The following is a 61,312-nucleotide window of genomic DNA, read 5'->3' on the forward strand; positions in this document are numbered from 1 at the left end:
TGTACAAATGCCCTACTGTCGTACAAATGCTGTGTAATCACTGCAGTTTTAATTGTGTAAGCATCCAAGTGTTAAAATAGTTAATTGACTAAACTCCCTGGTTTAAGCAGCAAAAGCAAAAACCCCACAAACTCAGGAAACCCCCAACACCTCAAACCTTAAGACATTTTTTTCCTTTAGTTTTTTAACCTCTTAAGGTATTAGTGGTCATGAGAATAAACAGTAGCTTTACTGTAACTTGTAAACAATGAAGTCACTAAATATTAAGAAACACCTTAAAAATTTTAAAAATTGTCTTTTTTTCCTCCAATTCCCTCTAATTTTGCCACAAAGTAAAATCCCAAAATTATCATATGAAAAATGAAGAAAAAGAAAAGCAGAAACATGAGAAGAGGAACATCAGAGAGAATCCTAAGAGATCCCACCAGACTCTGCAGTTTATTCCTTTCAGCCCACAACTAATAAGGCATGAGATTATTTGAATGAACTTTCCTGTAACTGTGTTTCTTTCCTGGGCTCTTTCAGTCCTCCCGTTTCCATTTTGCGTAGCCCTCAGAAAGACTGCAGTGCAGTAATTGGCAAGGAGGGAATTACTAGGAGGGAAAATCAAGCTATGGTGGCTCTTCTTGCAGTGTTGTGTTGCTGAGATCTGCATTTTGGAGCAGGGGCTAATGAATGGCTGCCTTCAGCTTTCCAATTCAGAGATCTGACTGCTTGCAAAAAAGGGATGTGAATAGGTTTTCATTAAGTGTCCCTAATGTGTGCGTGGCATGCTGGACAGCCATTAAATTTATTGGTGCAGTGGTTTGTTTTTTTTTTTTTGTTTGTTTTTTTGTTTTTTTTTATATGAAACAAACAGTTTCTGCCTAATACTTTGTTTTCAATCCTCTGTGCTCAGACAGTGGAGAATAAGGTAAGGTACTTTTTCTTGCCTAACATATAAAGGATAATAGAAGTAATTTCTGCATGTTGTAGCACGCAAAAATAACTGCATTCTGTTGGAAAGTAAAAGTTTTTATTATATTCTTTATTGCTTGTAACTCATGGAAATTCATTGTAATAAATTCCCTGAATTATCTAGTATATTAAATTTGACAAACAGTTATTTGTACTTCATATATATTAAAATATTTTTTTGAAGTCAATTTTCACTTTGGTTACCCGATATAATAAGGAATTGCTTTTAAGAATAGTGTTTTGGGAATTTTCCTCTTTGCATGTTAACCTTAAGAGCTAAAACCACAATCCTTTCTATGTCTTATCCATGTCTTTGGATGGCTTTTTAATGCCAGAATTTTAAGGGTATAGATAGCACTGTCATAATGCTGCTGTTTGGCTGTGGAGTGCACTTGTTCGGTAAGAATGAAACCTTGGAGGCGCCTGAATTCTCTGTGTATTGGAAGGGGTTGGCTGGTGTATTGAGAGAGAGAGAGAGGCTGGAAGCACAAAACTCCCTGCACTAAATTCAGCTTTATAGCTAAGACTATGAGTGGAGAGTGACCAGGGCGATCATTATTGGTGTCTGAACTCAAGATGGGAGCTTAAGAGCTTTAGGACTTAAATTTCTTGATGAGTTCCTATATAAATGTTTAGTACAGAAATTCATACCTCGTTCATGACATCTGTAAGAATTATGGTCTGATTTGTAATTTACATGCTATTTTGGTGGGGAAAGTGTTGTACAGTTGCAGATCTCCTTTTTGTATGAGTAAGAGTCTATTCCTGTAATTTTCTGTAAACCTCAGTGCTGGACTGTTTTTCCAGCTACTGTGTTTCTAGAATGAGCCATATTGGGCTTTCCTTAGCCAGTGTGTTTCTTTTGCTGGAGTCTATAACCACTTGTTAGCCTGTTACTTAATACGATTTGGTCCAAAGTAGCGTGGCTGCTACTTTGTTAGTAGCAGTAGCCTTCCCCCTGAGGACCAAAGGTGAATTGTAGCGTGTGACAAAGATCACAAAATCAGAAAGCCACAAAAAAGACTATTTATAGCTGTGGAAGTTTGTGGCATTTCTCCTGACTAGGTAAATGTTGTTGTGGTCTCACGTTATGAAGTCACTTACTTTAGACGTGGTAGTGGAGTGAGAACCCAACACATTTACTGGCAGGTATGCAGTTCTGCAACTCTCTGAACTTCTGTAACCGGCTCTCTGTAACTGCTGAGGCTGATCTGTCTTCACAGTGTTGTGTGCAGGATGACAGCTGGGAACACGCTGCCAAGGTGGGCCCTTGGTACCAGTCTGCTTAGTGTCATCTGGGAACATTGCTGCTCTGGCACTGCGGAATAGCTGCTCACATTTGTCAGAGTTCACTGACACTGTTGGACTGCGTGGTAGGTGGATGCAAACTTCATTGACAAGATTTGAGAAACTAAAATTCTTGCAAAAATGTGATTTGACTGTATGTATTGGAAATAGTCAGGTGAGGTTATTGCAATGTGGTCACACAATGTTGTCCTTAAAGTATAAATATGAGAGAGACTGTGGGGACTTCAGATCTGGTGTACTGGTGGCCAGGGCATTGTTGTAGTATGTATTGTGTCTGAATTCTACTGTCAACATTTAGAAATACAGGTGGGTAGAGATTGATGGAGACTTGTATTAATTATGCTTTCAGACTCCTTTCTTCTTTTTCTCTGTGCCTGTAAAAATTCCAGGATCAAACAAGTTTTCCCAAACCAGGTTGCTTTCTTCTGATGATCTGTTTGAATATTGTCATAGGGTTTCTTTTTTAAGAAACACTCTACAGAGCAATTAGTTACTTTTCCAGAATTGGGCTGATGTTTCCAAATGGCATTTAACAGGCTGTTACCAAGAAAATGGCACTGCTCTGAAGATTTTGAACCGTCTGTGATGACATGTAATGTGTCTGGGTGGAGAAGTTCGTGTGTGAAGGCAGAAAAAATTAGCAGTGATTTTTACCTTGTGCATGTCCTATAATGAATGCTGTTTTGTTGAGTCCTTTTGTGAACAATAGTGGAGGAGAGGAAAACAATGGCATAACTATATATGTTGGTATGTTACCTATAATGGTCTTTATTTTTTAAATTTATAATTAAAAATTAGTTTGATACTTCCTCAGTTTCATTAGACTAACTTTACAGATTCTGAGAAGCCTGTTACAGGGTTTTTGAATGAAGGTAACATAACTTTTATTTTTTTAGGGGCAAAGAAAGAAACTGAGCAGACTATAGCAAAACTCCCCTTACTGGCAAGAGTAATGCCCTAACAGAGCATTGAGAAAGCCTATTCTCCTTTCTCCTCAAGCTGCTGATCAAATGAGATTCAAATAAACGAAGGAAATGTAAGCAGAGTCTTGCAAATTTGGGGTAAGGGAAGGGTGTTAGTGCGTGTGTGGGGAAAAAAAGTACGCAAATTTCATCAAGAAAACTGTTGCACAAATTTTGGAAATCGAGAGCTTTTTTAAACTAACCAGTGCCCTTTTTTTTTAGTTTTGTTTTCTTTTTCTTCCAACTGTTATATGTGCTAGAAAATTTTCAGCTGTGTCTACTGGAAGCAAATACTCCTATTCTGTAGACTTGAATGAAATTATGACGGATGTCAGTCTGTACTGTAGGCTATGAGCCTATCCACTAGCGTGTTGTAGAGGCTGTTTAATGATGGAAAAGAATTCCAGGAACTGGATTGTGCCTGGCTTCATGGGTGTCTATTATGGCATTTTTAATGTATTTTGGGACTTTATGTTATATTGTGAGAAGTGTATTTATAGATGTTTTTAATTGGATTCAATTTGACATTTTTTTGAGATCCTTTAAAGGCAGCAGTACAAGAATTTACAGAACAGTGTGAAGCAGTTAGAAGAAAGCGTTCTTCCTAGAAGGCTTTATAATGTTACCGTGGTAGTTCTGCTTATGTATACAGATGAGGGTATCTTGACCTCTCTAGCTGTTTGTCTATAATATTATACCTAGTGTTTTCAGGTCCTGAAATTGCTTCATCTAGGTCATAATGCATTGTTCTGCAGTTCAACTAGAAAGTATTATGGAAAAAAACCCACAGAGCTTATTTTTTTGAGACTAAGAAGGGAAGGCAGGTGATTTCTTCTTATTCAGACTTCTAGGAGGATTTAGCCTGGTGACAGATCTCACTAGAAGAGTAGTCTGACGTAGAACACTTCAGGCCAGGGATGCTATGAAGGTAAGTAATATTGAGTTTATTTTACAGGTCAGGGGGAAACAAATTGGTAAGGTCTTAAAATTATGTAGCCATTCAGTAGAACTGGTGGAAAAAAATTCCAAAACACTGCTGTCATATTGGAAGCTTCATTGCCTAGGTACAAGTTAATTGCAAAACGTGGAGAATTGTCACTGTCTGTCCTCTGAATAGTTATTAGTGGTGCAAAATCCTTTAAACTCTAATCGTAGGACTTAAGCCTTTTGCTCTAATAGTGAGTGTCTTCTGCATACTTTTGAATCTGGCATTTACTCCAATTGGAAGTTGTTCTTTGCATTCTGTATATCTAGACTGTGCCTATATGGGTCTTTATAATGCAAGCAGATAGTCTTTATTAGCATAAATTCTCCAAGGAATCTCTGAGTATTCTCATTTAATTTCCAGAGCAACACCTGAAGGCTTTCAGGTTTGAATTTTCAAAAATAAAAATGCATGTTTAAATGTTAGATTGCCATTAATACATTAAACAAAATTGCTCTATTCAGTATTTATTTAGTAGAGGTGAGTATGATTTCATTAATATTAACTAGAGGAGCCCTCTGGCTTTAAGCATGCAAAAAGAATTTTCAACTAAACCTAGCAATTTCATATTCCAAATATGAAGACAGAAATCTTTCTAAGGCCTTATGGATAGTGTGGAAAGCACCAGTTTCTAACGTGTGTCTTAAGCAGCAGCAGAACTGTATGATTCTACCAGAAGTTTCTTTGAAAGGTTTCTATCTCTTGTGTTAAACTTTCTTGGCTGTGTAACATTGATAAACGCTTGCTTTTCGGTAGCGATGTGAAATTTACATTAAGTATATTGTAGAAGGACAACATCCTCATCGCTTTCTATTAATTCTTAAAATCCAGTGCAAGACAGAAACATTGAGGGATCTGTTTTTTTAATCCTTAGTAGTATCTTGTCTGAACTGATGCTGTATTCATGGCTTGTTCTCAAGATGTCAACAATATCTATTGATCTGAAACTTCCAGAGTACCAGTTGATATAAACCTGCAGGCAGAAAATACAAGACTTAAGGTTGGCAAGGCAAAATAGTATAGTTTGATATATGGGAAAGTAATCACAATCTGAGAGAGAAACTAGGAAATTGCATACAGATTCCAGGTAAAAGAATCTTTTAATGAGACTTTGCAACTGGAAGAGCAAGTACTGTCATACATCAGAAGGAATTTGTGTGTTACACAGACTTGGCCTTCAATAGCATATTGCAAAAGCCTATGTTTACTACAAGAGGAAGCAGCAAGCTCCTTCCTTTCTTACATTGCTGGGAAACATGTTTTGTGAATCTAAATCTTCAGTTACAAAAACTCAGTTTCTTCCCTGAACACCTTTATAAAGGTAAAAAATGCTTTAGATAGCAGTGGACATGAAGTTCTGATTCTGAATGTTCTGACAAGTCTGAATTAAGGGTCTGTGACTTTTTTCCAAACCTTATTTTTTTCTCTTGAAAACTCAACTTCAATAATACATTTTTACTAGAGATGTAGAAACTGGAATGCACTTTAGTATAATTAGAAATACTAGCACAAGTGGTTTGGTTTTTAAAATTATTTTATTTTTCTGTCTTTTTTTTTCCTTCCAGATTCCGTTTACAAATGTGTTTCAATTTTTTTCCTCTAATAGAAAAATCTTAACAACCCCCACACACTTTTCCCAAACTTTAAGATGTTGGTCATAAAAAATATAAACAGTGACATATACAGTATAAACACTGAAATCACTGAAGTTAAACCTATTATCGCTTCATTAAGCAAGAGGACAATGTTTTGTTTTGTTTTGTTTTTTCCCCACATTCTGATAAATAATAAAATACAGGTAGATGATGAGAGAGTTGCCCTTATGCCTTTTTATCCTTTTTCTTCCTGAATAAGAAGCAATGATTTGGGACAAAGGTGAAGGGGTCATCTAGAATGGTGGAAAAATCCATTTAAGATTAGTGAGAGGTTGAGATCTGTGCATGAATTAATGTCTTCCAGGGAGTTTAATGTTAAATAAAATACTCTGATGATGTTTCTTGCTGTTGTTAGTTGTTAGAATTTGCCTAGTATTTAGGGCAATGTGAAAACGTAATTCTCTCTTACCTGTGTTTATAGTATGCAGTGGTCAACTGGATAAAATGGAAGCGATCATGGAATCAAAGAGATCAGGAAATGTTTTATGTGAGTGAGTTAGTTTCCCCAGGAGACAGGATAGATAGATTTTCTGAGCTTTGGATGTAGGCTTAGAAAACTTACTTTGGTTAGAGTGGAAAGAATTTCTTGGGAAAGTGAGATACTGTGATCTCAGTTTTCTGGGAAAGCTGTTTCTAGTTCCATTGTACTTTATTTCAACATTGAATTAAAAAAATGCAGTGCCATACTTGAAGTTGCATTCTATTTCATTTACCAGCTTCCTCTGTACTGTGCTGTGTTCAAAATTTCCTGGGAGGATTATTTTGTTAAATATCAGCTGCGTTTTAAAATTAGATTGACATATTTTTTGGATTCTTGAGAAGGCAGTTTTCCTGTAATTATTTATAATAAGCCTCTTGAAGTGCTTTGGATATTTTATTTGCAGGTCTCTGACACCTTTACCTTCAGATACTTTCTTCTAATAATTGCAGAAGATGAGGTAAAGAATTTTAAGACAGGTAGTAGCTCTGCTTAGGTTTCCAGGCTGGATTCATTAAGAGTCAGCACAGATGCACTCTGCCAGAGACTAGTAATGCAGAAAATATTCTTCATGCACTTTCCCATCAGCAGAGTAGATAGATAGACTGTGATTTGAAGGATATCTGTTGCTATTCTGCTAGACTTTTGAAACTTCATTACATTTGAAACTGAGGATCTCTTTGATTAACAGAGTAGAAAAGACTAGAATCCGTTGATAGATCTTGGTTTAAAAAAAGAAAAAGAAAAAAAGACTGACAATAACTTGAAAAGACAGCAAGATTTTTTTGATTCTTGGTGATTTCAGAGATGAAGAGACTTCAGTGTCTTAAGTTCGTATAATTTAAGAGCACGTTGTTTCTGAGAAATCATGCAGCAGATTTTTCTTGAAGGCACACCTTGGGTAGAAAAGGGGACTGGTTTAGGTCACTAGGGGATGAGGCATCTTTTTCTAGGACTGCGTGCTTTGGCCACAATGGTTTGGACATGCCATCTGCCTTAACCCGCGTTGATCCTTGTTAGGACACGTCATGGGTAGTTCAGATTTACTGTTTTCTGGTCATAGCACGCATAAGTGGGAAACACAGTGAATGACTTCTCTTTTGGGTGTGTGATTTGACATTACCACTTGTAACATGGGAACCAATGACTTCTATGCTGTGCAACAAAAGTAAAGGAAATGTTAGGCTTGCTGTAAAATGAGAAGTGGAGGACATCTGAACTAATGGGAGTAGCTTTCCAGAAAACCGGAGTATTCAAAATGCAGACATAAACTGGTTTTGCTAGTTCTCTCGTCAAAGCATACGTAAAACAATTTTATAAAAGGCAACTACCTTTAACTTGAAATATTATTATTATCATGGCACTTCCCAGATCTGAATCTGATCCCATTGATCTGAATATTTTTCTTTTGTGGTAGATAGAACATTTCCTTTGTAAACAGAGCCAGAAGTTATAAAAAAATACACAGTGTTGGTACACTTTCTCCACATGGGACTGGCGCAGGTATCTCAATCATAGACTTCCCCTGAACAGCAGAGGAAGAGATTAAAGTTCACTTTGTCCTATGATCATCAGATTGTCTTTTGATCTTTCCTATTCTTTAAATGCTTCTACTAAAAAACTTGTATAGAAATATGTGTCCCAACTGGGGGTTAATTTCATAGGTGAAATGGAGTAACCTTGTATGTTTTTCTCTTTTATCTCCTATACCCATAGACAAGAACCCAAATTGGAATTCAAAATGCAGAAGAAAGTACACACGGCAAGCTCGGACAGCGTGTCTCTTATCTGTTGTCTTGTGACCCAGGCTTTCAAAGCTTAAGAGGCCTTTTGATTGCTAAAAGAGACTTTTGATTTCTTGCACTTCAAATGACTTTATACTGTGTGTTGGTAGCCCACTGAGATTATGAAGTAATTATTGAGAGCTGTAGATAGCAAGTGTAAGTCAAAATACAAACACTTTGTTTTTACTGCTGCCTCAGGCTGAATCTTAAAGCCGTTTTGCTAGCCCATATGTCATGATTCAAAGGAATGCTGTTAACTTTCAAAAAAAGTAACATTTGAATGCAGTGTCATGTAAAAATCAGTTTTCCTAAATTGTACTGATTTGCTTTTTCTGTTGTCTTTGGTAGTTAAAATTGAATCCCTTTTAAAGTTTTTGTTCTCATCAGAGCAGTATATATTTAATTCTGCTCAACATATTCTTGGGTAGTTGTCAGAAGTGTCAGTCCCTAGGCTCTTGGATACTCCAGAAGAAATTAATATCATATTATTATTTATAGATATTCCCGTTCTCATCTTTTTATACTGATGTAATTACTTTGCACATCTATCCAGTGCTTTCTTTTCTGTTTAGATTCCAGAAATGGGTTAGATGCAGGAGGGAATATATATTAGAACTGTTTTCATGAAAGCATAGACTAGTGGCTTGCTAAATTGAGAGCCCTGTACTGGGATGCTAGTTTGTTTAATCCTGTAAGACATCTCACATGAATGTACAGACTCATTCTTGAAAGAAATAGAGCCAAGGAAAGTGATAAAAAGTTAAAAGAATAAAACAATGTAAAGCTTAGCTTACTGTTCATTTTCTGCTATTTGGTTATCTTGCAAACTAGATCATGGGAAATGCACAATGTTTGTGATTCAAGTGACATGCATGGTTGTTCTTTTGCAAGAATATCAAAATACTGTTTTGGGTTATACTTCTGATTTTCTAGTTCATATAGGAAAAGAAGGAAGAGCCTGTACCATCCAAGCAAAAAAAAAAAAAAAATTGCTATTTGTTCGATAATTTTTACAGAGTAAGAGACCTTAAAGATTATGGTGAAATCTGATGTAGTTGCTTGAGAACATAGCAGTTCATGTATTGGAACAGGACTTTTTTTTTTTTTTCTACATAAGAATATCACACCATAATTGCTGTAATAAAAACTCTTTACAGAGGAGTGAGTGTTAAGCACTGGAACACGTTGCTTGGAGAGGTTGGAGTATCTTCATCCTTGCAGACTGTGGAAACTCAGCCTTGGACAACCTGATCTAACTTTGAAGTTGGCCTTACTCTGAACAGGAGGTTGGGCTAGATAACCTCCAGAGGTCCCTTCCAACCTCAGCCTCTCTGGGGTACTGCACTGATGAGTGACGGTGAGGAGCTTGCAAATGGCAGCAGCTTCTTGTGCAGAGAATACTTGGGGTCTTCTGTGTGTTTTCAAACGCTTCTGTTCTACTTGCTTATATCCAAGTAGTGATATTTTCTATTGATCTTCATCTTTTCTATCGTGTGTATCTCAAGCTCGTCTTCACAGTTGGTTTGCTCTAGTTTATGCAAGGCAGGTGAATGCCTATGGAACTATAGGGCAAAATTTGAAGTAGTTAAAATACTAAATTTATTTTAACACATGTAAAAATAAGTTTTAAGTATCAGTGCTGCTTTTCTTTTTGTACAGGAATTAGTATTTGGGGAGGCACTCTTTATCAGGGAGGTAGCAATAGGATGAGGGGTAACAGTTTTAAGCTGAAAGAGGGTAGATTTAGATTAGATATTAGGAGGAAATTTTTCACTGTGAGGGTGGTGAGACACTGGAAGAGGTTGCCCAGGGAAGTTGTGGATGCCCCATCCCTGGAGGTGTTCAAGGCCAGGCTGGATGAGGCTTTGAGCAACCTGGGCTAGTGGAGGGTGTCCCTGCCCATGGCAGGGGGGGTGGAACTTGATGATCTTTAAGGTCCCTTCCAGTCCAAACCATTCTATGATTCTATGAAAGTTTTGCATAAAATAAGGAACAGTCTTGACTTTTTCACTGTGTAAGTTTATATCTAGCTTTTGTGACCAGCAGCCCTTCCCTGTCCTCCCTTATCACCCTCAGAATTTTTTCTCTTAAAACATATGTGGGAAATACCTCAGCACTGGTTAGTTCATCCTATATATGCTGTATAGAAACAGTGAATAGTGCTTCAAGTGTGACAAGTGCATGAAGAAAAAAAAAATTAGTTCCCTTGTACAAACAAGAGGAGTGAAAGTGCCAAGACTTCTGACATCACACAAGGCAAAATCAATGGATGGTCCTCTGTTTTCAGACCTGCTACTACAGTGCTGCTTCAGTCACTGCCTAGGTATTTTTGTTGAGTGATTCAAGCTATTTGCATTTTATTGATCAGTTGTTCTTCTGTGCTCCTGTCCAGACTCAATGGTGAGGCTTTTACCAGAATACCAGAGGGGTGGCTGGATGTTGTGAGAATGGCCCTCTGCAGTAAGACACCCATATGCTTAAGAGCTCTAGAGTCAAGATTCCCATGGGAGCCTCCCTGCTCAGCTTTAATTTTTTATGACGTGCGTGCACTGCGTAAACTGATAATGTGTTGTCACCAATGTACTGCTTTCAGCTTGCATTATTGTTTTAACCAGTCATAAAGGTATGACAGTATATGTTGCATATTATAATCACTCTCAGAAGTAGAAGCAGAAGCGAGTCAGAAGACTTGTCTAAAAGATGGTGAAAGAAAGATGTACATTCTTTTCAATAAGTATGTGCTAGGAATTTATTAGAAGCTATAAAATGCTGAAATATAAGACAAAGGAAAGGTTCAGAATGTTTTAATAATTTAATTTTAAGATAAAGATTTCTGTGTGATACCTTGAAGCAATAATTCTTGGTGACAGAAAGCACGTGGGCTGGGAAGACTGAAGAGCTGGAAATACCACTCCAGGTACTTGATTATTTGGCTTTCTGAGGGTATCCTGTAAAGTACAGAAGAAAATTCTGTGAAGAGTGAAACTCAAGAAGTCTGGTTTCCTACTAGTCTGTGTTCTGCATCCCTCTTTTACCCCTACTTCCTCTTCCTCATTAAAAAAAATAAAAATAGCTCCAGCCCACCCCACAACATTATAATGTAGGAGAAGCTTGCCTGGACAGGAGGGAGCAGGTGGTCTTGGCTGGTTTGGATGGAATTGTGTACTGACTGGACAACTTGATAGGCCCTGCAGAGGTGATGATGGCGAGGTTGCACTCTTATAGCCTGTTGTTCACTGGGGCACTACATTAAGTTTCTCTTTCCATTTCCCACATAGCTGCTCACTTTCATGAAACCTCTCTGTCCAGTTGGTTCCCAAGTGTTTTTGAGAGGCTGGGAGGAGAGACAGAACCACCACCATGTCTCATTAAAAGTTAGACTGAAAAAAACATACCCCATGCTACAAAAAAAATGACCTAGTTAGGAGAGGTGAGACACTGAAGTTTGTGTGGTGTTCTGCTTTTTAGAACATAGAAACATAGAGTACCAGCTTGGAAGGGACCTCAAGGATCATCTGGTCCAACCTAGCTTGGTAAAAGCACGGTCCAGACAAGGTGTCCCAGCACTCTGTCCATCTGAATTTTAAAAGTGTCCAGTGCTGGGGAATCTGACACTTCCCTGTGGAGCTTATTCCAATGACTGATGATTCTCATTGTGAAAAATATTCCTCTTGTGTTCAATTGGAATCTCCCAGAAGTAACTTGTACCCATTACCCCATCTTTTCCATGTAACTCCTTGTAGAAAGGGAGCCTCCATCTTCTTTGTAGCCACCCTTTAAATACTGGAACAAATAGATAAGGACGTATAAACTGTTTTTTGAAGAGGAAAGTTTGAATCATCTGATTGGTCACTTTTCTGCTGTTTTCTTTAGCTCCCTGTCCAAGTTCAGGTTTCTTTTTCAGAGCTTAATTTAGATATTGTGCATACAGTGCTATTCTGTTTGAGTAACTTGTTTTTGGTACAAATTATAATTTTATCAAAAAGCTTTTCTGTCCTAAGTAGTAACCAAATTAGATTTATTATCCTCTCCTCTGGTAGTGTAACAGAAACATTTATTTCAAATACCTTCTTGACCTTTTTGAATTTTAAAACATTGGCAAAAGCTTATTTGCTTTTTATTGTCAATATATTGAAACTGTCTTCATGCAGAGCTTGCTAGGTGCGAAATCCTTTGGTCCCTTTTGCAGTCAGTCTTTTTGGGGGTGTTTTAGATTACATAAGAGTTAAATTTTTTTTCTGGTGTTTTTTTTCAGATGCAAATTCATTTTGAGTATTTATAGAAGTTTTATTGTATTCTGTGTTGCAAATTGGTTTAGTCCCAAAGAGGAAATAAAAAAATATATGTAGTATAATACAGAACAGTAATGAAGATTTCTGGGATGTTTGCCCTCTCTGCGGTGAGAACAGCATCCTTGCTTAAACAAGGGAAGAACAAAATGCTTTTTGTTTGGGAATTTCTGTGCTTTCTAATTCTTGGAACATCTTTGTCAGTAAATTCACTTTTGCTTCCAGTTTCTAACCCCGTGTATTAATGTTAGTATGAGTTAAGTAACAATAAATTGTTCTAACCTTTATTGCAGTATATACAGCCTGAAATATTAACTGAGGTCCAGCCTCAGATACTTGAGTACCACTTGGATTGAATAACAGTAGCGACAAAAATGGAGCTTAGTGAGACATGACAGACTGGCACGAGCAGTGTCACCCATCTCATGCCCAGAGCAGTCTCTGCTTCTGTTACTCTGCAGAATCATGGCAGTTTGCCATGCCTTTAGGAATCAGAGGCTCCCACCAGAACTGGCCTGTCTTGAATGTTCTAGCCAGGCTCCTGTCCCTGCTTTCTGGAAGTGTTTTATCTTCACTGCTGTAAGTGCATAGTGTCTTAAAGAGGTGTGACTTCAAAATTGCTTCTTGTTGGCAGTTTGAAACATGATTATGGGGGTATAACCTGAGTCCTGCTGTTAAAGGTTCCTGAAAAGGAAAAGAGGACATTGCAGGTGACACCCTGCAATGGTATGTAAACCATAACAGAAAGCTGTTTTGCAAAAAGGTGTCAGCTGAAATGTTTGTATTGTTTGCACTTGTGTTCACCACTGATCCCACATGCAGATGGAGGAGCAGGTAACTCATATGCATGAGGGCATAGCTCTGTGCATACAGTAGTTGATTTGTGTGTGCTGTTTGGTAAACATGATGTGTCCTCAACTCCTTGTTAAATGCAGCTCTTTTTTTCTAAGGAGGTTTGGTGTTCTTTTAAGCTCAGTTCTCTGTTGTATTTTATTGTGGTATTTCACGAATGGCTTTCTGTTTTTGCTGCATAAGAAAATTCTCTCTGTTCAGAGTGTTGTGGAAGAGAATTCCTCATCAAACAGGCTACTCTGGTGCTGAGCTTGTTTAGCTTTTCTGGTCTGACATACTTCTTCATAAAACAGAAATGAAAAAGCTGAGGCACACAAATCTGACCGCTAGGCATATTGCATAGTCAATTTTATATATCAGTGTGCTTTCTGGTAGTTTTCCGTGACAAGATATCCAATGCATAATTTCCAAAAGTGGAGTCCTATGGAGCCCTGTGCAGTTTATTTTGACATGAAATCTCTCTTGCCAGCTGACAGTCCAGCCCCTGAGCAGTTTCGTATCTCTGTGAAACTCTCACCTGCTGCTCACTTGGCATTCTCAGTTAAATCTTGAATATTCTTCCTTCTCACCTGTGCCTGCCTCCTTGTGACTAATTATTCAGTTTCCATTAAGAAATTATGCTATTAGAAGACTTCACATCTTTAATCATCTTTACCTTCTTTTTGTTTGGAAGAAACTTAATGAGGAAGCAGACATTCAGTAGTTGTGTTGTATGACTTAAAAGTTCAGGGACTTTGTGCTCTGTTCACTTGCCAATTCTCCCACCAGCATCTCTTTTAGTGCCTCTTTTCCTGAATTTCCTCTATGGGTCAGAATCAGGCCATGCCTTGTTTTATTCTGGCATTTCAAGGAAAATCGTGTTCCTTGTGTTGTTCTTACCAGTCAATGTGTTTGAAGTTGGCTTTTGACTTGGAGTTGGCAGAATCATAGAGGTTTTCAATATAATAAAAAAAAAATGCAGTTGCAGAGGGAAAAGAGGCATTAGTATCTGTCTACAATTTATAAATCGGACAAGTGAAAACCTTTACAGATTCCTAAACTACAAGCTCCACATGAAGCTTTTCCCACAGTTGTGTACAAGAAGCAAATCCATACATAGATAGCTAAATTTCACCAGTCCAGATGCTTATGGAGTTGCACTTTTTTCCTCTCATGCTAATCTTTTCTTTTACAACTGCAACAAAGTCCTCAGCTCATGACTGGGTTCCCCTCTGTTCAGCCACAGATGTTCAGCAATGGCAGTCATGTCTTGGGCAATGTGTAAAGCTAGACTGCTTTCATCAACTGCTTTCCTTTATCACTCACGGCACTTCCCTTAACCTCCTTGTCTCTCAAACTCTTGTTCTCAGCATCACATCTTATTTCTTGTGCCCTGGTACAGTCTCTTGAATTGCCTCTTTAGGGTCATTGTTATCTGTTTTTGTGGGTTTTTTGGTGGAGTGTTTGGGTTTTTTGTTTGTTTTGGTTTTTGGTTTTTTTGGTTTTAATGCATTCTGCTGAAACTCCAGTTCTGGCATTGCTTACTGCTCTGGTCTGAAATAATCTGAATTTCCTCATTAATGAGAACTGCATGTTACTTTCAGTTCAGAACTGATTTTTCTGTTTTTTCAGATAATGTTCTGCTAAGGCATTAGACTCTGCAGTCTTTGAAGAGTAGACGAGGAACAGGCAGACATTAATTCAAATTATGGACCAGAATTTATATTTCCCTTTCAGTTACTGTAGAAACTGGTTTGTTTGGGTAGTTTTTGGTTTTGGTGGCCCCTTTTTGTTTTTTTGATGGTGGTTTTGAATAAGACACAATTATCGGATCTATGTACTGAGTTATGAGGATGGTTTCCTTAGGCTCTCATTGTGTTTTGTGAAGATACAAAGGGGCTTTCCCCTGGGACAAGGGGGCAATGAAGTGTAGATTTATCATTCAGCTGATGTTGGTAAAGACATGAAATGGTATCAGTGATGAGTTGCAACGATTTTGTCTTTTGTTTCTAGAAATAACAGTTGGCATCAGAAAGGAAAGAAATTTCCTTGTCTATTTAGTCTCCATGGAGAATTCTGTATCAAAAGTATAGATGCAGAAATGGTCTACAAGAAAATAGGTTTAATTACAAGTACTTGTTTTGGGCTTAATGAAGGAAGATAATAGATTACAAAAATCATGTACAGGAAGGTTTGTGTATTTGGAATGTGAGGCATTTGACTCCCTTTGTAGTATTGATGGACATACTTTTAAAATTGATAAATTAACTGGGCCTCATTTCTTAATTCTCATACAATCATTCTGCTTCTTAAAGTTGAATTATAACTGTAGGGGTCAAGGCAACTGTAGAGCACTGGAATAGGTTTGTATTTCAAGTGTCAGTTAACATGGAGGGAGGATGGAGGTATGCCTTTCTCTTGTAAATAGCCAGGTGTTTCTCTTGTGTAAATAGGTGTTTTATCCTCTGACTGTGCTTTCTCCATCATGTGCTGAGGTTTTTTAAGGCCACTCAAACTTGTTTGACTACAAGATAAGCAAGGAAATTATTGAAAACAGGATTAATCTGGGGTGTTCTTCCTGTGTTGCTCTGTTAATGCTTTGCATGCTGACCTAGAAGAATCACAGTCCTAGATAATAGGTACTGTAATTCAGTCTTCAACTGCGCTAATTATTTTCTCAGCTGCCTGTCAGTTGTGCTTAATCCTGGTGAATTAATTAAGTGACCATGTTATGCAGGCCTTTCTGTTCTGTCAGTTAGACTTGTATCACTGTTCTCTTCACGTGAGGATGTATGATGAAAAGGTTGGAAAGTGTTTAATAGGTAAAAACCTGTTTTCTTCAAAACCAGACTTAAACCAGTGTGTCTTACACTTTGCTACTGCATGGGTTAGGAGAAGTTTGTAGTGGAGCTCTGTAGATTCCAGTTACCCTATATGGGACACTGATGGTTGTGTGCTGTTTACAGTAGCATGTGAGTAGTGTTGTGTGTGGTACTGGACCAGCACCCCTTCTCCACCACCCCCCTTGCTGCTTCCTCTCATGGTATGACTACAATTTTAAGGACATTTTTCAGAGAGAGAGAGATTGAAGAGTACAAACTCTGTTCTTATTTGTTCCTAGAGTGATGCCTATAATTAACTAACACTTGGCTTTCGGGAATAGGTTTCAATTTTTTACCTTCTAGAGCATTGGAAAAATGTAGAATATTTTACAGATTTGCTGTGCTTAATATACTTGGGCAGTTACATATGTGTTATGTCACATGATGTGTGGACATGCATCTGTTCTTAGTGCTTTCTGGTTTTATGTAGTCTCTCTGAGATACTGTATTTGTTTTATTTAAATGGAAAAAGAGGTCTTCATTTCTCAGTTTTCTCATTTTTTGCTTTACAGAAACTATCTGAGAGCATGGACAACAGTAAGAAGACAGAACCCCCTTTATCTGTAGAAATGGTACAACAAAGGGCCAATCCTGATCGCAGTCCTTCAGCATCGATTTATGTTCCAGAGCAAGGTGGCTACAAAGAGAAATTTGTAAATGCTGTGGAAGATAAGTATAAATGTGAAAAATGTCACCTCATCTTATGCAATCCTAAACAGACTGAATGTGGACACAGATTCTGTGAGACCTGCATGAATGCCTTGCTGAGGTATGTTTTTTCTTGTGATAGAACATGTTGATACTGCTGAAAATGGTGTGGACACCACTGTAGTTTTAGGAATACATTATGCTAACGTCCTTGCTCAAAGCAGCCTTCTGCTTGTTGTGTATTGCTTATTTGTTACCCATATGCTGGTGCAAGCATTTGTGTTCTGCTCGGGGTCAGGATGAGACAACTAAGCTTTCCAGCAATATTGTTGAAATGGTTGTCAAAGTAGTTTAATCCCATGTAGTGATGTGTTAAGTAAGAATTTCATTGCCTCTGGACCCTAGGCTGAGTAGCTATTTCACATGACTGCTGACATGGCTATTTTGGTGTAAAATACACTCAGTAAATCATGGCTGTGAGAGGAAGTGAGCCTACAGAGGCTCCTTAGAGTGATAGTACCTAACCTAGCTGTGGACCCAGCCTTACAGTTGAATGGTAGGACCCTTGGATGAGTGTAACGCTTGTGGAGCTTCCTTTCCCTGTAACCCTTCTAGCTGTATGTCCGAGGCTTTGTTTTGTGGATGCCAGTAGGATGGAGAAGGCTGGCTTCTCTCTTACTGAGAGGTTTGGCCCAGAGTGCAAAGTGAGTGAATGTTATAGACATAAAATGAATGCTGAGAGATGCAATCCTTCCCAGTCTAAGTAAGAATAAAAGTGCGATCGTTCAAGGAGTATCTAGCCTTTAAGAAGTATTTGTGCATCAGTAGATTTCTTTGTCTATCTGTGTTGATGCATTGCTACTGATTGTATTCAGCAGTGTGATTTCAAAACTTGGTTTGATGTTTGGAGGCCATTCTGCAAGCTTTAATCTCCTGGGGTAAATAAGCAGTCAGTCCTTCCATTTACTGCTGGGAAAGCAAAGGTACAGAAGAGATTGAGCTCACTGGATGTTGCACACTGGACTACTAGAAAAGAGAGGATTTGACCTGGGAAGGTCTTGGTGATCTCCTGTTTACTTTTTGTAACTATCCTGACTCTAGGTATTAGTTTATATTTCACTTGGCAATACTGTTATCTCAGGTAGATACAAATCAAGAGAGGTTTGGCAGCATGGCAAAAGAGATTGGAGAATATTATATTACTGTGTCTCATGATAGAGAGTGACCTCTGTACTGGGCAAATACAAGAGTCCATAGCTCACTAATCCACTCCTGTAGGTTTTGAGCTACAGCATGTCAAATTCAAAACAACACCAAAAAACCCCAACAACTTTTCTTTCAATACGCATTTTCAGGTGGGGTGCAGTTTGTATTTAAGAAATGTAGTTATTTCTTTCTGAATATATGCTTTTGGAAGACTCTGACATGGTTAATAACAATGACTGCAGAAAAGCAAACACCTGCCATGCTTGGGTGTGTGCAGATGGACAGAGCAGATCCTTAGCAATCTAAACAGTAACAATTCTGGCATTGCTGGAATCTAGGCAATTTTCCTTCCCTGCTGTGAGATATGCACATGTGCTTATTACAGTGCAGCCAGAATATGTGTAATTTTACCTTCCTGACTTTCCAACCAGTCTGTTATTGAAAAGGACACATGGGTAAGATCATCTACCATACTGGTCTTTCATTCGAGTTATTTCACTATATTTAAGTGCTTGTTGCAAACAAATCCTGTATTAAAATTAAATGTACAGCTCCTTTTTTTGAGAAATAAAGTGTGCCATAAAACTGTAAGCAAAATAAGTTTACATTGTTTCTGTATTTGGCACAAAAATTTTTCATTCAGTGTTGATATGCTGCTCCACACACGGAGTGATTACATGCTAGCGGGTTCTGTTCCAGGGTTATTTGAGGACAGAGAATTGGGAGTCAGTGTAGGTAATGCAGTGAAGATGTCTGCTCAGTATGCACTAGTAGTTTAAAAGAGCAAGCAGAACGCTTGAGTGAATTCAGTAAAAGCGAGGAAAGCATGACATTGTATTAAACACTATATGCCCTCAAGTGTAGATTAGTTTCCCTTTTTTTTTTTTTTTACTTAAGAAAAATATTACAGATATTGAAGCTGTAAGGTCTGTAAGATGCTCAGAAATATGAGACACAGAATGGTCAGTTCAAGGAGCAGAAGCCAGTGAGCTGATTTGAATTAACCGTACTGATTATATAACATAATCAAAATTATTCAGCCCTCTACATTGATTTGCACTGCTGCTAGCAGCTACCATTTACATAGCCTGTCAATGATTTGCTTTACAAAAGAATGTACCTAGCTTTTGCCTAGTGCTTTTCATCCATAGATCTCAGTATTTTACAAGGGAAATCAATATGACTATCCCCATTTACATGGGGAAAAAGAACTAAAAAGGAATGAAGGGATTTACACTATGATACCCAGCAGGTCAGAGTCAGAGACAGCTGTAGGAACACAAATTTCCTACACTCCAGTTCAGTTTCTATTCACAGACTGCTCTGCTCCTCAACCTACCTGTTTTCTAAGGGCTCACAATTTTGGTAATTAGATTACCAAAATAGCTACAGGGCAATAGTTCAGATAAAGGAGGGAGCAGGGATCACAGTTGCTAAAACCAGAACAGACTTGAAGGAGACAGACGTAACTACTTTTTTACCCTAAAAGGATGTATAATTAATTGTCAGAGAAAGTAAAGTTTAATTAGGTGTTGAAAAGAACTGGGTAATTGAAGAGACAATATTTTGCCTGTTTGCACAGATTGAGAAGTGATGAAAATGGTGGATCAGGTGCAGACTGTAAAATAGGGAATGAATTTTGCCGCTCTGAAGAAAACCACTGCACAGCTGGCTGGAGGCATTGCAGTGGTCTTATTTCCTCGGGAATGCCAGATACTGGCCACTGAAATCTCAATGTACACATTTTTTGAAATAACATCGTGTTATCTCATTGCAATGAACTGTGTCCACTTTAATGATTTTAAAATATCTTGGATGATCATAACTAAGTGCCTCATAAATGGAAATTTTTGTACTACAAAAATTCAGATGAGTTAAAATAGTTTTTCTGTTTTCTTTTCTCTCCAGTTCTTCTAGTCCAAAATGTACAGCGTGTCAAGAAAGCATAGTAAAAGATAAGGTATTGTTCAAAATTGTTTTCTTATTCAAGAGTATTGAATTGTGTGGCATACATGAGATGGATTATTGCTTTGTGGTAATTATTTCATAAGCCTAATAAGCTACCTGAGGAAGATAGTTTTGTTATAAAACCTAAACCATGTATTTTATTTAGGAAGACAGCTCATTTTTACTGTAAACAACATGGTAGAAAACAACATGTCAGCTTCATCCCTAATGGTCCAGTCAGGTGTCACATCTAGTTTTCATAGCTGGGAGCTGTGGCAACACATTGCAGTTGTCCTCCCATCAACTGGGAGGATGGTAAGAAATATTGCATCTCTGTAGATGCAGAGGTGTGACAGATGTAGGCAAGCCTTACCCCTGTTTTGGCTCCAGACCAGTGTCTACTGCTTCATGAATCTGTTTTTACAGTGTGTTGCTCTGTCAACCAGAACAGTGGGGAGTTATAGTAACTGTAATAGAATCAGAGTCTTTTTATATGGATGAGTTATTTCACTGATACCCTCTTTACTGTTTTTTCACAGCAAAACTTTGTGTTGCCTTCGAAAGGCTGAGGGTAGAGAAAATTCTTTTGACTTAATACGTGGTTTATGCAGGTTCTACGTAAAAAATTTTTTTTAAGTGTTAAGTAAATTTTTTTTGTGTTAGTAGTCTTTACTGCCTAAATAAATACTTCCAATAGTTACGTTTTCAAGAAAAGGTTAGTGCTTACATTAATCGCTCCTTGTCCTAACACAAAATAGTTCTCTGAACAGTGCTCAGCGTAATTCACTTTTGACATGGATCGTCTCTTCAGGAGTTCAGACCAATAATCATGATGCCTACTTTGTTTGTTAACTCTGACTTTCTAGGTCCCAATATACATAAATATGCACATTTGTTATGAAACTTCAAGTATCCCTAAAATAGGAGGAGGACGCAAAGGGCAGTGTATACGAAATACGTGTTAGACTGACTGTGCAAGTCAGTGCTTGTCGTGAAACTGCAAAAGTGTCTCTTCCCATAGAATCCTGATGTCTAAAATCACTGAAGAGCTTTCAGACAGTCTTGGCCAAACTATTTAAAAATTATCTTCTTACATTAACTTCAGTTGGTAAAACTGCACCTAATAACACTGTGAATTACTTCGGAAAAAATGCTACAGTGCTGGAGACAGATTATTCAGATGAGATTTATTGATTCATTACACTTCACATATGCATCTGAAAAGTAAACAGGAATCAGTGGCCTGTGTCAGATGAGATCAGATGAGAATGGTTGCGGTGTTTCCTTCTTCACTGATAGTGGGGATAGATTCATAGTCACTGTGGACGGATCTGATCTTAATTCTTTGTTGTTACATGTTAGCATGCAGAGCTGTTCTGTAATTACAGTGGCCCTGCAGTGTACGCAGTATCACAGAACTCCATTTGTCAGAGAAGTAGTCGTAGGTTGGGCCTGGTTCTTTGGTATTTCTTCATGGTCAGGAAAGCAATTGCAAAATAACTTGAAGTTTTTATCCCTTTGTTTTGAACTTCAAAATAGTAGTAATGGTCTTCAATCCTTATCTCCAGTTCCTGCCCTTAGCAGTGGGGCTTCTTAAGAGTGCAGTCGTGTTGTCTCTATCTTCTGTGGGGTATCACACACAAAAGGTGAAAAATCCAAACCCCAAGCTCTCTGTTTCTAACTTCTTGCAATTCTATCGTAGACAAAAAATGCTTATAAACATTTCATTATCTATGAAATAATAAACCTTCTCCAGTCTAAGACCTTAGAAAGTGTCTTTAATTATGTGTTACCCCTGAAGTGCAAGGAGGTTTTCCAAGTAAGCAGTCTAGCCATCGTTGGACTGCCTTCCATGAAATCCTTCCTCTCTAAGCCAGTGCCTTTGGCTCTTTTTTGTCTTATAGTATTGTGCGTAATACACCAGGTTCCCAAACAATGTAGAGAGTTTTAGCTTATGCAGTCCTATTATTGGCAAGCAAATAGAAAAAAAAATTTAGTCCCTTCTTGTACCTTTCCCTTTATTGTATTTATAGTAAAAGTGAAACAGTAGTAGAGCATCTGTCCAAAAATCCCCTTCTGCTTCATAGTGGAGGAATCTCAGTAATGTGCACATTCAAGAAAATTTGAATGGTAGGATTTTATTTCTGGCACATAAAGCTAGAATTAAATGACACTGCTGTAGCCAAATTGCATGGCTTCTACTTTATTTTAACTTGCATATTCTTGATTGGTTTTAAATTCCTAAAATGAAGTGATTTTTGATTTTTCAGGTATTTAAAGATAATTGTTGCAGGAGAGAACTACTTGCCCTTCAAATATACTGCAGAAATGAAAACAAGGGCTGTAAAGAACAACTATCTTTGGGTCAACTGCTGGTAAGTCATCTACCATAGTCATAAGCTTCCTTTTGAGTTAAAGAGTGAGAAGAAATCTTGCAAATTAAATCGCTAGTCCATTTCTTGACTTGCTCACACTGGTGGTTAATCTAATATTTATAAGTGTTGGAATAGAGTTAAACTGTTTTTAAACTTAGTTTTTCAATGAGCTGTAAGGAATTGTAGTAAAAAAATCATGTGACTGTGACACTAAAGCTCAGAAATGTGAATGTGTGAAGCAAATGAGAACTGGAGGGAGAACTAAAATTGGGAAAAAAATCTTAATGTGTACTTTACAAATGTGAGAAATTTTAATTCCTTTTTGGTGTGTTTTTATTTTTGTTTACCAGTCTTAATCCTCTAATGTAAGTAGTGGTTTATGCGTGGAATTAAACCTTTGGCTTCTCCAGACTTGTGCAAAATAACTTGTAGCTTTGTTTCATGAAGGCATAACATAGCAGTAATCCAGTAATTTAACAGTCAGAAGGGATGGCTACGCAGCAGTTTGCAGTGAGATGTGTAGGTACTTAAACTTGCTTTGAATGAGCAAGCTCCGGTACTTAAGCAACTTAAAGCAGCATCCATATTTATGTGGAATAATATACCTTGAAAAATAATGCTTACTTTTCGATTAAATAGCCTGTGTGGAATTTTGGACTGTGGTAGAATGCTTTTAGTATAAAAGTAGCTCATGTACATCTATAATACAGTGAAATCTGCTGTCTAGGTAAAAGGAGTTTAGAGTCAGAAATGTATTCCTGAGTAGATTTGTTAGTGTCTGCTCTTGCACAATATAGTACACAGACTAACTTTCCTTACTTTGGTTCTGAAGTTATTTAATGTGGGATGTCTCAAAGGATAAAGACATGCACAAAACCTGGTTGGCTTGACTATTTTTTTTTTCTTCTTTTTAATCTTTCAGGTGCATTTGAAAACTGATTGTCAGTTTGAAGAACTCCCGTGTCCTCGTGCTGATTGCAAAGAAAAAATACTGAGAAAAGATTTGCCAGACCATGTTGAGAAGACCTGTAAATACCGGGAGACAACCTGTAAATACTGTAAAAGCCAAGTCCCAATGATTATGTTGCAGGTGCAGTATTTTCTTGTGTATATAGAACAAGACTCTGTACTTTAATGTTCTGATTTAGATCTGGCTTCCAATTATTTGAGTGTATACTTGCAAAGGCTGGTACTTTAATCATTGTGTATTACCTAGCATAAGGTGGCTGAGATGTGAAAATACAGAGAGAAATTAATTTTTCACTGTGTTTATTCTTGCATATTCTGATACAGAGGTGAAGCTATATTTAGTTAGGTTATGGAAGCTGTTCTCCCAGGATTTTCTTTAGGCAAGGATTTGATGTAAGGTAAATGGTGACATTAAAAAATATGTAGTGTCATAACAGGCAAAATCAGTAAGTAATTACGTCTTGTTGTACAAACTGGATTTGCACATCTAAGCAACATGCTCACAGGTTCCTTATAGGCAGTTTCTTTTTATAGGAGCAATGTAGTTAAATTTTTGAGGGTCTGAAATAATCCTTATGTTTTGAGGAACACAGAACTCTGTTTTAGTGTAAGTGCTTTCTCTTTTATTAGATATTGATGAATTTAACATTTTTGAAATCTTTGAACTAGAGGTAGCTTTTGAGATACTCAGAGGCTGTGACAAGTTTTAGTCTATCAGATTTTCAATTCACAGCGAAACCTTAGACATACATGTTGGAAACAAGAATGGCATGTTACTCTGAAGTACAGAAAAGAGTGTTTGTAAATAAAGTGATTGTTCTGTAAAATCTTAAGTGGTGGAATTCTGAGTTGCTTTAAGAGGTAATAGAATTGGCTTATGCAGAGATGCAAAGAGGTTTGTTAAAATGTAGTTTTATCTTGAAATGACAATATTTTGATTATATTAATGTTGGTGCCACTATTCACCTGCACTTAAAAGTTCAAAACAAATCTGCATTTGTAAATCAGAACATCACCAAGCAGTGTTACATGTTTTCATGTTATCATCTTATCATTGGCTTCTATGTTTCAGTATGTAGAAATAGGACAGTTTTCTTCCATGCTGTTTTAAGGGTGCAGAAAACTTTGCAGTTGGAAGATTAGCAATTGGCTGCTATTTCTGATTTTTTTGCCTAGATTTTTAAAAGTTCAGTGATGATAGAAATGCAGATGGTTTCATTTGTTGTGGCCTGATAAAATGTTAACTCATTGTACTTCGGTAATGAGAAGCAGAAGCTTAATGAGACTGTACATTTGAATGAAAGGCTCCTTTTGACTTCTCATTTGAGATTTGTCACCCAGAGCTTGAGTTCATCTCTAGCTTCTGTAGCCTAAAATTTTCTCTAATGTAATAATGAGTGAAGCAGGCCTCAGTGACTTGAACTGAAAATGGAGATAGAGGGAGTATACCGAGAAAAAGGTATGCAAATGGAAATAAAAATAATTTTACCGGAGTATGTATGGTTCATGTCTTCATAGAATCCCATAACCCGTGGGTTAGGAAATCCCCGTTGTTGGAGGCAGACTCTTTAGTTAACAATGCTAGTACACATTCTTTTAGATTACATTTGTCTTGCCTGCTCTGTCACTAGGTGATTTAACTTCTTAGTTTCTTTTTTTTTTTGTTTAAACCATCTCAAAAGTTGGGGTTTTTTTGGTCAAAAAGTTACCTTTTCCATCTTGTAACTCCTGTCAGATAAAGATGGTGCATCGTTAAAACAGAAATGAGTCGCCTAAAATGCTTCTGGAATATTTCTTGTGGATAATCCACAAAACTACTTCGAAGTGCTTCTCCTATAAAATTGATACTTGTGCAGTAGTAGTATGGCACATGTCTGGAAGGGACAGCACTTCTTAGTGCCTACGCTCTTCACTGTCACCCTGGCCTCAAAAAGGCTGTCCTGGGCAGACCCTGCCAAGGCAGTCTGGACTCTGCTCAGCAGTCTGAAATAGCTAGCTGACTGGGACAGGCACTGGGGAAGACATGAGACATTGTCACCTTGCTCCCCCTTGTTGCTGCTCTGGAACCAGACACGTTCCCAGTGTGGCACTGGCGTCTCTGGGGAGCCATGTTAATATCCTGCCTTCCCGTCATCTGTGCCAGGTGCCCTGCGTGTGGCCTTACCCATGTTTTATGCTGTGTTAGGCTTTTGGTTTTGTGTGCTTGACTGTGTGAATTTAGCTGGTCAGTAGGAAGAGGATCCTGCCACTGGAATGGGATTAGTCCGGTATATCCTGAAGTCATTGCAAAGGCTGCCCTTGGTTTCAGTGGGTGGGCGCTGGGGTGTGGAGTGAGGAGGAGAACTGGAGAGGAGGCCGAGAAGTTGCGTGTTGCCTTTCTGTCACGAACTGAGTGTCAATGTCATAGCCTTTGCCAGATAGTTTAGGTAGGTTAGAGAAGGGTTGTTGCAGTTGATTAACCATTAAAGAAGTTTGTAGTGCAGCAGGCTCCCAGTGCTGCACAGTGGTGTGTGTTGTCTCTCTTCAACCCAATTACAAATGTGTTCAGAATGGCGGGGCCCAGGCCCAGTTCTTGAGTCTAAGCAGAAGTGGTCCTAAAGGCCATTGCTTATCAGAAGAGTACCGCAGTCACCCTGACAGAGGTTACTCTGAGGAAGGGTGTTGTCGGGCTGTTAGGGCTGCTCGTGGTTGGGTATCCATGTCGTGGTGGGGAGGGACTGGCGCTAGTTCCTCACCCCCATGGTTCGGGAGGCTGTCCCAGGTCTCTGGCTAAGGAGCGACTTAGGCTTCCTTGCTTTCTGTCACTGTGACTGTCTGTACGTGCTGCACCAAGTGAACTAGTGTGAATAAGAAGAATGGTGGGATAGACTTGCTGCAGAAGAGCATATCTGATGATCTGTTTTTAATAGTTGGAATTATAAATTTTCAAATATTTTCAGATTTATGACAGAGTTCCGAACCAAGGCCTTTCACGTCTCAGAGCTTGGGTCTTCCTTATGTCTGGATTTTGTTTCAAATACTAGATGTCTTAACTGGGCAAAAAGGATATGCTGTGTGTTCTTCCTTTTCTAACAGGCTTATAAATCTAGACCTTTGTTTCCTTTGTTTTTCTTAAGTACCAGAAACTAAAGTTTGTTTCAAGTTGAATGGGACATGTCACTTGACATGAAACAAATTTTCTTTTCCAGGGTTCTCATGTTGTTGAGAAAAACTGAGAAGAAATGTAAATTCGATTAGCTTGGGCCTGATTTTCTTCCCTCTCTATGGTGATGCGGTTTGACAGCTATACTGAAGTATCTGTCATCTAGGTTCAGATCAAAATGCCTGCCCAACATCATGATAAAATTTCAACATCTCGTTGAACTTTGGGTGTATAACAGTGAGGCTGGGTATCAGATGTTTGGGAATCAAAATTAGCAAAAAAACCCCAAACCTGTACATTGGAAAGAGATTATCTGAGTGTGGGCCATGTGCATTTCTGTACATTTCTAAAGAGCATTTCCATGTACTGTATACCTTTACTATAAAGGACATCTGCAGTGGTTCTGCTCACTCTTGAAGATGCCCGTTTTTGTGAGTAAATCTTGGGGGAGAAAACTTGATTTTTATTATTGCTTCATTGCTCTAAATGAAAACAATAAAATGGGAGAAAATAGATTTGCTCAGTGTAGGAAAGCATAAGAGAAAACCCTTATTTTTTGCTTCAGAATATTGACATGTATCTAAAGCATAAACTGATGTTTGAGCAATTGCAGTTCTGTAACTCTTTGCACAATGGGGATAAACATTGGAAAAAATCTTGTATGTTTTTTTAAATTATTGTAGGATGCTTTTATTTGCAGGCAAGTCCTCTCTTTAATTTCAGAGTAAGAGTTGATTTGTGGTTTGTTTGCTTTTTCTTCTATAGAAACATGAAGATACAGACTGCCCGTGTGTCATGGTTTCATGTCCTCATAAATGCAGTGTTAAAACACTCTTGAGGAGCGAGGTAAGATGTCATGCCAGTGTTGTGCTGGAAAATTAAATAATTTTAAAATTAAGATCTCGCAAGAATTTTGCCAGAAACCGTTTCCTTATTAAAACGTGAGATCTAAAGAAAGCTTTTTCTACCACACAGTTAAGTGTGATAACACTCAAGTATTTGTAATGATTTCTTGAAAACTATTTAAAAATAAATAATTTCTTAGTTTTGTGTCTTTATTAGACTTGGCTTGCCCAAGATTAGCGCATGTCTTTCCTGCTTTCATTTTTATTAGCTCTCCCCTACCCTTCCCCCATCTGAAGCATTTGTTGAGCACAACAGAGCAGCATCTTGGGGTAGTTAGCTTATATTAAAATAAAAAGAGATAATTAAACTTTAGTGCACATTGACAAAAGTTAGTAAAGACTAGAAAAATCATACCATTAGGTAGAATTGTTCCATGGAAAAACTTAAATTACAATTAAATGTTAAATTTGTGAAAAAAATAATATCTGACACTTGGAGAATTAGTGTAAGATGCAGGATAATAGGAGTACAACATTCCTACAGCCAGACGCAACAATGCATAAAAATTTCTCATGTCTAGAAGCTTGCAGTAATACTTAGACCAGATTAAAAAAATTAAAATCTCTCTTGTTTGAACAGATCCATGTTCTTGTACATAAACAGATATAAGTAGCATCTGTCAAGGTCCTAAAAATAGAACGTGTTTGCCAAGGATGGGGAAGAGTTTGTTTAATTCTTCAGCACTCTATAAGCCTCACTTAAGGAAAAGTTAAGTTTCTGAGCTGAGGATAAGCTTTTCTCTTTTCATTGATACTTACTTCCCAAGCTGGATTCTTTCTGTTTTTTTAGTTACACTTGTAAATTATTAATTCTGTCAGTGTACGCAAGGCACATAAGGCACCTGTCCAACACAGAGGCAGTCTTTTCCCCCATCATAATGAAATACAAAATATGAGATGGATACTGTACCTCTTAACAGAAATTGAGCTGCTAAGAAAAAGAGAAAACATGTGTACTGATCTGGTTCTATCAGTGGCTACTTCTGAGTTTAGATCCTGGTTCTGGAGCATTTAGGCATACTCAAATCTTGACTTCAGCAGTTACTTTGAGAAGAGGACTATCTGAGTGTTAATAAGAATTGACCCGTTAAAGCCTGGGTTGTTACACATATATTCAGAATTGGGTTCTGAAACCAGAATTTCAAACAGCCATCTTGCCCTGCATCATCTGTTGCTGTATGTTGCTTAATTTTTTTTCTGATACTGTGAAAGTGTATGTATTACTTATCTGCATGGTTAGGGACAAGGACTCTAATGCAAATAGTGGGAAAAATGCCTGCCTAACAGTTTGAGAAAATTCTGTAGTGTACAACAAGTGAATATCTTATTGTAGAATAAAAGGCAGTTTTTCATGTTTAATTTGTAATTCTTTGGCAGACTTCTAGTTTTGAGATGTTGAAAATGTGGCATTTTTGTAAAGCCTATCCTACCACATGTCTCTCTGTTATTTGGTCTTATTTTTTATCTGAACCATGTGTCCTTTGAAACTATACTGTGGATTTCTACAGGTAGTGTTTAGAACTTCATAGGTGTATATCAGAGATGAGTGACTGATTGCACCTTGGTGTCAGATTTTAAAGACTGGCTTGTCTGTTCCAGAGCGGCACGTTCAGAGTAGAATTGGTTCACCACTTCTTTGCATGGAGGTGGATGAACTGAGTCATGTGGGGCTTACAGTGTGGGAATTTCAAATGAGATTTTGAAACCTAAAAGAGTGATGCCAGCTGAGGAGCTAGACTGTAGCTCCTGTCTCCTTTGTGGGAAATAAAAACTGCAGATCCTGGTTTTGAAGAGGGCGTTTGTTGCACTGTCCTTTCCAAAAATGACCCTTTGCTCCAACTTTTAGGCAGTTTGCATCCAACTGCTGCCGGCTGTGCTGCAATGGCTGCTGTCTCTATATGTGTAACTGCTTCTCTGAATTGGTTTATTTTTAAATTAAAAGTGGTCTCTGCTCATAATAATCAAAGACATTGGAATCAATCTCAATCTATGAAAAATGTAGGGACTTTACTAATCAGTTTTAATCCTGTGTACTGCATTTTTAAAAGTTACTTAACTGTACCTATTCTAAAACTTTGTCTGTTTCATGCAGTACTTGTTTAGTGTTTTTTTTGTGTAATTTAACCTTTAAATTTAGGCATGGAGAATTGCATGTTATGTTTTGAAAAGTTGGTTCCTCATGAAATTAGGATTAGGTGAAATGTACTTTACTACAGTGAAACTGATCTTAAGACTTGCTCAGAACACCAGTAAAAAAAACACTTGTTGAGAAAAGATTATTAATTCACTAAAGTCATATAAAATAATATAACTAATTGTAGAGCGTGTTCTTTTTGTTTGCTTCTTTTTTAATTGGATTGCCTATTGAAATAGTCTTTAGTAGAAGTTTCACTGTATATTAAATGTATCACACTGTATACTGTATTGGCATGTGCGTGTGGTTTACATATGTGTATATATAGTATTTGCAGTTTAGGTCAGACTGGAGAAAATATACACACGTGTATTGTATGTTCTGCAAACGGCACACAATACAAACCTGATAACCTGTGCCCTTTATGTTTTGAGCATTATCATGCAAACGTCTTTTGCCAAAACTCACATTTTTTTCCTATTGCAGTTGAATGCACATTTGTCAGAATGTATTAATGCCCCAAGTACCTGTAGTTTTAAGCGTTATGGCTGCACTTTTCAGGTCAGTATATAACAATTATACTTCCCAATTGATGAAAGTCTGCAAATAGAACCTGACTCTTTGACGTGAAAGTTCTGGACTTCTCTAGTTTCGGTTAAGAAAAAGTCATCCAGTTGCACTAAGTGATTATGCAGCAGATGTTTGGTTTTGCATTTTAAAAATAAACAATATGAAAAGCCCACACATTGCTGCAGTGGTTGGGGAGTTCAGTTGTTAGGTACATCTTGTTGAAATAGGAAGATGATATATTTGAAGAACTTTTTAACTTAGAGTAAGAGGAAAGTCACTTCTCTTCTTCAGAAAATAAACTAGTAACTTCAGTTGTTTCTATGAAAGTATTTATTTTCTTGAGCTAAGTATGTTTATATTTTCTCTCATTTGTGTGTCTTAATATTTTTATTAAGGTTAAACATAGGTTAGTGCACTTAAAATGTATTTTTATGTGCATTCATATGTCTCTGTGCACATAGGTGTATAATCAAAGCATAGCGTGAAATTTATTTTTTAAAAAAAGGTTTAGATTTTAATCCTGGCAATCCCTGCAAGACTTACAAAAAATTAAAAAACCACAAACGTCAGAGTTCAGTTTTAGTAGTATTATTCCAGCCTTTTCCAGTATTCTGCTTCCCTTACCATATATCTTGGGGAATTTGGATGCTTATATAATGAAGAGATTAGTCAGGAAATTTCAGAAACTGCTGACAGGAGAAAATGGAGATATCCATCTAGTCAGATAGTGTGATTTATTTGTTAGACCATGATAACTTAAAGAGACAAGAACTGTAAGCAGCAACACTGCTCAATAAATTACTTTCTGCAGGTATTTCCAGGTTGTTAAATAATGAGCATTCATCATTTTAAGTGTTAACAGTAATGCTCTTAGTGGTAGAACTGATTAGTGCTGTAACCCTGCCCACTGTTCTGTCGTATGTATTGCCATTCATTTTATGTATGTATATGTGTGCATATATGTACATATATCCACATATATATATTTTTAGTATTTTATATAGAGTACATACCTTGAGGATCATTGAAACCCTTTCAGTTGCTTTGCACCATATCTACCATCAAAGCTAATATACTCTGCATTGCAAAACACTTGCTGAGGTAGGTGTAATGCAACACAATACAAATAAAGGAAGTAATATGGTCTCCATCTTATGTACTCTGTATATGATCTATGTGTGTTCTGTAAACTTTTTATATAGTGGTTATTTGTAACAGCATTTATAGGTTGTGCAGAGGCAGCATATCTGAATATCATAGAGCAATCATGGTAACATCTTAGGATGACAAACTAGGCATTGTAATATCTCTCAAAGTAGTTTATAAAGCTGGCAGTTTCCAGTGATGATAAATTTATCTTAAATATTTGTCTTTAATACTCAACTGAGGGAGAACTTAGTGCTTATGAAGCTGTTCATGCAATATAACAGAAGGTTTAAATTATGGTTTGGGGAATTGGACATTTTAGGTTTTGTATCACTCAAGAGTTTTATTGTGCTTTATTTAGTGTAAAGCTACACAGAAGACTCTAAAATACAATTCATTTTGTAAATCTGGTTCATCTTTATTGTCTCTGACGTATCAAGTACACTGGATGGAGACATATGGCAGTTGTATAAAACACTTGCTGTATTAAATGTATTCCTCACTTTTGTAAATTCCCAAGTAGGCTTCCCTTCTCTCTACGGTTCTGCAATATGCATCCATGAACCAAAATATATAGTGTTGGTTCGATGTCTTGATATACTCTTTCTTTGTAGGTTTAAAAGAAGTGGAATTGGCTAAAATGTATAAATTCTTTGTTGTCACAGGGAACAAACCAACAAATTAAAGCACATGAAGCCAGCTCAGCAGTGCAGCATGTTAACTTATTGAAAGAGTGGAGCAATGCTCTAGAAAATAAGGTATATCTTCTACTCACTTCTAATTTTCATTGATTTCTTTAAATCATATAAAAGTACTGGAAGAATCATTTTGGGTTTTTTTTTCTGTCTAACAGCTGTTCAACAGTACAGCTAAAGCACTAGTAGGCTCCAAAAGCAATCAAGCCATTTAGCATATCTGGTACCTTTGTTATAATAAAATGCTGTGAGAAACTTGGCTTTGCAGCTCCATATACAATTTTCCTCATTGGTAACTTAATTAAAACACTTTTTTTCACATGGGTAAATAGTGCAGTATTAAATTTCCTCTCTGAGCTACCTTCTTACAAAAGGCAGGTTTCAGAAAGCTATTGCAGCGCTATGAGCTGTATTTTTGCTACCTCGGTATTTTTCCAGAGGTAACATTATTAGAAATACCATGTAATAAACCAGTTATTTATTTTATTTATTTCTGTTCTTGCTCTCTGAAAATAATGACCTGCAAAGGTTAATTAAATTCAGCATACTGTAACTGATGGGCATGATGATTTCTGCTTTAGTGATAGACCAGAATGAAGTTCATGTTGCAGTGCTTCCTTGGGACTCCTGGTTTTAGAATATTTGGGATTTGGGAGATGCTGGAAAATGTATCAGTGTCAGCTACGATCTTGTGAATCGTTTGAATGGCTTAGCCATCTGTTCTCCAAATAAAATTTAACTTTGATTTAAAAGTGCAAAACTTCAGAACAAATCACTGTTTTCTTAAACCTTTTGAAAAAGATTACTGTTTTACATAGCCATTAAAATAATGCTTCTGCTTTTTTGGGGGGAAAAAAATCCCAGAATTACTAAACTGTTCAATAAATGCAGGTAGAAGAGTCAGGAGCCCCTTCAGATTTTTCTAGAATGAATTAAATAAGAGTAACAGTTGCAGTGTAAGCTCAGTGGTAGTTAAGGTATGTGTAGCTTGTAACTTCTGTCATCTCACAGCAGACCGCTAGCTTAAGTTTAGCAAACTCTGTCTAGAAAGCGTATTCCCTTCTTGGCCCACAGTCATCTCTCATGCGTGGGTTTCCAGCAAGGTCCCGCAGCCTCAGGAAGTATAGTTTTAAAGCAGAAGTTAACAGGGACAGCAAGATATGGTTTTGTCCCCAGCACATTTGTCCCTGGTCTACTTGTTTTTGAACTTGAAGCCCCATAAGGAAGCCATTGAACCTGTGAGAAGTCTAGTGTAGTTTTTTTAGAGAGAATTTTTACTGCATGTGTGAGTCTTGGTTTGATGATCAATAACAGTACTTAAGTTTGCTTTTGCACTTGAATCTCCTTGTTAATGTAGGAACTGTACATTTTTCATTTTTAACAGATACAAATTCATATCCTTAGTTCTTTTTTAATTGGTCTGATTAAAACTATAGAATTTATTTTACATCATAGGAAAAAACCACATTCCCTGTGACTTCCAGAATAGATTTTGTTCTGCCTTTTGTCAGTGTCCTGAGAGGTGCTTTGTCATTTAAAAAATGCCCAGAAGTTCTATGTTTGTCTCTTATAGAGCTAAGAGAATAATACAGTCTACTACTTTTTTATGTTCAATTCTTGTTTTAAATTTCATTAAAGACATAACTGCTTATCATTGTTTGTCCATTTTTTTTCTTTTCACTTCCTGCTTTGTAGACTTCTTCCTATTCATAATAAAGAGTTGAATCACTGGAAATCCCAAGACCATGCCAAGTTACCAGAATAGCTAACCACATATCATATGTCAGTGACTTTATTCTAGAGAAGAGTAACAAAATGATTTGTAACTTCATTGTTGTTCTCTTCTTTGAGAAAAAAATTGATGCCCTGAGCAATAACAGTGCAAAATTAACTTAGCTGATGAGTATCACAGAAGTCTTGGCCCTGCTGAAGTTAGTGCAAATCTTGTTGGTTTCTGTAGGGTCAAGATCTTATTTGGGGTATTCACTCTGGTATGTATGGAGGTGAAAGGAGAAGTTGCCTTCTCCTAGTCACCATGTCCTTTACCAGTGCTTGTAGAATATGCAGACTGAAAATCTTCATATTTGCAAAGCTCGTGCTAAGTTATGAGTTCGGTATTTGGTGCTTTTGGCAAAGAGTAGTAAGAGAAGGTCAGATGTAAAATCTTGAATCAAAACTTTGTGGGGCGAATTGAAATTCAGTGTTTTGTTCACTCTGTGGTGGGACAGAGTTGCAGACTGAACTCCCACAGGTTTTGTGATGTTGGAAATCATGAGTTGAACATAATTTTGTGGCTTTGTCACATTCTTAAAGAAATCTGTTTATAAACTGTTTTTTCTTTTTTTAATATGTGACTTAAATATGTGGCCTGTTTTAATCCAGTTCGTTGTGGCATAAGGTTTCTTCTGATCTTTTTTAGTAAGCAATAGCTTTATTTGATAAACTCTTGAATGAAAGCATGCTTTATCCTAGGACTATTTCAAATATGTCAAGGAAGTAAAGGAAGCTGATGGCAGTTTGTAAACCAATGCTGTGTTTCCTTTACCCTGTTTTTTAACTGAAGTTCCAAAGACTTACGCCAAATGCAATTAGGAAACTATATGTAGTGTTAAAGATTTCTTGTTCACAAGTTACCAAACTACAATTACTGACTTGGCAATAATGGTTCTGTATGATTAAGGGCTGCAGGACATAATTCTGTTTTTCTTGTGTTTTGTAAAACTGCGTGGAAAATCTCAGTACAATACAGGCCCACGTTTTATAACTTGTACAAAAATAGAAATGTAGTGCTAGTGACACAAAGTGGAACTGCCTTATGGTTGGAAGGCCTGTGGAGGAAACAATGAGAAAAGGGGAATATAAAGATCACAATTAGCTAAAGAACTCTGATTCATTAGGGAAAAGGAGGATGCAATAAATTAAAGTGGCTGCCTACCAGATCTGAAATATGTGGGAGGCAGGCGTACTGGTTTAAATTTAAACTTGTTCTTGAAAATTTTCTCTAGTACCTAGGTATGCATTCCTTCAGCCTCGAGATTGTTTCTCTCTCTGCACTGGCAAAATTAGCTTTGTCTCATTTCTGTTGAGCCTCTTCTGCCAGTTTTTCATGTATAAAATGCAGACCTAATGTGTGTGTGTGTGTATGCACACATGCTATGCTATACTGAAAAGGAGATATGCACATTAATTATAGTATATCTATATTTTTCGGCCCCTGTCTGATGAACCTGTTGAATGGCTGTGGACTTTGGCAGTCCTTTGTCTGGTTAGGCCAGTATAGAGGTTGAAATTATCTACCTTTTTAAACAGGCTAGCTTCTTGAGTCTAGCAGTGCAGTGACACGTAAGTGATTCAACTGCAGCTGATTAGAGGGCAGTTAAAGTGGTGGAATTCTACAGTGGTACCCACATCAGAGGTAAAAATGGCTTTACCTCAAACTAGCATCTGTATTGGAGGTGGTGGTGTAGATTTTTTAGGGAACATGAAGCATCAAAGTAATTGGTCTTAATGTGGAGTGTTTATCAAGGGTTTTCCTGGGTCAAAACTGGTGCTACTGCTTATCCATGTAAAGATCTCTCTGTGGAAATAGTCAGGGCATGTCCAAATGCCATTTCGTGTCAGGTGTTTGTTTTCTGTGTTTTTGACGATGAATTTTTTTTACCTGGGGAAAAATGAGATTTTTAAAAAAAAAAAGCAACCCACCAGCACAAAGCAGCCACCTTCTCCAAACCACCTTAATGAACAGAGCACAAAATAGTGTGATGGAGAATATTTACTGTATTACTTTCATCCCCAAGGAGATATATTATTATATATTCTTCTAACAAGGCTCATGTTTTAAAATCAGAATGAGTCACTAATGAATGAATTCATAAAATGTCAATACAGAGAGAGAATATAATCTGCAGCCTGTAGCTCTTTAGTCTTTTCTGCTAGTAGGCACCATTGGATTTTCCTTCAAGTGCATGGATCCCTTCTGTATTCACTCATTTCAGGAGTTCTCATCACCATCACATTCTGTGAAGCCAATCCCATGCATATGATGTTTTTCCTTAAATTTGCTATAGATCAAGATTGACTGGAGTAGGTGGGGAAGATTAGTGTTCCCTTTCCCGACTAGCTTTTCAGCTGCTCGGCTTCCCTCTGGTATCCCTTCTGTGCAGGGCCTGAGTTCTTAACACTGATCTAGAGCTAAATAGGTGTTTTCTTCCAAACTCCAAGCAACTCCCGGGTCAAGTTAGTGGAAACCAGGAAACCAAGCCATTAAATAACAAACTGAATAAAGAAAAAAATATGCTTAAACGTAACTTCTTTTGCAGTTTGCGTATCCCACCTGCACTTCCATTAGCCAAAGTTGTACCAATACCATGCTGTGGAAGTCCAAAAGTAGCTATCGAAGGTTGGGGTTTATTTATTTATTTGCAAGACATGAGAGAGTTTTTACTAGGATCTCATCCCTTTCATGTGTATAAGATAGTTTAAAACTAACAAAGTTACAGGTATTTTTAATAAACTTTGGCAGGAGTAATTGTAGAATTTTTTCCAGGTGGCCTTGCTCCAGAATGAAAGTTTGGAAAAGAACAAGAGTATACAAACTTTACATAATCAGATTTGTAGCTTTGAAATAGAAATTGAAAGACAGAAGGAAATGCTACGGAATAATGAATCTAAAATACTTCATTTACAGGTAAGAAATTTAGAATCTCCCCATTAAAGCAGAAATGGTAGTAGCTTCTGTTCTATGCCTTTACACTTGTGAAGTGAGGTGTTCTAATTAAAAAGGGGGGGGAGAGAGTTTATCTTACTATAAAGTTATTCTGAATTTTTTTTTTCTTCTGGTCAGCTGTTTTCTTGTATTTATTGAAGTAAGATGTTTCACTGAAACACTGCAGTTGCCTAGCCTGTGTTAAAACAAGAACTGCGGTTTAAAAAGGGAAAAGATTGAAAACAAAATTACAAATCTTATCTGAAGAATGATCATAATTATTTTTTCTTCTCTACACAAAATAACTGCTTGAGGAACTACTGTCAAACTGGAGGACAAGATTAGCACCTTAAAGCTGTCAGATGTATAATATATATTTCTTTTCTACTTGCTGGTATTTTAAAAAGTATTAATCATGAATGAGATTAGTCTGGTGTGGAATTAATCCAAATGTAGTACAATGCATTGGAATAGACTTCTAAAAATCCATGTTTGTGTTTCCTTTTTCTGAAGAAAATGTATCTAATTATTACTTTGCCAGTAGATCTGAGTTTCTTATTCTCTGGTCTGAATCACCTGGCCACAAGCCAGTGTCAAGCTCGAAACTCTCTGGATGCGCTAGCATGGTGCTTAGCCCAAGCTGAAATTCTTTGCATCATATTCAGAGCTGACATGGAACATGGATGCTGGGAATTTGTGTTAGCTTGCGTCATACTAGCCACAATTAGGGAAACCTTAGGAGATACTTAGCAAGCTATTGTGAAGGTATGGTTTGCATGTTATTTTAGTATGTCTGCTGCTAGAATATCAGAAACCTGTTTTAGCATTCAGCCTAAAGGAATGTAAATAAAGTTATATGTTTCACTTCACGTATTAAACTGCAGATGTTGACACTCAAGAAAGATAAAAGTATCCAAGCTAGACTATAGCCAAAATGAAAAGGTAGCATGTTCAAGAGCTCAGAGCCTTCAGATGCTCAGTGTTTGTTTATAAGGAAACATTTAAGTTCAGCAACAGCAACATTTCTCCTTATGGCGCTTATTTATTTCCATGTTCTGCCCATGTAGTAACCAGTTTAGCCTGTCTTAGTCAGTGTTATTTGGTCTGATGGCAGTCTGGGATATGGCTGCATGCTTACAATATTGCTTTCTGACACTGGGAGGCTAATCCTTGTATGTATTGATACTGCTGATTGAATCTACCAGGAGGTAAGTTAATTTGTAAGCCTGGGGTTTTTACACATGCTGTCTCAATAACCAGTGATGAGAGGGGAAATGGAGAAAACATAGAGCAGAATTTGTCATTATTGTCTTGATGACAGATTGCAATATCTTTGATTTCCTCAAGCTGTAAGTGTTAGCAAAATCAATTTTCAAATGGTTTATGTTTAGAAAAAAAACCTCACAAAACAATATGGTTGGCAGATTCCAACAGGTGGCTATTTGGTATACTGGAGAGGATGTGTTTTGTTCTTTTTTTCCTTCCCTTCCCACCCCCCTTTTTACTTCTTCTTGACAGCTATTTTAGTTATTTTAAGCCAAACTGGTTTACAGCTATTTCAACCTGATTCCTTCTACTTACTGGAACTTACTGGTTCAGTCAGGTTGTTAAGGACATCCTGGAAACTCACCTCAAATTTTTTTTTCCCTGAACAATGTGATCAGCCTCCTTCTGTTGCCTACTAGGAGTTGGAGGAATTTAGTTACCTGTTGTGAGCTATTCTTTCCTGGATTGCATTGAGCAGCCATGGCTATACAAGAGCCACAGGTATTTCCAGGGTAGAACTAGCCAATTCAGGTCTGGACAAGCGTTATTTGCTTAGTCCCTCAAATCCTACACATGGTAGTAATTTCTGTGAGTTTCAGTATTAGTTGGCATGTAATCTCCTTTTGCTTGGGAACAGCTGTTTCGCTCAGCACAACTGGCATCACCTGCACTGCGAGGCATATAACACAACTAGTGTAAATGCATCAAAGCTGTCTGGGCACTGGCAGGAACCTCAACTGTGAGATGTTTTGATTCAGAGTAATTTTCTGTGTGTTGGTCTCTAGGGAAAGTGTTTTTACCAAGAGAATATATGATAGTTTTTTTGGCTGTTACCTTGTGGAAAGGAACTTTCACATCCAGCATCTAGTCTTTCTTATGAGCATATGGAAGCATATTAGTAAGCCAAGTCTTAAGCTGAGTGTGGACATGAGATACTTAAACAACGGCCTTATGAATATAAAATTATTTGATTGGTAATACATTCCTAAAGGAGGAGGATGTGTGATTTGTTTTCCCAGTTGAGTAGTGCCTTTGGTTCCTTTTCTAGCGTGTTCTTTAGCTTTTCAGTTTTGCTCTATCACTTGGAATAGAAAGGTCCCATTAGGAACATCCTAAAGAGAGAGAACTGCAAATATAACATTCTTCAGTTCCTCATGGCATTTTATAGATTCTTTCAGCAATAATAGTGCTAAAATTCTGGAAATTGTTTATTAGAAATACCAAACAAAACCTAGATGAAAATCAGTATCAAGAAGAGCCCTCAATGGTTTGCCAGGCATATAACTCTGGATTAATGATCTGGAGAGGTCAGTTGCTGGAATAAAAGTGCATGCAGAAAATTGATATCTACTTGAAAATTTATGAGTACAGTGTGAGACATCTGTGTGCTTTCTAATGGAATAATTAGAGTGAAATTCTCCACTGCTGCATTAAATTCAGATTTAGTACATCAGTATCTCCTAGAATGAGGGAGGTTGACTCCCTGTAGGGTAAAAAGATAGAGATCCCACTGCTTTTTAAACATGGAATACAAGTCTATTTCTGGTTATTCTGTGTCTCTTGAGTTCTCCTGAAGAGGTACAGGAGATAAAATACTACATGTTTGCCAACATGTAGTAGAAGCAGGTAAAAAGCAGAATTGTTTGTGCATGTAAAAAGGTAGAATGTTGCACACAGGTTGATGGAGAGAAGTCGGTCCCTAGTAACAACTTTTAGTAAACTTCTCCCAAAAGAAGAATAGCTTACAGTTCTTCTGCATCTTTACCACTTTCGCAGTTCATCTAAAAATGTATTTATTCATTTTGTTTGATACTGTGTTAGTGCCAAGAGGTCCTGATTGGAAATCAGAGCATCTCTGTGTGAGGCACTGTGCAAACCCATGACCATGTTATTCTTGCCTTGGAGAATTCATGTTTTGTGTGAGTCAAGGGAAAAGATCAGACTTGGGCACACCTTGAGTTTACTTTTGCATATTAACTGTGAACTAATGGCCAAATCTTGTGGCTCTGCTCTTACAACACTCATTCAGGCCGTTCCATGGTGTGTTTCCCTTTATATATACAGCTAATAGCCCTTCCCGATTTTATTTTCTGCTTACCATCAGTCCAAGTGAGGGGGTCTGACTGTCTTGGTAGCTGGTGATTAGTACGTGAAGGCAAGTTGCTTAAACTATTTTATGGGACTGTGTCCCTCCATTTATGATTCAGTACACAGCTTTCCTTCACAAAGTTGTAATTTTACAAGTGAGATATATAAGCTTATTTTAAAACACCAACATAGAAATAAATAGTTGAAAGCTGAAATAGTTGAAGTATGTTACATTACTCAGTGGTTTTGAGACACAACAAAATAAAATACTCCTAGAACATTATTTTGCTATCTGGCTTATCAAACTGAGAGCCTTCAATTAATCGTTACAGACTTTAAGTATAGCTGAAACCACATGATTAAAAGCAAATGCCTAAAAGGGGAAAGCAAGTGCCTAAAAGGGGAAATGAAGGTTGCATGAGGCAGAAGGGTTTTCCCCGACAGTGGGGAACATTGAATCCACATGGCTAACCAGAAGGCAAATGCAAAATAACTTTATTTTCTTGTTTTGTACTCAGCTGCTACTTTTTTTTTTTTTTAATAAGTGAAAAGTCGTGTTAAAACATGTTGGCACTATATGATGCTAAACCATAAAGTTAGATTTGGAATTTAACTGTAGGTGGTAGCAAAAGTAGTTTCTTGTCTCAAATATTTGTGTTATCATTTGAACTTCACAACCAATTCTGGGGTTCTGGCTAAAATTCCTGCTAGTCCAAATGAGCTGTGATATCGTGAAGTGCTATGTATTTCTTGCATCAGATTTGAGATAGATGGGGAAATACGTTCTCCTTGGTATTTGTAATATGCTGAGGTGCTTGCAGTGTCCCTGTTGCAGAGAATACCAGCCTTTCTATATATTTTTTTTCTTGAGCATTATATTTCATGCCTTTCCAAAATCAACTGGGTTTTTTTCTTTTCTTCAAAAGACTCAACCAGCAAGCACCTTCAGGATGCATGGCTTATTCAATTTAGGAAGTAAGGGTGGGGATTTTAAAAGTGTTTAAGGGGTCAGAAGTGGTAGTTCTGCTTATGCTCTTGAGGGCCTCTGCTGTGGTTATGGGCACATAATAACTTAGGCTTTGATAGCTGATTTATGTGAGCTTGGAGCTTGCTAATGCCACTGTATCTGCACATATACATACTCCTGCTCCATGTGTGAAAGAGTACTGATGTTTTTCTGGAGGGGGAAGTTATTTTGCTGTTGCTCAATGACAAACACATGAACATGAGCAGCCACTTGATTCCCACCGTGGTAAGTTGTGCCCATAGTTTTGTTCCTTAAGTACTCTGACATGAAACCCAACAAATATCAGCCCATAATATCAATATAGAGACATTCAGAATATTGTTCATGCACTGAAAGGTTTTTAAAACAGACTTAAACAAGAGCACACTAACAATTCATTTTTTTAAAAATAATTGTGTTGATAATTCTGATAGTGCTCTAATATTAATACCTATGCAGCACTGAAGATTTTTATAAGGGTTTTCTAAATAGGTGGGCTATTCCCCTACATTTTCAAGGTTTGTGTTGTTAAAATATTTGACATAATTGAAACTTGTTTATATTGGAAATGCATCTTATGGTTATATAATCCTTGTTTAATTTGCATAAATTATTGTCTTTTTGTTATTTTAACTCGTAACTTATTGTTTTATAAAGCGTGTGATAGACAGTCAAGCAGAGAAACTGAAAGAACTGGACAAAGAAATCCGTCCCTTCCGACAGAACTGGGAGGAGGCTGACAGTATGAAGAGCAGTGTAGAATCCCTCCAGAACAGAGTGACTGAGCTGGAAAGTGTTGATAAAACTGCAGGGCAAGGCGCTCGAAATACAAGTAAGTGTAAGCACAATGGACTGAAGTACTCAGCAGTGCTGTCAAGAGAGAAATTGTGTCATTTGAATGGCAGTCCCATTGTGATTTTTATGTGGAAGCATCAGTAATGCTGATTCTGAGTTTTGAATAGGCATAATCCCTTTGTTGATGATGTGGCGTTGCTTTTATGCTGTTTCCTAGGCTTGATTCTTGTCTTTTGTTTTGTTTTCTTGACCCTTGTCTTGATTATAATGTTAGTTCATTGTAAATAGTTTCTCAACAGATCTTTGGCAGCTAATAGCTTTCAGCAGCTTCTTCAAATAAAGTCTTAGTATATTGACAAGTCTTCTTTTATTACTCTTCTCCCCCATGAGTGGATCAACAGTATGGTTATCCACCTGAAACCACCTGTCCTGATATCTGTTACAGAGGTATATTTGATCCAAAGAAAACTGTGAGATCTGCTTGAGAATGAGGTTATTGTGCTTGCTGAATAAAATGAAAACTGGAGTTTAACAAGATAGTGTAGATAATATGTAAGTGTTTAAATGATTGGGACAAAGAACTTAACATTTAAATAGAACTGTCTAGAACAAACCTGCCTTAGGAATTAATCTGCTTCTCAGTATTGTATGTTGGCCAGTTTTGTCAATGTGCAAAGACAAATTTTCATGTGAGGGAAAGGGGACATCAGAAACAACCCTCCCTCCAAACTAAATAAGTGACCATATAATGCAGAGCTAAGCTTCAATTTTCTGCTTTTTTGTGGTAAACTTGAGACAAGGTAACAGCACTACACTTCTGAGGAAAGTAGCGTCTGAGAATATTTTGAGCGATGAGCAGTGCTCCTGAATTTCAGAGTGATTATGGAGAACGTGGGACCACTTCCAAGGTCTTCACTGCTAATAGCAATCTACACATAATGCTACCAAGTCTCCTCTCAAAAAATGGAAGCCTCTGTAGTTATATTGCTTAGTGACCAGACAAAATTTATCTTAGATTATTTGAATATTTGACTTTTACTGCTTATGTGTTTAACACCCATGTTTGTAAAAATCCCAGTTAACCTAGATATTACCCATCAAACTATTGTCTGTGGAAATTGCTTCATCAGCGACAAAATGCACTTTGGTTTCTGGGGAGGAAAAATGTTTTGATATACAATAGCAGTATTGGTGATTGATTTTTACAGTCTTTAGAAAAAAAAACCACTTTTCTCACCTTCGTCCTTTCTGTTTTCTAACAGGCCTGCTAGAGACACAGCTGAGCAGACATGATCAGATGCTGAGTGTTCATGATATTCGGCTGGCTGACATGGACCTCCGATTCCAAGTTTTGGAAACTGCCAGTTACAACGGAGTATTAATTTGGAAAATTCGAGATTATAAACGTCGGAAGCAAGAGGCAGTCATGGGGAAGACTCTGTCCTTGTACAGCCAACCCTTTTATACTGGATACTTTGGCTACAAGATGTGTGCCAGAGTTTACCTTAATGGAGATGGCATGGGAAAGGGGACGCACTTGTCGCTGTTTTTTGTCATAATGCGTGGAGAATATGATGCATTGCTTCCTTGGCCGTTTAAACAGAAAGTGACTCTCATGCTAATGGATCAGGGACCGTCTCGACGCCACTTAGGAGATGCTTTCAAGCCAGATCCAAACAGCAGCAGTTTCAAGAAGCCAACTGGAGAAATGAACATTGCATCTGGCTGCCCAGTCTTTGTGGCCCAAACTGTTCTAGAGAATGGAACGTATATTAAAGATGATACTATTTTTATTAAAGTCATAGTGGATACATCGGATCTACCAGACCCCTGACATACAATGGGGGAGGCGGATTAAACAGAAGACAACTCCATTTGGGGGTTTTATATCAGTTTGTCTTCAATCAGAGGTCCTAAAGCTCACAGAACCACCTTGTGGAACACATGGAAGAGTCTGAAGGCATAACTGCATAGGGTCCAATTGCGAAAGTAGCAACACATTAAGAAATCATACCATGGTATATTTTTTAATAGAACTAGCAACACTTAATCTCTGAAGAATCACTTATCCCTCATGAGGATAATGATTATGGTCAGAGAGGATTTTTTTTTTAACTTATTAATGATCAAGTCAATTGGAGGTGAAAAGACATATACAGTATGTGCTGAATAAATTACTGACTTTTATTTCTTTAAGCTAGAATACAAAAAAAAAACTTCACATGTGGGCTAGCTGGAAATTGTCAGCATGTTAAAAGAAGAAATGATGAAGTAATGTTGCAATTATGATATTATTTGAAAAACTGAGGTGCAATCTTGTCTGAAATATAGTATATTGTCTTTTTAAGGCCTCATCTGGTCTCTGTTTTAATAATTACTTTGTCAGAAGATCTTGGAAAAGTATCCATGTCTTCTCAAAAGTATCTGAATCAAAATCATATTTTTATTTAAAGTTCTATTGTTACAGAAAACATTTTATTTTAAAACTGTTGATAGACTGATATTTCTTGGAAGAAAAATAGAAGATATCAAACACTGGTTATCACTTGTGATAGGAAAAAAAACTATTCAATTCTGTTATTTCTCTTTAGAAATGTAAACCTACAATATATGTCGTAGTTAATGACACTATTTCAAAATTAAGGAAAAAATCACTCATGGATGCTGTGCATCATTATCAGATTTATAATTGTTTTCACCCTAAAATAGGGCATTTGTTGAACTTTGGAGTTCTAAACGGAATCCTGTACATTTTTTAAAGTTCTGCCCCATGCTTTCCAATCAAGCTATATATGTTGCACATTATGCTGTCAGCAGTATATAGTATTTTCAGTATTGGGGAGGAGGATTAGTGCTGAAAAAGCCTGTATGTTTGTTCTGTACTAGCAGCCATTGCTTCTTAAGGACAAATTGGCAATGTCTTAATACAGTGATGGTGGCTTGCATGCATACATGTGCCTTAGATGTGCTGTGCTGCTTACAAACCATAGCTTTTTATTCAGATTAATTCTGATATCTGAAATGGTAGTTTAATTGGACTTCAGGCATAATGTTTAGCCTTGTCTTCAGAGCCCTTAGGTACCTTGTGATGTACAAAATAGAAGCCAAAGCCCATTTCTTTGGCTTCTGGAGCTACTATATGACTTGGCCATGGTGGAATCCATCTTATTCAGGTGCCAAAACGTTATGCTCAGTGCTCCTATGGAGCTTGGACTAGACAGTCTCCATGGCCACTGTGAAGGCAGGCGACATCTTTCCTCTAATGCCTGTGGTTGTAAGGTGGCATCACTTGAAACGGACCCATCTGGGAACTCTGTGGAGCTGTGAATGTATGTGCTCATGACAGCTTTTCATAGCAGACAAGTATCCTAAAAGGGAATGCACGGGCTTCTTTCTTACAACAGCCTGAACTGTAGTGGAAAGCGTTTGCTAGCCCTGAAACATGCTGATTGCAACCTGCTGTGTTCATCTGCTTCTATTTAACAGCCTGTGACAAGCAAGTCTAGCAACATAGCCTGACTGTGGTGCTCTTTAAAATCCAAAACCGCTTAAGCAGAGCGGACTTGCACCACTGTGCTTTTAGCCTTTGTAGGCTTGAAAGAAGATGTTGCCTCTCAGCCTTTAATGTCAGGTTGTATCAGTTTTCTGCTTTTTGAGGCATAGTCACGATTTTTGTCTAAGGTGCAGTTGAATTCATGCCTTTGTATTTCAGCTTGTCTTTGCCGTTGTCTTTTTTGGCTGTGCCTTCACACACAGTGCCTGCAAGAAGTATTTATGAATATACAATGCATGCTAAGTGGTCTTCATGGGTTTTCCAGGCACCTGCTAGAATACTGCCTGCTGCTGACCATCGCAATTGTCAGCAGCAACTTGTCTTCCTTTTCTTGCCTTCCATTGTCCAGGTACTGTACTCCCTTTATGGTACATAGCTGTCAACAGGTGCAAGCTCAAATATGGAGGCATGTGCTAGCATTTAATTCCTAGCACGGAAGGAGGACGTTCTGCACAAGAGATAAATATCTATAGATATACCCACATCTATATCTCTAGATATACTTATATGGCACTTGCAGTTTTATGCAGGCTGCGTAAGCAAACCCATCACTTATGCTTTAGGGCGAAGGTTCGCTCAATTTGTGTCATTTTAATAATTGTGAATGTAGGCAGCTGAGCTTTTGTGTTTGTGCATCACAGAATTTTACTGAAAACAGGATTCCCAAGTGGAAATGTCCAAAGGACTCTCCTCCCATTGCTACTGCATGTCTTGTAAACTTAAATGAAACCGTTTGGCCATTTCAAAACAGTTTATATCCTGTTTCAATCTGGGACTTGGAGGAGATTTCTAGTATAAGCAGGGCCCAGCATATTCTGCAGATTTGTGACTACAGTTTCCAACTCCTGTGACAGATTTGCGCTTCTAAATCCAGGCTCTATAAAAGAGGAAAAAAGTGTTTCCAGCCTTTGTGATTGAAAGAGGACTTTGAAACATGCGAAAAGTGTGAAGTAATAGGGAAGTCTTCCTGAGTCTGCACACAGCCTAAACTAGTAGCTTTAAGAGATCTGAATATCTCCTTTTAGTGGGATATTGACTCAAAAACTTCATAGAGAAGTTTAAATATGGACACTGCTAACTATACTAATGCCGATCACTGTAGCAGAAACATCAGTCACTGTTGTATTTCACAGATCTCTATGCTGCTTTCCACATCTCCCAAGTGCCAAAAGCACCAGCTGCCAGAATCTTCAGCTTCTCTTGGGCAGCTTTTATAATGCAGTAATGTGCTATCAATATAAAAATATTTTTGCATATATGCTTTTTATCACAGTTAATAAAATTGAGGCCTACTGCACTTATTTTTTAAAACTACATGAAGCTGCCAGAGAATTTCCAGTTTGCCAACCCTGCGTACTGTGAAATCCAGGATCTTGCTACTCAAATGTAAACACCGCCTGCTGTGGAATACCTGAAGCCTTGACTGTAACACCCCTTTCTCCGCAGAACTCGCGGGCCATCTCTGTAGAGTTCTTACTGTGTACATAGAAATCGGTTTCCTCTGCTTTCCAGCAAGGAGTATGTAGCATTTTGTGAAAACAAGGCCACTGTATATTCTCTAAATTGAAAGGAAAAGATACCTGGTGCTTTACTCAAGACTTCAAATGATTTAACTTTTTCTCTCGTGATTGAAATGCCCTTTATCCTTTTTTTTCTGTATGTTCTTGACCCAGATATCCAAAGCGAGTGTCTGTTTAAAGTGATTCATGGGGCAACAGTCTGCCCCCCATGTATACTCTTGAATCCCAGCTAACTCTCTGTTGTGCCATTGTTGCAAGGGGGTCCCAGAGTATTTGCATTACTTTGAACAGTTTCTTCAGTGAAACCTTTTTTTCCTCTGCTTAGTAATTCTTAGCAGCACACAGCTGGTGTCTCTTGCTTGTAGTCTTTCTTAACGGGGATGCTCCAAGTTACGTACAAGCCTCTTCTGTTTCCAGCTTTCTCTAGGGAGATTCCAGTGTGTGACAATCTGGATGTTGCCCTTTTTGTACGCTCTTCAGCGCAGGGTCAGTGCATCTGTTACCTAGAAAGTCTTGAATTCTAAACAGGATGTAACTATTCGAGTGTTTAAAGACCAACCTGTGATTGTGATGCATGACTATGTCTGCATTACTTCTCTGATCTAATTAAAGGGGTCTTGTTTCAGTTACTGTCTACATGGTACACCTTCAACTGCTGACTTACAATATGCAATGTTGATTTCAGCCTTGTACTGTAAATGTTCTTCACAAAGAGAATGTGCAATAGGAAGAGGGGATGAGGGGTGGCATAATTTTGATAGAAAAAAAGTGTTGTGGGTAACATGCTAGCTTTCTTAAAAATATGAAATACAGTTTGTTTCCTTGTCCAGTGGGTTTTCCTACTTGGAAAAGGAAGGTTGAAGATATGTGCCTGTTTCTGTGCCTGGTGAATTTCTCAAATGCAAAGGTAATAGAGATTTGTATTAGCTGTAATTTAAGTGTTGAACCCATGAATGTTAGGTTGTGATTGTATCGCTCGTGTTTCTCAGCTTGCCACGATTATGGCTCGTTGAAATGGAGTTTAAAAGCTGCCACCTATTTGTATCTGTATTCCATCGTGTGGGATAGGCATTTCACCAACAATGCCGGGTTTCTGTTGTTGTGCTGTTTTGTTTTTAAAATACTGGTGCTGTTTGGTCCAAGATAGAGAAAAGAAAAGTTGCCTGCACCACAGAAGAGTGAAAAATGTGACTGTAGTATTGTTGCCTTGATATGATTTAACTATGCAAATATACAAATAGGTGAGGGGGAGAAATTCTTGGGTTGCATACCTATTCTCTTAGTTTTTGCTCTGTAAATTATTCATACATGTGTAGGTACATACATAGACACACAGACATGCATGGACATATATATATGCAAAGTCTTTTCTTTAGGTAGAAGTGATGAAACAAAACCCTTTCCTCCAAGTTGTACTTGATCAATTGGTGCAAATATAACTTGCTGCTGCTAAGGGAGGATCTTGGCTAAGGGCAAACTTTGGATTCACATCTTCCAGGTTTGAAGACCTGTATATAGCAAACAGTTTCTTTAGCCTTTCTGAAGACCTTGGAATGTCATCTAGGATGGATGTCCTTCCTCATACTCTGCTAATTTGGAGATTCCTGTATTTTAAACAAACATGGTGATGGGCAACTTGTTAATTGCAAATTCTTTCCTTTAATTTGTGAAGAAAAGATAATAAAAAGCAGCTGGACCTCTTCCTGGAATTGTTATCCTGTTCAGTCAATACCTCTATGTTCTGGTTGACCTAGAAATCGTAGCTACTGCAATAAAAAAGATTGGTTTGAGAATTCAGTCTGTCCGAGAGTAGTTTTCAGTGTTATATACAGCGTAGGAAGCACTTTGCATCTGAAAACATGTTCTTCTTATAGCAAGTGCTATTGGTCTTTTCTGGAAAAAGGAAATCAAGGATGAGATGTGAAGTGACTTGCCCAGAGTTACGAAAGGAGTCTCCTGGAGCTGGGACTGAATGAGAGGTTCCAGTTCCTTAGTGTTATCTTCAAATCCCTAGGTTTTACTCTTTTAATAGTTGTCCCTTAAAGGAACCGAAAAAAGTTGACATACCTTGAAGACCCACATCAGGACAGTAAGGGCTAGAATTAAACATACAAGCTGTCGTGATATGGGGTTGTACGTGTATGGTAGCCGAGACGTTGCTTGCTACTTGGTGCTTTGCACGGCCTGCAGAGCGGAAGGCCAGCGCAATGTGTCGGTGGGAATAATAGCAGCAAATGTGTGTCCTCTCTATTTGTTCAGAGTCACCCAACCAAATAACTCTCCTTTGATGCTCCTCTTAGCTGAGGAGGGAGAATACCATTTTAAAGTGAAGTGAGTTCATCTTTGTTCTACCAGCCTGTAGTGTGACTGACCATTTCCTTCTTGTGGGGCTTTCTCCCTTTTTCCTTAAACCAAAATGTGGAGGGCTTAATTGTTCTTTCCTGCCTCTTAATCCAGGCCTTTGCTGAGAAGCACCAGATAGGAAGGTTGTGGAAAACTTTGGACTGCTGATTCAGGGACATCCTCTTAAGATTTAGAAGAGTAGAGATATACAACATGTAAGGGATCTGGCTATTCCTATTCCTATTTCTCTTCTAATTTATGGTCAAGACTGCAGCTTCTGTCTTCCATTTCATGGTTCTTAGTGTAGATACTAGGTTGTGTTTGTTTAGGTTTTTTCCCTCCAAGTTAGGATTAGTTCCTTAGGGTTCAAATAAGTTCAAAATTTCACAGAGAAGCACCTGAACCAAAATCCTGGATCCAAACATCCCAGACTTGATGTGGAATTCAAATCTGGATCCCAGCTCTGTGGCTTACTAACCTACCCGTTTAGGGAAGGGTTTGTTGTCTCTACGTGGTGTTTGTGTTTTTGGTCCTTTGGAACTAAGCTTTTAATTTGGTTGCCAGTTCTGCAAGGACTTTTTAACTTCTTTGCAATGCCGGTGTTCACACGCTCCATTGCTGGCAGTGTGATGCGTAGTGATAAAATTTGACTCTGTCTAAGGGTTACTGAGATAAACCAGCATTACCATTCGTAAAGGTCATTTTCTTGCATAGTGTTCTGAGCTTTGGATTTGAATATAGCTCACAGCTGAAAGGACACATCTTCCAACTATGACCTGCGTCACTGGCAGAGAGTTGTATAATCTGTACTTGTGGAATGGGAAGGTACAAGCTTCCATTGTTGCTGATGCATCATGTGATCCACCTATTTTGTTTTTCTTTTAGCTGTTTGGTTTGTATATTTTTTTCAGTTTTATAGAAAAAAAAAACAGGGGAAGTTCAGGATTTTTTCTACAAGGTATAAAACTCCAATGATTTAGTGGTGACTAGAGAGCTGTGAAAACTAGCCCATTAGGAGATGATGGGCTGAACGTAGGCCCATTTCTCTTAGACAAGTAGGATAACCTTTAAGATGCATGGAACAACGTAACAATCAGGAAAACTAAAGCTGACATTTGTTTCCAAGAAATTCTGTAAGAAATATGGAAAAGACATCAGTGATCGAGAATAATGTACAAATTAATGTGTTTGAAACTTGTGTATCCATTTCTTTAATCTCATTCTCTTAAGTGAACGGTACGCTTATGTTCAGTTTTATGATCAAAAACAAAGACCAAAGAAGGCCAACCTCATTTGATTGTGTATATTCTGCCTGTCTTAATTATCAATAGCTGTAAGGATACAGTGCAAGTGATCTGGTAACCAGTGGTTCTCGTCCTTTTCTTTTAGGGGGAAAAACAACTTTAAAGTGTATAATTTATTGCTCAGCAATAACCATGTTGTTAAAATAATAATAAAAAAAGGAATTAGCAACATGTCTTAATTTCCCAATAGCATTATTATATGTTGTATTTCAGTTTATTGTATATTGTGTTTTTGTATTTATTTGTGTTTGGAGGTCTTGCTATGTCTTTTTGTGTTTAAATGCTAATAAACAAGGACAGTGTGTAAGAGTGTAGAATGCCAAACTCTGAAATGCTAAACTGTGTTATTAAAGGAAAAATAAATCTAAGTAGGAAATAATATTTTTTAAAAAAACCTGGTGTGTTGAATTTGAATGACTGCTATTGACTAGTGAATGGCTAAGGTGCATCCTTTCTCCTCTCTGAACCCACTGTACGTTGGCTGTAGAGCTCTCTACATTTACCTGATAGACCTTTGTTGTGGCATTTCCCTTCCTCCTCACAGAAACTTGACATAACTTTTAGCAGAGTCCTATTTTCCATCCAATAACTCTTCTAGAATAAATTGGGCGATGGTGTTCATCCTAACATCAGCATCAGGAGTCCTCGTGCAGAGAGAGTAGAAATAACTGAAATGGCTTTTCATGTGTTTGTGGTACACCGCTTTCCCAGAGGTGCAGGAAAGAAGAGACAGTGTGGCTTCAGTGTCTGAAAATGTAGAGTTGTGTTTTTTTCTCCTCCAGTGTCATTAATGATTCTTCTCAACTCAGAAATGCATTTCAGGTTTGTGTTTGAAATCATGGAACATGGTGCAGTCTGTAAAAGCAGCATGCTGTTTTGAAATGAGTGAAGCAGTAGTATTTCCACCACGTTTCAGATTCAGCCTAGTGATGAAAATGCTGATCCCCAGAGGTGGCATATGAAGCACGTCACTTCTGCCACGTGGTACGCTGATCTGTCTGTCCTGTTTCTTCTTACCTCCCTTCCTTCCCACCTCTTTCTTACTGAAATTCCCATTTCCCCCCATTCACGTCACTGCGGGGGTAGTACCGGGTTTAGCAATACCAGAATGTCCTGCTTCAGCTCTGGGGCAAGACCTCGGTGTCTTGGCAAAAGCCACCACTGTGCTGCCAGCACCCAAACATGAGTGTGACCGGGCCAGCCGATACTGGCGTTTCCAGCAGGTAGTCTGAAAGTGCTGGGTGTCTGAGTTCCTTTTCTTGATAAAACGAGGACGCCAGAGGAAAGGCAAATGCAAGAAGGTGGGTGCAGGGAGAGGGAAGGGTGGCTAAGAAACACCGTTCTCACCGCGTGCAGGATGTGCTGAGGTGGATGTTCCCTTCCGCTGCTGAGAGCTACCACTGGAAAGTGACTGGATGCTCTGACATCCCCTGTCCTGCTCATCACACTTTCCATTCATACTCCCACGGCAGCACTCGAGGCTGCACTGCCTGAAGCTCTCCGCACCTCCTCGCTGTGGAGCATGAAAAGACTGTGAATGCCCTTGTTGCAACAAAGTGGGTTACCTTCAAGCAGAGCCCTCTTAAGGAAGGGCAGCCTTTGCTATCCCCAGAGCACCTTCTCCTTCCAAATTGTTCTGTTTGGTGTTGCTCAGACATGACGCTTGTGTCATTACAGTGCAGCAGAATAGGTGGAGAGGAAACAAATTGCTTTAAATGTGAAGGGCAAACACCGACCCTCTCCTCATCCCCAGCTCCTCCTCCTCAATCATAATTGATATGTGGTGCCGTTCCTGGCAGGAATGAGGTTTTATAGGTTTCTTCTTCACAACAGGTCACAGAAGGTGACTGCCAGCTTTGTGGCATCCTTTCGTCCAGCGGGCGATGCAGTGCTTCGGGTGACGGGAGCAGAGTGCCAACTTGGGGAGAGCAGAGCAGCCACCAAGAGCAAGAGCTCTCCTGGTCCACTGAGAGGGCTGTGCAGGCACAGATGTCACCTAAGCTTGGACCTGCCGCTGGGGCCTTCTCTTGCAAGAATTGCAGGGGGATTTTTTTTTTTTTTTTTTTTTTCTCTCCCAGTGTTCCAAGTCTCGGGTTTCCTTGCTGTCTGGTAAGAAGCTTCTGGCTTCTTGGTCCTACAAATGGACCTATCTCCTGCTCTCTGGGATAGCCTGCTTTGGTGTGACCAAGTCCTGGAATTGTCTGAGGAAGGGGGAAATATCCAGCGGTCAAAACAAGTGGCGAAAGAGGTGATTTCCCCTGTCCTTCCCCAAAGCTGGTTTTCCATGAGCTAGTTGTGTGGTTCCTTTGTGCACTGCACAGTTGAGCCCTGGAGGCTGTCACCGTTGAGTAACACATCTGGCTTGTCCTTGCTGTTTGTCCAAAAGAGGTGATAAACAAAGTGTCCTCCTCTGTCCCCCTAAGTGAAGAAGGTGAGCCCACCCAGCTCTTTGCTCCTTTGGGGCAGCCACCAGAGCTGGCACTGGCAAGGGGGAGCGTTGGACCCAATGGATGCTCTCATGTGTCCCAGAGGCTCTGGAGAACAGGGTACGGTCCCCAGGAGATAACGGGAGGGCTGAATTCCCACCAGCTGGGCTGCCAAATGCAGAAGAGACCCTGGGGCTTGACTTCTGCCCCATGGGCTGCAAATTGGGGTAAGCGGTGTTTGGACACAGCTTGCGCTATGGGCTGCAGCTGGTGGAAATGTGTGTTTTGACAGCATCGCTGTGCTCATTAGCGGCAGGAGTTGTTTGCAGACATTGCTGTGGACACTCTGTGGCTGCTTTGTGCCAACACAGGAGCTCCCGCAGAGGAGATTATTTGGATCAGCCCTGGCTGGTGGAAGTAGCATCTGTCTAAGGGAGGTTGCCAAAATCCCTCTTGGTGCACCCTGTGCCGTCAGCCAGTGGGAACACAGACGAGGTGTGAACCTGACCCCAGCCATTGTCCCTTTAGCTGGTGGCCCAGTGGTAGAAAGCAGGCAGTGGTAAGTGACTGGACGGTCATCTGAGGATAAAAATAAATCCAAGCTCAGGGGCTGGATGAAGCAGGCTGGTTAAAGTGTCTGGCAGGGTGTGGACGCAGGACTTGACAAATAGCCCTGGTTGCTCAGATCCCCAACCTCACACACAAAGTAGCTCCAGAGCCGCTTTTTCCCGGGGGCAGGAAGCCCTTGTTCTGCTTCAGACCACGAGATAACAAGCGAGTGGGAGAGTGGCTTCCAGATAGCTCTGAGATCAAATGTGATTCCCTCTGGTGACTTCACCTCGTGGCTGTTGGAGGCCTGTAAGTGCCGGCCAGTTCCTCTGGCTGGATGAGTGTGGAGTCCCAGTGAGGGTTCAACTCCATGAGTTGACTGAACATTCAACCTCAGCTCCTGACTGGCCCTGACACACAGCTGTGCCCCAGGTGGGTGCACAGCTTCTCTGCCAGTGGGAATCGGTTGCAGCAGTACAGGCTGTGCTGCCACACCTGAGACTTTAACATTTTCTTAAAAGGAAATCCCACATGGGATCTTGCTCAGCTCCCTCTGACTGCTGCTGGGGGCTGCCTGCTTTGAGGGCAGCTGCGCGATGTGACAGCGTGTCATGCCGATGGGCTCAGTGCTGGGCTCCGTTTCCAGAAGCAAAGTGCCGGGACCGAGGGCTCGCGTGGAAGGAGACGTCCTTTGAGTTGCAGTCTGCAGCTGCTTTAAGTGGCGAGAAGGAGAGGAGATGTGGGTGCATGGCAGGAAAATTCAGAGAGATGCTGGATGTCTCTGACGGGTTTCAGGAGGTGCCTTTGCTGACTGGCTAAGGGGAATGGTGTTTCTGGCTCGACAGCAGTTTGTAACTCAGTGCTGGGAAGGCCAAGCCCATGCTGTGGGCTGTTTTTCCCTTCTGTGGCGGCAATGTGCTCTCCCTCCCCAGGGAGGGAGGCTGGCGAGCAGGACGGGGGGCTGACAGCAAGAACTAAAACTGCTGATCTCCGCATTAGGGCAGCCGTTTTCATTTCTGGGGACTGGTTTCTGCTTCCTTTCATCTTCGTTGCTCTCTCTCTGGCCCACATCTCACTCCTGTGTCCTCCCGTTGTGCCAGGCCCTGGGCTGCAGCAGCCCATCGGGGCAGCAGCAGCGACAAAAGCTGGGTCAGAGAGGAGCATGCTCCAGCCCCAGGGAGGGACCTGGAACAAGTTCTGGGTTATTCTGTCCCCCTGCTCTCAGCAGTAAGGCCACAGTGAGTGGCTGTTCCCTGCTGACACAGACTTTGCTGGGATTTCTGATTGCCCTGCCTGGCAGGAGCAGGCCCTGTCCCTCCACGGGCAGGACTTCACAGGCCCTTTGATGAGCGCAGTGCAGGTTGGGTGTTCTGGGCCTCTGCCTGCTTGTCATATGCATCCTGGGTCATTTAACGTCAAATGGGTCTCAGCTTTGCTGGGACCAGAGCTACAGAGCAGCTGAAATGAGCAGCACCCAAAGGCAGCAGCTGCAGGGCACAAAAAGTGAAAATAAGGGTGCGGAGCACCCCTGAAACACAGCATTTCAGGGGTCATGGCATCTCTCGCTGCACGGGGTCCTGTGAGCAGTTTCTCCCCTCCTGCCCACCCTGGCCATGCTGCGGGATGCTGAGGCCACAGACAAGCGTGCCCCCTGCCCTCTTCACACTGCAGTCCTTTCTCCAAGCTGTTGTTGCTGAGTATCCATGATTTATATTTTTTTCCCCCTCTATTAAAATATAGAAGATTTCACCATAGCCAGCATTCACCCTGAAACTGCCCTGGGAGAGATTTGTGAGTGGTAGTGAGAGCGTGGGAGCCTTTCACCTTGAGGACATCTCTTGGCTCCAGCTCCCTGGGCAGAAAGTGCGGACTGCATTTTGGCTGATGCCCAGGCTGAGGCTGCTGCTCAGGAGCTTCTTCTCTTGGTAATTCGTGGGCCACGCTTGCAACACCGGTGGGGGACAGAGTTCCAGGCAGGGGCACCTCCATCTTCCTTCGCAGGGCACGGTGCATCGCCCAGGGCTGTGCTGGGGCATCTGGGGGCAGGACACCCGCTGCTCTTCTCACTCCTGCACTTGCAGCAGAGGTGGGAAATGGCACCAAGTGGGTTAAGTCTTTGGGAGACAGAGAGAAGATTTTCAAAGAGTGATGGATACCTGGTCCCCACTCTCCCTGCCCCAGTCTGCCCAGTTGAAAGCTGGGGAGTGGTGGGAGCATGAAGAGTGGGATGGGGATAGCCCGTTCCCCCTCCCGCACTCCTAAATCCTCACTGGTGTCAGGTCAGATCTTCTTGTGGTTTGTGTCCTCTCTACTGCTGTCCCTTCCAAGGACTTCTCCAGTCTCCTCCAGTGCTCCTGTAAACCCTGGCCTTCACAAATCTTCTGCCCTCGCCCTGCCTGTACCAGTGTCAGCCAAAGGGTCCCTGCCAAGGGGGTGCTGAGCCCCCTGAGCTCTCCCCATGGCACAGATCTCTGTCACCATCCCCAAGCTGTCCCCTTCCCAGGCTGTTGTTGCTCTCCTCCCATCCTTTTCTGTTCCTAACACACCCTTGTAAAGGTGCCTGGATCTGCATGCAGCGTCACTCCATGCTGGGGCAGAGGACAGGGATGGTGAGGTCCTTCCACCTCCTCCTCCTCCTGCAGCCACATGCACTAGTGCTGCCGCCAGCTGCCCCCTTCGACCCCCGGCAGCCTCAACAAAAGGAGCGTGGGGCTGTGCCGGTGCTGCCGCAGCGTGCGCCGGGTAATGAGCAAATCAGCTGGTGGCCAAAGTACAATTACAAGTCATCGCTGGGAGCTGCTCTCTTCCAAGCAAGCTAATTGAAAATATATTGAGATCATTATTAGTAATTACAAGGTAGCCTGGGTTCTGCAAAGGAGAGCAGTATGGAACGTGTGTGCCGTGCGTTCACGCTCATCACCTTTTTAGTAGGACCCGGATGGGTTGAGGGGGCAATAATGGCGAGGTTGGGTGAGCAGAGCTGGGGGGGACCACTGGCCTCTCCTCCCTGCTTTGTTCCTCAGTGGCTTTCCCAGTCCCCCGCTGTGGATGCCAAGGAAGTGGGGGGCTTGGGAAAGGAGCTGAGAGCAAAGCGGGTTCTGGGACTGGGCAAGGCTTTGTGCTGGGGAAACCTGCCACCCTTACTGTTTTACTCCCTTCTCCCTCCAGCCTCCTCGGGCTGAGCCCATCACGTGTCCCCGAGGAGGGTCCAAGGTCCAGCTGGGCAGGGGCGGTGGAGATGAGGGCTGGCAGCCTGCTGCAAAATGAAGCACCTGTTCTTCCTCCTCAGTGTCCTGCAGCTCCTTGGTGAGTATCCCCAGGGTCTGGCGGCCATGGTGAGTGGGAGTAACCGCTGGACGACTTCCCCATTTGCGCTTAGGGCAATCCTGTTCTGGAGCAGAGCTGCAGGCTCTGTAACTTCAGGTGCATCTGTAACATAAACGGGAAAAGGCATTTCCAACCGGACAGAGAAGGCAGGGGAATGAGGCTGGGAGAATAGTCTGGGATTTGTGTATCGTGCCCACTGTACCTCAGCAGCTCGGGTTTTCCTGCCCTTATTTGAAGCCAGCAGCTCTGCACTGCATGACCCGTTCTCTGTTGAATATGCATGTCGCTTTGATGTTCAAGGACTGTGCTTCCTTGGAGACAAGGCTGATTAAATAGCAAGCTGATATTTCCAGGGCTGTGGAGGGTGCAGGAAACTGCATGGGGGAAAAGGCTTTGCAGCAGGAGATTAACCTCCACCGCCCCAGAGCCCCTGGCCAGAGGAGATGGCCCCGTCACTGCCAGTGCAGCTGGCTTAGAACACAGAGCCATCCGTGTGGTGTGGTGTGGCGCAATGTCACTTGACACAACACCTGGCAGCTGCGGGAACGTGAGGCCTGTGTGCAGTGGGCCAGCTGAGCCTTTCTGCTGGAGCTTTTACCTCTCCATTCCTCAGCTTCCCCAGATGGGAGGGATGGGAGGGATGCAAGTCAACCACAGCAGGGACAGAACAACTTCCAGTTACTGTATAGGGTTTTTTTCCTTTGTTAAGCTGTTTTCAGCTCCAAGCCAGCAAGATGTTTGTGTCCACAAGACTGCAAGCAGCTGCCTGGGTCCAGTTCTCGTTGCTGTTATGGTTTTTTTTCCCTTTCAGGGGGTTTTAAGGTGGATACAGGGCAGGGGTGGTGTTTTTTTCTGTCTAAGGGCTCCTTCAGGCAGCTGAAAGCAGTGGCTGCAGCCCGACGTGGGGCTGGGGGAGCCCCTTTGCTCCCCACACCTGTGCTTCAGCCCCTGTTTCTACATTGGGACTTTCATTTAGGTTAAAAATATATCATTGTCTCTTCACCTGGACAGGGATATGTACAGCAAATGGTCTCAGCAGAGCCTCTGGCAGTGTCAGACAGTGCAAATTACACTCCAAGGCAATTGTTGCGCACTAACGAAGCCTCCACAGAGGCTGCAGAGCACAACCAGCCACATCCCTCCCCATCATTCGGACTAACTTGGCCCAGGCTTGGATGCCTGGCCAAGTAAGTAAGTAAGTAAGTGCACTTACCTCCATCAGCCAGAGTCATTCAGACCCTGCTCCCTTCCCAGGCCAGGGTGTCCCTGCGGGCCCTCCTCCCCACTCTCCACCTGACTTCCAGTGCCCAAGTCCCATTCTGCTGCCCAGTCCCTTCCACCACTGTCTTCCTACTGGTGTAGTTTTATGGGGTTTTCCCCTAAAAAAAAGATAATCCGTACCAACAGAAAAGGTTTTTTCTTTTCCTTTTCTCTTTTCTGTCTCATAACTCACTTGCCCGAGGCTATTTAATTCAGGCTGCTAGAGATTCATCTTCAGCTGATCGTGCATCTCCCAGCCAAGCCTGGGCAGTGTCAGGCTGGGAGGTGTGTGGCTCTGCTGTGCTTGTGCAAACAGAGCAGGTCAGACTGGAAGCCCACCTCTGCCGTGGCCCGTCCCTGGCCAGCGGGCTCATCATCGCTGTGGGGACCTGCAGGCAGGACAACGGCCGAGCCAGCAAGATCCATGAGGAAGATCTTTATTTCCCAACCTCCCAGTGCCTCAGGCTGCAGGACACTGATGAATCCCCCCTCTCCAGCCCCAAACACATGAAACCAGCCCATATTTTGGGCTACATATCCCATAGCAAATGTCCTTTCTCCTCTCACCCTGTCCTTGTGGTCCTGCCAGCTGTGCCTGCCTGCTCCGTACCTACTGGAAACACTGAATTAGTCCAAGTGGCAACAAAACCTGCTGCAATGACTGCTTAGATACCAGCTGTATGTTATTCTTGCCCATTACCTGCAGGACTTCCCTGCCTTCTCTCAACCTGCCAAGTATTTGTCCCTGACTCCTCTTCCTACCTGGGTGGGTAAATCCATCACCCAGCCAAAAATATCCCCTCTGCAGAGGAGGGCTGTGACTGCTCAATTGGGAACATGCGAGGGCTGCTCTTGGGGAGAAAATCCCTAAATCTGGCCTGAAGAGGTCAAGCCATGCCATAGCACATCCCAGAGAGGGGTACCAGTGCCTCCTGTGGACTGGGTGACAGTGGTTTCCCTGCTTCTCCCAGCTGCTGCTGCCGCCACGTACAAGCAGTGGATCCCCAACACCAATTTTGAAATGGCCTCCAACTGGGATAAAGGCAGAGTCCCCTGTGCCAGCGATGTCGTTCTTTTTGAGAAGAACAAGGTATTGGACATCTTATTTATTTATTTATATATTTATTTATTTGTTCATTAAATTTCCAAAATGCTGTCAGGCATCAGAAAAGCCCTTTACCTGCCAGGGGAAAATGTGCTTTTATTTTTGCTTTTATTACAGGTCGTCTCAGTCTTCGTCAGGTCTCCCCATGTGCTGACAGACATGGTAAGGCAGCGTGTGGTGACACCAGGAGGGTGGGTGAGGGCAGAGCCAGTGCTTGAGTGCTGCCAGCTGGGTGGCACGTTCCCCGTTCCCCTCTCCAGGGGAGAGGCATTTTGCTCCATTGTCCAGCCAGACCAAGGATAGGGCAGGGTACAAGAGTCACAGCAGCCCAGGTCTGTCTGTACCATGAAGCCAGAAAGTCCATTTCTGGGATTATTTATTTTCATTAGTGGAGATGGGAGAGAGCACCCCAAAACCCACTTTCATTTGGAAGAAATTAATTTTTCCTCCTCAACAAAAGGCTAAAACCCTCTCCATGGGACTGAGACCTTTGCTGAGAAACACCATCCCACGGCATTGCTGACACAGAGCAGGCTCTAGCCCCAGGCAGAGGCTAAGTGAAGCTGACATAAAAATATCTTGAAATGAAAACAAACTGTTCTGGGAAATCCCAAAATGTTGCTTGAGAAATTGTCTTTGAAGTGTCATTGGATTTTCTATTTTTCTGCGGCATTATCAGCCTGGCTGTGGCAGGACGGGAATGACACCCTGCTGAAATGCATGAGTTGAGTGAGATAAGATGGGGGGGTCTCTCCTCGGAGGAGTTTCTCAGCAACTCAGTATGCCCCCAGAGGAGGAGCCCTGCTCGGAGCAGGCTGACAGGCAGCCACAAAACTGCCAGGGTCTCAATCCCCACAGTTTGGAGAGTCCAATTTAACAGGGAGGACTTAAAGGGAAAAGCAAACCTGCTGCCCCGGGACTGGTCACTGCTGAGCCCCATCCCAGCACTGGGGTGGCATGGAATGGGCTGGATCCCATTTGCAGAACCTCCTCCTCTGGATACGATGAGCTTGTGGCCAAGTTTTCTCCCTCAGTTTTAGGGTGGCTTTGCTCTTTTATCAGCCATTAAATCCGAACAAGCCCTTGAAACCTATTTGGTGTAATTTGTTCAAGCTGTCTATGCCACTAATAGTTTTGATGCTTTAATAACGCCATGTGCCACATTTAATCCCTCTACAAATATTTGGAGGAGCTACTTTATTTATATGGCATTTTAAATATGAATTTTTGAAGGAAAGAATGTACTGGGGAAATACGTACAAATACAATGTAATAAATGATGTGGAATTTACCCAGAGAAGAAAAGAGCAAAATATCACTCCAGTAGATTTTATTTTACTTACAGATGAATGTATAATATTTCTAAAGTCCTTTCATCAGAGGCCTGCAAAGTGCATAATTGCAAAGCAGCGTTGTTCATTACGGCGTGAGCCTTTCACAACCAAGCTAGAGCTGAGCCAGAGAAGCCCTGCGGCTGGCTGAGGGGGGGAGGTACAACACAACCTCTGCACAACTAATGAGATCCGTGGCTGCGCTGACATGCCATTGTCTGCTGGCTGCTCGGGTGGACATTTCCCATCGCAGCTGAGCGACAGGGTGGGGATGCTGCAGTGGCCTCCAACTCATCCCAATCCAAGGATCCGGTGGTCCTCATGGAAGTCCCCAGGGCTCCTCTGCTGGGGAGTGGCTGTGCAGGCTCCAGGGTTACAGTGGATATTAAAGTCCCACCACTGTGCATGAGAAGAGGAGCGCTGGAATGAATAAAGGAATGAATAAATCATCATGGCAACACCCACTCCGAGAGCATGGCACTGCTCCCCTCCAGACAGGGGCTCGCCCCACTGCTGCATCACTTAGAGCAGCCAAGGTCTTCCCAGCCTATAAGCTGGCATGCAGCTCATGCCTTCATTCTGAGCACCACCGCCACAACAATTCGCAGATGAACTGTCCCAGTGAGTTTCCTAGTGTAGTGGTTAATATTTCATTTTAATTTCAGCTCAGCCACCTCCCTCCTGGGCGCTGCTGTGCTCTGTTGTCACCAGGTGATAAGGGGACTGCCAAGATTAGAGATGAAAAAGGAATGAAACCCGGCACCTGAGCCGGTCTGCCACTTTTGGGGATGGCGTGAAATTTGGCAACTGGCTGGACAGAAAATGAATTGGTCGTGAGGCTTTTTGCAGAGAGGCTGGGCTGCACC

At 40.2% G+C, this 61,312-nt stretch overlaps 1 protein-coding gene across 3 annotated transcripts; it reads left to right on the forward strand.

Annotated features, from left to right (window-relative positions):
* Window positions 1–16,645: 16,645 nt before the first annotated feature.
* Window positions 16,646–44,075, forward strand: TRAF3 (TNF receptor-associated factor 3). 3 transcript variants are annotated; one of them, XM_010085900.1, is made up of 10 exons: window positions 16,646–16,900; window positions 19,894–19,945; window positions 22,203–22,307; window positions 23,230–23,397; window positions 27,184–27,264; window positions 29,944–30,018; window positions 31,839–31,931; window positions 36,415–36,555; window positions 41,591–41,765; window positions 42,991–44,075. In XM_010085900.1, exons 1-10 carry the CDS (start codon window positions 16,659–16,661, stop codon window positions 43,560–43,562), a joined length of 1,704 nt encoding a protein of 567 aa, XP_010084202.1. In that variant the 5' UTR covers window positions 16,646–16,658; the 3' UTR covers window positions 43,563–44,075. The 3 variants fall into 3 exon arrangements, with proteins under 3 accessions (XP_010084202.1, XP_010084203.1, XP_010084204.1); XM_010085901.1 differs by lacking the exon at window positions 29,944–30,018 and having other exon boundaries at window positions 16,659–16,900; XM_010085902.1 differs by lacking the exons at window positions 27,184–27,264; window positions 29,944–30,018; window positions 31,839–31,931 and having other exon boundaries at window positions 16,659–16,900.
* Window positions 44,076–61,312: the final 17,237 nt, after the last annotated feature.

The sequence above is a fragment of the Pterocles gutturalis genome, unplaced genomic scaffold (genome assembly GCF_000699245.1).
Source record: "Pterocles gutturalis isolate BGI_N339 unplaced genomic scaffold, ASM69924v1 scaffold32145, whole genome shotgun sequence".
NCBI classification, from domain to species: Eukaryota; Metazoa; Chordata; class Aves; order Pterocliformes; family Pteroclidae; genus Pterocles; species Pterocles gutturalis.

Coding starts and splice junctions, on each gene's coding strand:
- TRAF3 (XM_010085900.1), top strand. CDS start 16,659: ATGGACAACAGTAAGAAGACAGAACCCCCTTTATCTGTAGAAATGGTA. Junction 16,901..19,893: donor TGCATGAATGCCTTGCTGAG/GTATGTTTTTTC, acceptor TTTTCTCTCCAG/TTCTTCTAGTCCAAAATGTA. Junction 41,766..42,990: donor GCAAGGCGCTCGAAATACAA/GTAAGTGTAAGC, acceptor GTTTTCTAACAG/GCCTGCTAGAGACACAGCTG.